At 43.3% G+C, this 72,089-nt stretch overlaps 1 protein-coding gene across 4 annotated transcripts; it reads left to right on the top strand.

The window, feature by feature from the left end:
- Positions 1-13,943: 13,943 nt before the first annotated feature.
- SNX18 (sorting nexin 18) lies at positions 13,944-63,579 on the top strand. Of its 4 annotated transcripts, none has more exons than XM_061129798.1 (3): positions 13,956-15,721; positions 41,200-41,342; positions 63,228-63,579. In XM_061129798.1, exons 1-3 carry the CDS (start codon positions 14,098-14,100, stop codon positions 63,534-63,536), a joined length of 2,076 nt encoding a protein of 691 aa, XP_060985781.1. In that variant the 5' UTR covers positions 13,956-14,097; the 3' UTR covers positions 63,537-63,579. The 4 variants fall into 4 exon arrangements, with proteins under 4 accessions (XP_060985784.1, XP_060985781.1, XP_060985782.1 ...); XM_061129799.1 differs by lacking the exon at positions 63,228-63,579 and adding an exon at positions 61,353-61,600 and having other exon boundaries at positions 13,957-15,721; XM_061129801.1 differs by lacking the exon at positions 41,200-41,342 and having other exon boundaries at positions 13,944-15,721.
- The last annotated feature ends 8,510 nt before the right edge of the window (positions 63,580-72,089 follow it).

The raw sequence follows: 72,089 nt of genomic DNA, 5'->3' as shown, positions 1-72,089 counted from the left end.
TTGGCATAGTCAACAAATCAGAAATAGATGTTTTTCTGGAACTCTCTTGCTTTTTTGAGGATCCAGTGGATGCTGGCAATTTGAGCTCCAGTTCCTCTGCCTTTTCTAAATCCAGCTTGAACATCTGAAAGTTCACAGTTCATGTATTGGTGAAGCCTGGCTTGGAGATCTCTAGTCTTTCCCATTCTATTGTTTTCCTCTATTTCTTTGCACTGATCACTGAGGAAGGCTTTCTTATCTATCCTTGCTATTCTGTGGAACACTGCATTCAAATGGGTATGTCTTTCCTTTTCTCCTTTGTTTTTTGCTTCCCTATAGCTACTACATATTTGTTGACTTCCAACATGAAATATTTCAATGTCTCCTATATTCCTGCCATTAGGATAGCTACAGAGAATATAGGTGTGAACCAAGGATAACCTAGTCTGTAAGAACCATCACCTCAAACTCCTGGAATTTTCACTCTGAAATCCATGTAAGGGGGCAGACTGGTGATGAATCTGTAACACAAAGTGATAGATGCCATAAAACAGGTATAAAGAGAAAGCTGCGAGAACACAAGGGAAGGAATAAATTATTCTGCCAGGGTTGCCAAGAGATGGTTCTTGGGAGAAAGTTAACAGGATTTCAAAGTATGAGCAACAGTTGTGCTAAGCAGATTAAGACAGGTGACTACTCCAGGCAGAGGAAAGAGCCTGTGTAAAAGTCCCAAGTCTGGATAGGCACAGAGCCTATTGAGGAAACAATGGGAATGCTAGTATTGCTGAAGTGGGAAGCAAGTAATACCAGGGCATTTACAGTCCATGGCAGAAAGTGAAGAAGAACTAAAGAGCCTCTTGATGAAAGTGAAACAAGAAAGTAAAAAAGTTGACTTAAAGCTCAACATTCAGAAAACTAAGATCATGGCATCCGGTCCCATCACTTCACGGCAGATAGATGGGGAAACAGTGGAAACAGTGGCTGACTTTATTTTACTGGGATCCAAAATCATTGCAGATTGTGATTACAGCAATGAAATTAAAAGATGCTTACTCCTTGGAAGGAAAGTTATGACCAACCCAGATGGCATATTAAAAAGCAGAGACATTACTTTGCCAACAAAGGCCCGTCTAGTCAAGGCTATGGTTTTTCCAGTGGTCATGTATGGATGTGAGAGTTGGACTGTGAAGAAAGCTGAGCACCAAAGAATTGATGATTTTGAACTGTGGTGTTGGAAAAGATTCTTGAGAGTCTCTTGGACTGCAAGGAGATCCAACCAGTTCATCCTGAAGGAGATCAGTCCTGGGTGTTCATTGGAAGTACTGATACTAAAGCTGAAACTGCAATACTTTGGCCACCTGATGCAAAGAGCTGACTCATTGGAAAAGACCCTGATCCTGGGAAAGACCGAGGGTAGGAGGAGAGGGGGACAACAGAGGATGAGATGGTTGGATGGCATCATTGACTCGATGGACCTGGATTTGGGTGGACACCAGGAGTTGGTGATGGACAGGGTGGCCTGGCATGCTGCCGTTCATGGGGTTGCAAAGAGTCGGACACAACTGAGTGACTGAACTGAACTGATAGTGAGAAATGAGCCTAAACTCAAGTGAAGGTAGAATGGATGGAGGAGAGGGGTTAACCTCAGGACACAGGTGAGGGAGGAAGGAGCAGCAGGAATTAAGTGTAACTGACTGTGTGGATCACAAGAAACTGTGGAAAATTCTGAAAGAGATGGGAATACCAGACCACCTGACCTGCCTCTTGAGAAATCTGTATGCAGGTCAGGAAGCAACAGTTAGACCTGGACATGGAACAACAGACTGGTTCCAAACAGGAAAAGGAGTACGCCAAGGCTGTATACTGTCACCCTGCTTGTTTAACTTATATGCAGAGTACATCATGAGAAACGCTGGGCTGGAAGGAGCACAAGCTGGAATCAAGATTGCCGGGAGAAATATCAATAACCTCAGATATGCAGATGACACCACCCTTATGGCCGAAAGTGAAGGGGAACTAAAAAGCCTCTTGATGAAAGTGAAAGAGGAGAGTGAAAAAGTTGGCTTAAAGCTCAACATTCAGAAAACTAAGATCATGGCATCTGGTCCCATCACTTCATGGCAAATAGATGGGGAGACAGTGGAAATAGTGTCAGACTTTATTTTTTTGGGCTCCAAAATCACTGCAGATGGTGACTGCAGCCATGAAATTAAAAGGACTCTTACTCCTTGGAAGGAAAGTTATGACCAACCTAGATAGCATATTAAAAAGCAGAGACATTACTTTGCCAACAAAGGTCTGTCTGGTCAAGGCTATGGTTTTTCCAGTGGTCATGTGTGGATGTGAGAGTTGGACTGTGAGGAAAGCTGAGCGCTGAAAAATTGATGCTTTTGAACTATGGTGTTGGAGAAGACTCTTGAGAGTCTCTTGGACTGCAAGGAGATCCACCAGTCCATCCCAAAGGAGATCAGTCCTGGGTGTTCATTGGAAGAACTGATGCTGAAACTGAAACTCCAATACTTTGGCCACCTCATGCGAAGAGTTGACTCATTGGAAAAGACCCTGATGCTGGGAGGGATTGAGGGCAGGAGGAGAAGGGGATGGCAGAGGATGAGATGGCTGGATGGCATCACCATCTCGATGGACATGAGTTTGAGTAAACTCCAGGAGGTGGTGATGGACAGGGAGGCCTGGTGTGCTGCGATTCATGGGGTCACAAAGAGTTGGACACGACTGAGCAACTGAACTGAAGTGAACTGAACTGAAGTTTCCACTTTGGGAGCACTTCTGTATTCTAACACTATCACTAGAGGAGGAAAACCCAGGGTGGGCAGGTCTGGGGTCAGCCAGCAGGTTTGGACAGTTTGATCCCATTGAATGACCCCTTTGGCTAAATGTTAATGGATGTTCTTCATTTTCATTTTCTGATATGACTTTCCCCTTTTCTTCTGTGAATTTTTTTCTTTCATTTTCAAAGACATCACTCTCTTGCATTTCTTCTTACCTATCCAAACCCTCCTTCTCAAGCATGTAGACAAAAAGAGGTGCCTGAAAGAGACTATCTGGAATAGGCTATGGTTCCTATCTCTTGTCTATGCTCTCTTACTATGGTAATTTCCCATTTTACAGCTCCTCAATCACCACCTATGAACTGGTGACTTCCAGTTCCACATCTGCATCCCTCATCTCTCTCTGGATTCCAGACCTTTTTGTGCAACTGCCTACTGAACATTTCCACCTGGGTGTCCTACAGGCACCTCAAACTCAATGTCCAAAATTGCACTCTCATCTTCCCAAGCCAAACCTGCTCCCACATATGACTCATCTCAGCAGATGACTCCTCCATCCACTTGGTTGCCAAGGCTCCTCACAATTCTAAGTTTCACAGGACCATGTCAGTCTTGGTCACCACTAGCACAGTGAGAGGCCCACACATAGCAGATGTGTATAGGTACAATAATTGAAGGAGGCAGACTGGGTCCTTAGGTTTCTGACTTCTGTCAATCCTCTTGGAATAAAAACTATTCTCTACCCTCCTCCTATCCCGCTTTGGTCTGAATTGATCAAACCAAGCACCATTTGCTTTAGAAAGACTTCCCTAACTATCATCCCACCTCCCTCCATGATCTGCTAAGTGCTGTAATTTCCTGCATATGCCCTAGTCATAGTTCATAGCAGATGGCTTCCATGACAAGTTCATCCACCAACTCCCTAAAGAATGAAGTAGGTATCTTCTTTATATTCTACTGCCTACTTACTTGATGGAAGGAAGCAAAGAAGGAAGGACAAACTGACAGGAATTTTGCATTTAAAAATGAGTATGGGGCTTGGAAGAAGTCTATGGCAGAGACAGATGTGGATTACCCATGTTGATGCCACTGGGGTGATTGCTTCTGTCCTGGAGGATGTGTGAGGGACATACTCTTCCATGTCTGTAGGAGCTGAGATGGAAGGTGTTCTCCAGTAATGAGTAATGAGCACTGGCAAGAATATCCCTATCTAAAAAACAATTGCTTTGAAGAAGTGCTAGTCCAGGGTACCCAGAGCTTCTGATCTTTTTAAAATTTTTTTCCCCAAAGAAATCAGAAATAAATATATTTCTGGATAAATGAGAAATCTCCTACATTTTAAATGCCAGTCAAACTAAAGAATGTGAAGGTCACTGAGTTGTGTCTGACTCTTTGCAACCCCACAGACTATACAGTCCATGGAATTCTCCAGGCCAGAATGCTGGAGTAGGTAGCCTTTCCCTTCTCTAGGGGATCTTCCCAACCCAGGGATAGAACCCAGGTCTCCTGTATTGCAGGCAGATTCTTTACCAGTTGAGCCACCAGGAAAGCCCAAGAATACTGGAGTGGGATTGAACCAGGGTCTCCTGCAGTGCAGGGGTTTCTTTACTAGCTGAGCTACCAGAAAAGCTGGTCAAACTAAACATTAGGCCAGATTCAGGCTTTAGCTTGACGAGTTGTAAGCTCTAGTACAAAACATTGAAGAATGTTGAATTTTAAACTATCAGATTGTGGGGAATTCCCTGGTGATCCAGTGGTTAGGATACCATACTTCCACTGCAGGAGGCATGGGTTCAATCCCTGGTCAGGGAATTAAGATTCTGCATGCCATATGGCCAAAAACAAAATGAAACACTATCAATTTTTGTATATATTGAAAATGAGACAGAGGCCACAATTCAAAAGGGAAAAGTTAAAAAACAAATGGGGAAATCTATCTATAAGAACAACCTTATCAGTCAATAGCTGAGTTAACTTAGGAAACACGTTTGAAGAAAATGGAAAATTTATAGAAGATGTCGTTGAATTGAATATTGAATCAGGTTCTTGATTTGATTTTGGAGTAGGAATGAGCTGTGTATTAAAGAGGTCCAGTACTGAAAAAGAGGGATTTGTTCAATAGCTTTTAGGTCCTTAATGTTATATTCAATAACACTGCAGAAGAAGCAAATAACATAGAATCCAAATACGAAAGTGTATCTAAGTCAGTCAGCTCTCTGCTCACCTCAGGAATGAATTGCACAATTTTGGGAAACTGATTTTAACTAAGAATTGGACTATGTTTTAAATTATATTAAAATTACTTTTATACTTTGAACATTATAAAATACCGCACGAACTAAGTACTTCATTAAATCCTATTGCAAACCTATGAATTGAGTTATTTTTATTCTCATTTTTTCACACTAAGAAACAATTGATCAGAAAGATTCGTTCATTCATTCATTCATGTGACAAATATTTATTTGATTTAATATGCTGGTCATACACAGAGAAGGCAATGGCAACCCACTCCAGTACTCTTGCCTGGAAAATCCCATGGACGGAGGAGCCTGGTGGGCTGCAGTCCATGGAGTCACTAGGAGTCGGACACGACTGAGTGACTTCACTTTCACTTTTCACTTTCATGCACTGGAGAAGGAAATGGCAACCCACTCCAGTATTCTTGCCTGGAGAATCCCAGGGATAGGGGAGCCTGGTGGGCTGCCGTCTATGGGGTCACACAGAGTTGGACACTGCAGCGACTTAGCAGCAGCAGCTGGGCATACAACGGTGAACTAAGCGGACAAAAAATCCCTGCCCTCATGGAACTTATTCTCCTGGTGAAATCAAGTAGTCACAGAGATATAATAATTAGCCTTCCTTTCAGACACAGAGCTGTCCTTGAACCCAGGCCTCCTGTTAAATCTTTTACAAAACATCTAGCACATAGTCAGTACTCTTTAGCAATAGCAGTTTTGAGGAGTCAGCAGGGGGCAGACCTATGACCATGGAAGTTCTCAGGGCAACTAAGTAGCCTCTGGCCCTCTCCCCAGCTTCATGACCTCAGCAGAGAGCCCTCCATGCAGTCTGTGACAGAGGAGATTACATCTGCTCTGTTCATGGAAGAGCTTCTGTGAAAATACACCAGCAAATAAGATTTTGAAGGATGGGAGTGCTTGGAAAATCCTATGTACATATATGTGTAATGCTTGATACAGTAAATGAAGAGCTTCTAAGTAAATTGTAAATGCAGTGTTTGATATAATATTATACAAATAACCGGATACAAACATAGATTAGCCAGCTGTGAAATTTTCAGCAGTCTCAGAAAATGTGGAGTGGTGTTCTAGGTGGTTGAGTTAGCTTTAATGTTGTTACTTTAAAGAGGTGTCATTTGGGACTCCCCTCATCGTTCAGTGGTTAAAACTTCACACTCCCACTGCAGGGGGCTTGATCCCTGGTCAGGGAACCAGATCCCACATGTTGCAACTAAGGGTTTGCATGCCGCAGCTAAAGATCCCACATGGTGCAAGGAAGATGGATGATCCCGTGTGCCACAACTAAGACCTGCAGCCAAAAATATATATATATATATATATATATATATATATATATATATATATATATAGAGAGAGAGAGAGAGAGAGAGAGAGAGAGACAGAGAGAGAGAGAGACAGAGAGAGACAGATCATGTCACATCATCTAGTTGCTCAGTGGTGTCCGATTCTTTGTGACTCCATGGTCTGCCAGGCTCTTCTGTCCATGGGATTCTCCAGGCAAGAATACTGGAGTGGGTTGCCAGTTCCTTCTCCAGGGAATCTTCCTGACCCAGGAATCAAACCTGGGCCTCCCACATTGCAGGCAGATTTTTTCTTTCACCATCTGAACCACCATATATATGTACATATATGGGTTCCCCAGGTGGCATTAGTGGTAAAGAAACTGCCTGCCAAAGCAGAAGAACTAAGAGATGCTGGTTCCATCCCTGGGTTAGGAAGAATTCCTAGAAGAGGTCAAGCAACCCACTCCAGTATTCTTGCTTGGAAAATACCATGGACAAAGGAGTCTGGTGAGCTACAGTCCATAGGGTTGCAAAGAGTCGGACACGACTGAAACAACTTAGCACATGCACATATATATGTGTGTGAGTGTGTGTGTTCAGTAGCTTCAGCTGTGTTTGAATCTTTGTGATCCCATGGATTGTAGCCCATCAGACTCCTTTGTCCATGGGATTTTCCCAGCAAGAACACTGGAGTGCATTCCATGCCCACCTCCAGGGGATCTTCCTAACCCAGGGATCACACGTGTATCTCCTGCATTGCAGGCAGATTCTTTACCACTGAGCCACCAGGGAAGCCCATAAATATATTTAGCTGTCCTTAGAAACATTTAGTTTCTGCCAGCAGCTGAGAGGCATGGGCAAGTAGAGCCAGACACAGGAAGAGCTATTGAGAAGAGCTGACCTCCAGGGAGATAAGTGGACATCCCCTCATTTGTGCACTGAGCAAATATTTGTGGATTTCCTCCCATGTCTGTTTTGTTCATTGCTGTATTCTTAGTACCTCCAAACAAACTTGCTGCCTTAAAAAAGGTTTACATTCTAACAGGGAGAGACAGTGACTATATTAGGTAGTAAGTGTTATGATGAAAAATAGCACAGGGTGAAAGAAGGAGATGGGGAAAGGGGAGGTGGTATTTGTCAGAGTAATTGAAGCCAGGTGCCTCAATAAACAAACCATGCAATCTCACTAGCTTACCCAACAAAAGGTTTTTTTTTCTCACCAAATCCAATTGCGGTTGTGACTCAGGGGCCCAGGCTCCCTCCATCTTACTCCCAGGTTCTCCAAGGCAGGAGAAGAAAGGGGCGATGGAGGATCCATGTTGATTTGGAATGAAGTGAAGGTTCAGTATGGTGGATCTGGGGGAAGAGGAATCCAGACAGAGAAAACAGCAAAGAGAGTGAAGCTGAGCAAAGTGGGAAATCAACCACCCTTCTTAGATCTGTAAGAAAAGTGGGGTCACAGGGCAAACTCCCCAAACTGGAGAGACCCACAGGAGAATATAAAGAATCACAACTTCCTAGAGTAGAAACCTCTGTAGGAACCAGGGCTGGATAGGAAAACCTGAACTGTAATTCAGGAATTGCTGGAGGCTTAGCATGGACAACTCTGAGAGTCACAAACTCTAGGGAGATCCAGTCATCAGGGGGTCCCACATATCTGTGAGTTTTACCTCTTGGATCTCTACCACATGCTCACAGTGAATATCAGAGAAATATTCTGGCAGGGAAAAAGGAACCATTTTGAAATATTCCAGAGCATTCTGTCCTTTTTAACAAGAACTTCCCTCAGGAGAAACTTTCACCAGAGCCTAAGCTGCCTGGGCTTTAATGCAGCCCAGCTGATCTGGGGGCAGGGAACTGCCCAACTCCAGCATCCTCTAGCCTTCTAGCCTCACCTAAGAGAAGCACATGTGAAGTTCACAATTCAGAGACACAACCTCACTAAAAGTTTGAGACCTAATAATAGACTAAAATGTTTCCCAGCCCCCTATACCTTACCATATATCACTAAAGGCCAGCACATCATGCCTGGCTAGCAAGAAAATATTATAAGGCATACTAAAAGTCAAAAAATATAGCTGGAATAGAGAAAGATCAAGCATCAGAACCAGATTCATATATGGCCAGGATGTTGGAATGATCAGGTTGGGAAATTAAAACAACTATGATTAAAAAGTTAAGGGCTCTGATGAATAAAGGAGACAGTATACAAGTACTGATGGGTAGTGCAAGCAGAGAAATGGAAATTTGAGGAACTAAAAGAAATGCTAGAGATCAAAACACTGTAAAGAAATGAAGAACGCCTTTGATGGACTTATAGTAGATTGCACATGACTGAAGAAAGGATGCATGGGTACAGCTTGTAGGAGGCAAAGCTCTTCATGCCCTTGAACTTGGTCTGCTTGGTGGGGTTGTTGATGGTGCACTGGAAGGGGTAGGGGTTCTTCCTGCCACTTGGGGCCGTAGGGGCCAAGCACCATACACAACTTGTCCCCATCCTTCCTCCTCTCATGACTGCTTTTCAGCATCATACTGGAAGTCCTAGCTAAGGTAATGAAGAATAGGAAAAGTTATACAGTTTGGGAAGGAAGAAATAAAACTGTTTGCAGAGGATATGATTATTTATGCAGAAAAATCCAGTAGAATCAACAACAAATCCCACCCCCCCCCCATGAAATCCATAATGCATTATAGCAAGGTTGCAGGATGCAAGGATAATATACAAAAGTCAACTGTTTTCCTATACATACCAGCAATGAACAAGTGGAGCTAAAATTAAAAGCACAATACCACTTATACTAGTACCCCCTCAAAATGAACCATTTAGGCAAACATATACCAAAACTTGTACAAGATGTACATGAAGAAACTACAAAAACTGAGGAAGGAAATGAAAGAACAATTACACAAACAGATATTCCATGTTCATGAATAGGAATACTGAATATTGCCAAGATGTCAATTCTTCCCAACTTGACCTATAGATCCACTGCAATTCCAATCAAAATCCCAGCAAGTTATTTTGTAGATATCCACTAACTGATTCTCAAGTTTATACAGAGAGGTAAAAAATCTAGTATAACCAACACAAAGTTGAGGGAGAAGAACAAAAGTTAAGACTGCTGAAACTACTCAACTTCAAACCTTACTCTACAGCTGCAGTAATCAGTACAGCATAGCATTGGTGAAAGACAAAACATACAAATCAGTGAAACAGAGAGCCCAGTGACAGACTCATAAATAGACTCAACTGACCTTTGAAAAAAGAGCAGAGATAGGTTTTTCAATAAATAGTGCTGGAACAACTGGACATTCACATGCAAAAAAATAAATCTAGACACAAATCCTATACCCTTCACAAAAATTAACTCAAATGGATCAGAGACCTAAATGTACAAAATGCAAAACTATAAAAATCCTGTAAAATAACATAGGCGAAAACCTAGATGACCTTGGGTATGACAATGGCTTTTCAGATATAACTTCAAAGGTGCTATCCATGAAAAAAATAATCGATGTTGGACTTCATTAAAATTAAAAACTTCTGCTCTGTGAAAGATTACATCAAGAAAATGAGAAGACAAGCCACAGACTGGGAGAAATATTTGCAAAAGACACAGTTGATAAAGGACTGTTATCTAAAATATTCAAAAGATTCTTCAAAATAAAAAATAAGAAAGTAACCCAATTTAAAAATGGGCCAAAGACCTTAATAGACACCTCACTGAAGAAGACATACAAATGGCAAATAAGCACATGCAAAGATGCTCCACATCATATGTCACCAGGGAAATGCAAATTAAAACAACAATGACATACCACTCCAAGCTTATTCAGTTCAGTTCAGTTCAGTTGCTCAGTCGTGTCCGACTCTTTGCGACCCCATGAATTGCAGCACGCCAGGCCTCCCTGTCCATCACCAACTCCTGGAGTTTACTCAAACTCATGTCCATCGAGAAAGTGATGCCATCCAGCCATCTCATCCTCTGCTGTCCCCTTCTCCTCCTGCCCCCAATCCCTCCCAGCATCAGGGTCTTTTCCAATGAGTCAACTCTTCGCATGAGGTGGCCAAAGTACTGGAGTTTCAGCTTCAGCATCAGTCCTTCCAATGAACACCCAGGACTGATCTCCTTTAGGATGGACTGGTTGGATCTCCTTGCAGTCCAAGGGACTCTCAAGAGTCTTCTCCAACACCACAGTTCAAAAGCATCAATTTTTTGGCGCTCAGCTTTCTTCACAGTCCAACTCTCACATCCATACATGACCACTGGAAAAACCATAGCCTTGACTAGATGGACCTTTGTTGCAAAGTATTAGAAGGGCCAAAGTCCAGAACACTGATAACACCAAATGATAGTGAGGATTTACAGTAATGGGGACTCTCATTCATTGCTGGTGGGAATGCAAAGTGGTACAGTCACTGCAGAAGACCATTGGCATTTTCTTACAAAATTACACATACTTCAGTAATCGCATTACTTGATATTCACCCAAAGGAGTTTCTAACTTATAGTCACACAAAAACCTGCACAGAGATATTTACAGCAGCTTTATTCATAATTGGCAAAACTTGGAAGCAACCCAGATGTCCTTCAGTAGGTAAGTGGATAAACTGTGGCATACCCAGGCAATGAAATATTATTCAGTGCTAAAAAGAAATGAGCTACCAAGCTATGAAAAGACATGGAGGAATCTTAAATGCATATTATTGAATGAAAGAAGCCAATTGGAAAAGGCTCCATAGTATGTTTCCCACTATATGACATTCTGGAACAGGCAAAACTTTGGAGTAGAAGAGATATCAGTGTTTACCAAGGATTAGGAGGGAGGGAGGGAGGGAGGAGGGAAAGGATTAGTAGGCAGAACACAGAGGAGTTTTAGGGTAGTGAAAGTATTCTATATGATAATATAATGGTGGATACACGTCATTATACATTTGTCCAAACCCATAGACTGTACAACACTAGTGAATTCTAACAGGAGCTATGGACTTTGGGTGATAGATGTGTCCATGGGGAGGCTGTGTGTGGGGGTAGTGGTGTTGTGACGGGCTGTATACGGAAAAACCTCTTTCCTTTCTGCTCAGTTTTGCTATGAACCTACTACTGCTCTAAAAAAACAAAGTCTACTGGAAAAAAAAAAAGCAAGGCATATTTGTCTTGTTCCAGAAATAGCAAAGAAACCGCTGTGGTTTCTCTCCAGTGGAAGAGAGGGATAGAAAGAGGGGCAGGAGCCCAGCCACCTAAGGCCTCTGAGGCCAAGGAAAGAAGTGTGAAAATGTGGTTGTTTAGAGCCATTTAGTATTCCCTAGTGACTTGTTTTTAGAAAAGCATAATGAAATGGAAATAGTTGATGGTTATAATGATGATTCTGTAAATTGAATTATAAATAATATGCTTCATTTTCTAGAGAAATCTCTTTACAATGTATTACCGTATCTACTTCCTTGAGCGAACAGTTACAAGTTTTTAATACTTGAGTATATTTTCTAGGTATCCATGGCCTTTAAGGGGTGGTGTCTTTCCTGCTATTAAGGTGCCATGGGGCTAGGAACCATGTCCCTGTCATTCATGACCCCTAAACATTTGCTTCTGCACTGGTTCTGCAAACAATCTCTGGAATCCAGCAGTTCCCCAGCCATGACTCTACAGAGAAGCCCAACCTGTCTATAAATGCCATCCCCTCAAATTTAAGCAACATTCACACCTGAAACAGATTTCCAGTCTCCCTCCCTACTTGAAATCCCAAAGCATTGCAACTTTCATGCTACTTTAATCACTTTTTAATCTAAAAAGTTAACTACCAGATGAATAGAAAAGGTGAAACAGAATATATTTATCTTAAATATTTTGGATTAGCTTCTCAGGAGCTAATAAGTAAAATAAATTGTATTCTCGATGGTTCATACCTGTTGACATCATGATTCTGACCACATCAATTGCTGACATCAAAATTCAGTGACCTCTGTTAATTGCTGTGAGAACTGTCCTAACCCAGAATTTTCAGCTACAAGTGGTGTAATTCAGAATTTGCTTACTGAATTGAATTAAGGGTTTGTATTAGGGATAAATGCTGTGGGAGTAATTCTGGTATATTGGGTTGGTGGTTTTGTGCAGGAAGTTTAGAATACCACAGCTCTTATAATGATTGTATACTCTTCTGGCTCCTTTCCCAGATTTGCTTGAAAAGGGTCAGAGGACAGGATGAAATTAATGACATATGAATGCTAACACCCAATTAGAGGTATCTTCAAAGGAATAATTAGGCTAGACTTAATAAGAGGGGATTCTGAGAAGAAAAAGCTTTAGGCAAATTACACTCTGAAAGAAAAGAAGATGTGAAATAAGGCAACTCTAGGAGATTGGAGTTGATTAAAACTTCAGGAAGTGATTTTATCTACTTATCTTAAAAATAGTATAAACATAGTGAGACAAATGGATGGAGTGGGGTGGTCACTGAGTCCAGGCTAGGAGCAGGGGTCTGAACACTGGTACCCTTCCTCCAGCACATATCCGGGGGCTGTAATTTTAGGAACCCTTATTCTGTTTATGATGAGAAGGAAATGGCAACCCATTCCATTATTCTTGCCTGGAGAATCCCACGGACAGAAGAGTTTGGTGGGCTACAGTCCATAGGACACGACTGAAGCGATTTAGCATTCTCTTTATGATGGAGGACAAGGTTTTTGCTTTTCAAAATAACAGCAGCAGCAGCAGCAAACACTTGAACTGTGCTTCCCACCTATAATGCAAGTTCTCTGTTTCCTCATCTGTAAATTTTCCTCATCTGTAAATAGAGATTCCACGATTATCAAATCCCCACAACAAATCCAGGAGTGCAAAAAGTGACTTGCTCAAGGTCATACAGGCAGGGATTATCAGAAGACAGATCGACCCCAGTAGCCTGGAGCGGAAGCTTAAACTCTCATTCACGTGTTTTAGGAAGGGGACGGGACACAGGCAAAATGCAAGCTCTCTCAGCAAATTTATTTTAGTGTAAACTCTCCAGTGCCTCCCTCTGCTACACCACCCTTAGCTCTTAGTTGGTGAAACGCAGCGCCTTCCTTTCTTTGCTCTTGTCACTCTCCTCTCTTTTTTGACCAAAAGCCTCCAGTGGGTAGAAGATGTCAGGGAGCTTCTCCGTCAGTTTACCGCGCACCTCCCGGCATCCCGTCTTTCTTAGCGCAATAGCTAACATTCGTTGAAAATCCTTCAACAGACGCGTGGGTTATGTCATTGTACGAGTATTCACTGAGCGCTCAGTGGGAACGTTAATCAGCAATGAAAATATTAACTTACTTTCTAAGATACTTTTTTTTTTTAACTTAAAAGCCTAAAAAAGAAAGATCTCAGTTCACTTCTGAATAGAAACCTTCACCCTCAAGCTCTCACCCCTGCGCCTCATTGAACGGCATTGGCCACAAGGGGGCAGTGGCGGCCACGGAGTCGAACCTGGGGGCGTGCGCGGCGGCTCGGCCATCGCTTGCTCTCGCCTAGCGCGCGGCTCTCGGCCGTGGATTAGCGCAGCTGGGGACGTGGGAGGCCGCGGGCCCCGCCCCCGACCGGCGGCGGCGGCGGCGGCGGCGGCGGCGGCCCAGCGCGGCAGTCTGCGCTGCTAGCGGAGCGGCGCGGAGGGCGCGACCAGCGGGTGGGGGCCCAGGAGTGTGTGCCGCCTTCGGAGCTCCTCTCAGCGCGCCAGGGCGCGGGCACGACCGCGGGCCCCTCGGGCGGGCGCCAGGCTCAGGGCGCCGGGAGTCGGGGGGCAGCCCGCCGGGGTGCCGGGACCATGGCGCTGCGCGCCCGGGCGCTCTACGACTTCAGGTCGGAGAACCCGGGCGAGATCTCGCTGCGGGAGCACGAGGTGCTGAGCCTGTGCAGCGAACAGGACATCGAGGGCTGGCTCGAGGGGATCAACAGCCGCGGAGATCGCGGCCTCTTCCCGGCCTCTTACGTGCAGGTGATCCGCGCCCCCGAGCCCGGCCCGGCGAGCGACGGCGCCCCGGGCGCCCCGGCCCGCTACGCCAACGTGCCACCCGGCGGCTTCGAGCCCCTGCCCGCCGTGCCGCCCACCTCCTTCAAGCCGCCGCCCGACGCCTTCCAGCCGCTGCTGCAACCGCAGCAGGCGCCGCCGGTGAGCACCTTCCAGCCGCAGGGCTTCTCGTACGGCGGGAGCGCCCTGCAGCCGTCGCCGCAACAGCTCTACGGCGGCGGCGGCGGCTACCAGGCCAGCCAGGGCAGCGACGATGACTGGGACGATGAGTGGGACGACAGCTCCACCGTGGCTGACGAGCCGGGCGCACTGGGGAGCGGCGCTTACCCGGACCTCGACGGCTCGTCGTCTGGGGGCGTCGGCGCTGCTGGCCGCTACAGCCTGTCCACGCGCTCCGACTTGTCGCTGGGCTCCCGCGGCGGCTCTGCGCCCCCGCAGCACCACCCGTCGGGGGCCAAGAGCTCGGCCACCGTGAGCCGCAACCTCAACCGCTTCTCCACCTTCGTCAAGTCGGGCGGGGAGGCCTTCGTGCTGGGTGAGGCGTCGGGCTTCGTGAAGGATGGGGACAAGCTGTGCGTGGTGCTGGGACCCTATGGCCCCGAGTGGCAGGAGAACCCCTACCCCTTCCAGTGCACCATCGACGACCCCACCAAGCAGACCAAGTTCAAGGGCATGAAGAGCTACATCTCGTACAAGCTGGTGCCCACGCACACGCAGGTGCCGGTGCACCGGCGCTACAAGCACTTCGACTGGCTGTACGCGCGCCTGGCCGAGAAGTTCCCGGTCATCTCGGTGCCCCACCTGCCCGAGAAGCAGGCCACCGGCCGCTTCGAGGAGGACTTCATCTCCAAGCGCAGAAAAGGCCTGATTTGGTGGATGAACCACATGGCCAGCCACCCGGTGCTGGCTCAGTGCGACGTCTTCCAGCACTTCCTGACCTGCCCCAGCAGCACCGACGAGAAGGCCTGGAAGCAGGGCAAGAGGAAGGCCGAGAAGGATGAGATGGTGGGTGCCAACTTCTTCCTGACCCTGAGCACGCCCCCCGCCGCCGCCCTCGACCTGCAGGAGGTGGAGAGCAAGATCGAAGGCTTCAAGTGCTTCACCAAGAAGATGGACGACAGCGCGCTGCAGCTCAACCACACAGCCAACGAGTTCGCGCGCAAGCAGGTGACCGGCTTCAAGAAGGAGTACCAGAGGGTGGGGCAGTCCTTCCGCGGCCTCAGCCAGGCCTTTGAGCTGGACCAGCAGGCCTTCTCGGCCGGCCTGAACCAGGCCATCGCCTTCACCGGAGATGCCTACGACGCCATCGGCGAGCTGTTCGCCGAGCAGCCCAGGCAAGACCTGGACCCGGTCATGGACCTGTTGGCGTTGTATCAGGGCCACCTGGCCAACTTCCCCGACATCATCCACGTCCAGAAAGGTAAAGCCTGGCCTTAAGAGAGGACGGTGTGGGATGTGTTGTTCAGGCTGAGAGGGTCACTTTGACAGAAGTCCCATTGTCTGTTTCAGATTAATATCCCCCAGGTCGGGATCCCAGCAGGGATGTGGGCAGCCAGGCGGTGCCCCAGGGGTAGGGCGGATGGTGGGCTGGTGGCTTCCTCCTTAAAGTATTTCCAGACAGGCTTTTCCAGACAGGCTGCGGGTACACTCTTCAGAGGAGGTTGGGAGGGCACTTTTGACGACAGTGCTGTCATTTTGGAGTGTGAATAGTTGGGTAATGAGCTTCTGGGATCGGTCATCTTGTGTCTAGGGTAGAATCAGAAGGGGACCCAAGCCAGGTTAGGCATCCATTTGAACACTGGCAGTGTCATTTAGCCGTGGGTTTCGGGAAGTGTGGAAATCAGGGGCAAGAGTGGATATCTGCAGATAAAGGTAAGTCCTGCTTTCGCCCCTCTTCTCGTCTCGGCCCCTGCATTGGTAGAGAAAGTAGGGTCAGTTCTCTGTAGGTACCACTTAAATGGGGAGGTGTAGGAATTTCCTGCACAGGCTTCTTGCTTGCAAGCTTTGTAAAATAAGGTAAAAGACTCAGCCAAATTTCAGGAAGTTTTAAGAAAATTACTCTCTTTAAGCTTGGTCATTTTGAATTTGGTGTCTACTAACTGAAATTAAGAATATTATTTAGGAAAATGGTGTAGGGAAGCCATGTAGAATGTATAGGATCTGAGTATTGTGTTTGAGAGCAGTGTTTCTGGTATCTCAGCGAGTTAGCTGCCCAACCGTCAGAGCGTGTTTTATTTAGTCGTCGTTAGTGTCCCTAAAGACTGAAGTTTGCAGATTGTTTTCTTAGAAAATAAATTAGAGCAGAATTAGAACAGTAATTCCTGCCTTAAGGTTACTCGCCGGCTTGCATTCTGATAGCATGCCTGGAGAGAGGGGGAATGGGGAGGGGTTGGAATGGGGAGGCAGCCTTGCTGAGAAGGTCTTCAGTTCGCTGTGGGGGAGGGGAGGAGGACGTCACCTAACCACCTTCCTGAGGGGGTGGAAACCTCCTTGGGCCAATGAGTCTGGCCCTGGGTAATGAGTCGCTTGCTGCCCTTTGAGGTGGGACAGCCGGTTTACAAACAGCCCAGATCTTTAACCTGTTCTTCCTGGTATTAAACTAAAGTTTGCCTCTCTTGATTGTCTTTCTGTTCCCTGGAAACACACAAAGTAAGTTTCTTCCTCGTCATGTCAGCCCATCAGACCTTTTGGGACAGCAGCTTCCTTCCCCTCTGCTGCACTCCTGCCTCTTCCGAGTAGGTGACAGGCTTCTAACTCCCCAGAGAGGGGTCCGGCAAATATGCTGATGCTGGGGTAGTCCCTGCTAAAATGCACTGCCCCAAACATCTGCAATACTTTCAGTGTAACTATCTGCAATAGTTTCAGTGGAGAACAGTAACTTTTTTGACAATTTACGTCTTGTAAGTGAATATAAGGTTGAATTAGCTGTTTGGGCAGACATATCACTATTGACCTGCATTGAACCTGCATCTTTGTTCCCTGTGACCCCCCTTTTTTGCATAAATTGCTATGAATTCTTGATATTTTAGTCGGTGCTGGTGCAACTGACTCTTTGAGCCTTTAATGCAGGATCTGACATTTAAATCCACTGTTACATCATTCTGGATCCAGCGCTGGGTGCCTTTTTAAATGTTTCTGTGAGTTTATGCATATTGTTGGTAAACAGTTGAAAGGGTGGAGCCAGGTACAGATCGTGCGGTCACACAGGTGGCTGGCTACCACAGGGCAGCGTCAGTTCATTCGGTGGTTTTACTGTCTTCAGACCACACACTTGGCCTTCTTGAGTGACTCTGCTGTCGAAGTGATTAGAAAATACTTGATGTTTGCTATAAAGTCTATTTTGAGTTTATATGTAGTCTGTCAAGCCATATACATAGTTTATTATTTTTTTTTAACACTAGAACTAAAATTATCTCTTGCTGGGATTTGAGAAACTTCCTTCGTTAAAAGCAGTACCATTTTTACCTTGTTTAAAACAGTTCAAGGGCCCTAAACATAATCTTCAGGAACTTCAGAAAGAACATCAGTTGATATTCAACATATCAACTTTTTGTTTGTTTCTGCTGTAGCCTTGGTGTGTGATGTACAGGGAGCCTGTGTCCCTGGAAACATGTCTTTAGAATGTTACTGCCATTTAAAGCTATAGCGTGCAGTGCATAAAGCTAAAAGCATTTGTTTACAGCCAGCATTTATCAGGGATGCTAGTGTTGGCCGTTTTAGGAATACAGATGAGCTTTAAGCCCGGCTGAAGCTTTTTGAACATGTTCTGGATGTTCACATGATTGTACAGAGCAGAAGAAACAGCCCCCTCCCACCCCTACTACACAGTTGCTGTTGGAATGAATCTTTCTTCATCTGAGCACTTGGGAATTTTGTTTACAAGTTATTTTTTCCTTCAGGATCTCAAAACATAATCATATTGTAGGCCTTACTGTGACACTTGAGAGGAGAGTAAAAAAAAAAAAAGTGAAAATCTTTAAGCAGTTTATGCGATCTTTTGTTGTAAGTATTTGGTCCAAAGTTTATATTAAGTCTTTGTTGTTTTCAGTAAGAGAAAAGTGGTTTTATCCCTTTTACATTTTACATGTTCTAATCATATATTACCCTGGAGAAAATCATGGCAACCCACTCCAGTATTCCTGCCTGGAGAATCCCATGGACAGAGGAGACTGACAGGCTACAGTCCACAGGATTGCACAGTCAGACATGACTGAAGCGACTTAGCACGCACGCAATCATATATTAGGAGACCCACATTCTTGGGGGAGAGGACGGGACCATTAGGCTCCTCTGGAGCCGTTTTCTTATCCAGGAGACTGCTGCCATCAGTTAGCTTTCCCAGAGTTTTGGACCTGAGTTCTTCCATGCTGAGTCTGTAAGCCACACGTAACTCTTCAAGTTAGTTACAGTTCAGTAAAATTTTAAAAATTCGGTTCCTTAGTCATACGAGTTATACTTCAAGTGCTTTATAGCCAGCGGCTACCATGCTGGACAACAGAGGTGAGGTCTGTTTCCATACTTGCTCTAGGTTCTCATTGGACCATATTGAGCTGGACTGTTGACCAGAGTTTAACTGTCAATCCTGTCATGGGTTTCTCTGGCAAATCGATGATCTCTTCACATACTTCCAGATGGTTTTCTTTTCTCTCGATCATCACCTGGCATCCCCTCTCTGTATGAACTTAAGGGATAAAAAGTAGGCGGGGAAACAGGTCCTGCTAGATCCTTCTCTACAGAACATCCTGGGTACCCAACCATCGAGTAATACTTGTGCAGCGGGAGGAAGTCCACCGGCTTTGCATCCTGCCTTCATGCCCCGTTCAGAAGACCCAACTGGGTTCCAGATGGACATTTGAGGCTCATAAGGAACTGTCTCCAGAAAGAGGGTGGAGAACGTAAATGCCCTACAGTGTGGTCAGCTGGGGTTTACTGACCGTACTTAGTACTAAAACCACCACTTACACTTAATAATGGTTTTAGTATAAGTGCTTTCTGCAAAAATGAAGAGAGCCTTGTGTTTCCTTCAGCAAAAAGGGAATGTTAGAATTCTGATTATTATTTTTTTTTAATCTACTGATGAAGTCTTAGATAAACAGACCTATTTTGGTTCATGGAGTTCAGTGTAGGAAGAAGGCAGTTTTCTATAGTCTGAGGGACAGAAGATGAAATTCAGAACCTGTTTGAATTTAATTCATATTTTGCTTTGTTGTCACAGGAGCCCCTTAAATGCTTTGTTCATGGATGGTTCATTGATTGCTGACTAACCAGCCTACACAGGTCTATCAGTGAGCTTTGTAACCCTGTGGTCTTGATTTTCTCTTCTTGAAATGGCAGCCGCTTATCCCCTTCCTCTTCATCGTCCCTGCCTGCTGTATGCTTTTATAATGCCAGTGTTAGTGAGTTTGGTGTGGTGTGTAGAATATATTTCACTATCAGTTTCTTAGCGTATTCAATTCTGTTTCCAAAGATACGATTAATCTCTGGTATTTAATGAAGCTTAATCTGGAAGGCAGCGAGTGATGGTGGTTTAAAAGCTTTGGGCTTATCTCTTGGGGAATACTGTGAAAGGGAAGGACTGTAATGTTAGATGATGAGAAATGTTGGTTTCATCTTTGTTGATGAATCTGGACTAGATAGCCAGAGGCAGTGACTTAAAGGGAACTTGTATTCCAGAGAAAAGGTATAAAATCATGTAAAAGTGATTGGTTGGTAAAGTATAGTCTGAGTATGTGAAGCGGGGATGCAGAACCAGACAAATAAACAGGCAGTCCTGTTTTCTGTGCTTGTAAATTAAACACACAGGGTCTACTTCACTGCCCTCTGTAAACGTTCCAGACGGAGCTTTCTTTTGAACAGAAAACAACCCCAGGACCTCAGGAATGGTACACCGGTAGTGAGCCTGGCAGTCTTGTGGGTAGAATTTCACCATTGTGCTTCCTGTCAGCACAGGGAGGGTTGGTCTTCTGTCCCTCAGACATTAGTTAAAGATAGCCAGAGTCCCGACAGGGCACTCGAGGTGAGGCTGGGCCACTGTGAGCCCTTCCCTCTCTGCTCCCCATTCTCCTGTGTCTAAACATAGCCCTGAGAAGGTGGTGCCAGAAGTACAGAGAAGAGGTCTATTAAGCGGGCTGTTTACAAGCTCATCCTTACTTTGAAACCTCTGGATAGCAACCGAGATCATTCACCTTTTTTGCTTTAGTCTCATCTTTAACTGTACCATTCTTCTCTCCCATCCACTCCCAGCTATTTTTTAAGGAGACTTCAGTTCCAGCCTTGAGATTTGGCCCAATCTGTATTGTCTTAGTGGAGACAAGGTTGCCTTTGGGGTTTTTGTTCAGTTCAGTTCAGTTCAGTCGCTTAGTCGTGTCCGACTCTTTGCAACCCCGTGAATCACAGCACGCCAGGCCTCCCTGTCCATCACCAACTCCTGGAGTTTACTCAAACTCATGTCCATCGAGATGGTGATGCCATCCAGCCATCTCATCCTCTGTCGACCCCTTCTCCTCCTGCCCTCAATCCCTCCCAGCATCAGAGTCTTTTCCAATGAGTCAACTCTTCGCATGAGGTGGCCAAAGTATTGGAGTTTCAGTTTCAGCATCAGTTCTTCCAATGAACACCCAGGACTGATCTCCTTTAGGATGGACTGGTTGGATCTCCTTGCAGTCCAAGGGACTCTCAAGAGCCTTCTCCAACACCACACTTTAAAAGCATCGATTTTTCAGCGCTCAGCTTTCCTTACAGTCCAACTCTCACATCCATACATGACCACTGGGAAAACCATAGCCTTGACCAGACAGACCTTTGTTGGCAAAGTAATGTCTCTGCTTTTTAATATGCTGTCTAGGTTGGTCATAACTTTCCTTCCAAGGAGTAAGTGTCTTTTAATTTCATGGCTGCAGTCACCATCTGCAGTGATTTTGGAGCCCAAAAAAATAAAGTCTGACATTTCTTCCACTGTCTTGTTATAGATGACTGAATCCCTGGGTTAAAATAAAGCATCAGTGTGACTGGCCACCGAATGTCTTGGTCACAGTCTAGGTGGGGACACTGCTCACATCACCTTGTCATTGGTCTTTTCCGACTTCGTTTTTGAGTTGTGAAGCCCTCCGCAGAATTGTATCAGGAAGTCTGGTCTGTTAGGTCGGTCACTGTAGAGCCCAGAGGTGGCAGGGACCCGAACTGCCACTCACGGTCTTCTGAGGAATCTTGGACTCAGCTAGACTGTCCTCTTGAAGTGTCATATGTACAGGCTCCTATCTGGTCATCTTTGAATTTTCAAAGACCGTGTGGAACTCAAACAACCCTTACCAACATGACACTTTTCTTAAACAGATTCCTTCTTTTCAGGCTAACTAAAAATCTGCTGTCTTCTCAAAGTGTTTTACAACTAAAGTTTCATATCAAATTAGATTTAATTTGCTATCTACTTATGATGATCACACACACACACACACACACAAATAGCACAGAAATGCTTTCTGTTTTGAGAGACTGTGCCCAGAAGACCTGAACTGTTTTTCGTCCCATGTTTATAGAGCACAGACTTGATTTGTATCTGCAGGAGGAATGGACAGGACTCTGATCCTCATGGAGGTTTTTGTTGTTGTTATTTTGTTTTTTGGCTGTGCCGGGCAGCAGGCAGGAGCTTAGTTCTCTGACCAGAGATCGAACCTGTACGCCCTGCAGTGGAGGTGCAGAGGAAGTCCCATCATGGAGTGTTTTGACTGGTGGCAGGGAAGCTGTGTGCCAGGGTGCTGAGAATCCCCGGGGCTTCACAGAGCAGATGGGGCTGGTCTGGGTCTGATGGGGGGCTGAATCGGCTCTGGGGCCCCACAGCAGAGTCTGGTCACCATGGGCCAGCCTGACATCTGGGTGACCAGATGTGAGGGGATCCTGGGGAAGCTGTTTTAACCTCTGTGAGCCCCATTTTCTCGCTGACAAGAGAGGGAACACTTCCTCATAAGGTCATCATGAGGACCAAATGTTACGGTTCTTAGTAATTGCTCACTAAGCAATTGATTTTGCAAAGTATAAAGGTACTTTTAAGATGGGAGATACTCTCCCTTAAAAGACAGTTCCAACGATCTTATCATCCCTTCAGGCGGCCTTTTACCACCAGAATTGCAGACAAAGTATAAAATCCCATGGAATCATCAGTATAGTAGTAGAGTGCTGTATTTTAATGCAGCTGTTGTTTTGCACACCAGGAAAAATGGTGACAGGAATAATCATCAGTGTTATTGGAGTCAGCAGTTTGCTGTTGTTCACACTAAGGAGTTTATGTAAATTGTCTCTTGTCAGCCTCTCTCTTCCTCCAAATTACTTGTGTCCTTGTACACACATGTGTTGGCATTTCTGAGCTTCAGTTCCATCACCTGAAACTATGCAGTTCATGGTTTCCTAGATATCATTTTGTTGGTTAACTCTTTTAATAGCATCGTTCCTGCATTGAAAATAAAATATTCCCCCCCCAAAAAAACCATGAAAATAAAATATTCTAAAGCATATAATGAACATTTTGACCTTGTTTCAGGCTAGTTTCAAGAGCATTCTATTTGTTTATGTGACTCTGTAATCTAGGAGCATGAAAATCCTTTATCGGTTGGCATGAAAGAAGAGTCACGCACATTTAATTCAGATCAGCAAACATGCATCCAGGGCTTCTCCCTGCCAGGTGCTGCGAATGTGAAAGTGATGACTCCCTGGCTTCCTGCCTGTGATGAGAGCTCCCAGGTGTTCCGACGCCAAGGCGTGCTGGGCCGCTGGAGCAGCTTCCCTCTGACCCAGATGAGGGTTTAATTAATAGGGCCACCAAAGAGAGAAGGTGTGATCGGCTGTTTTCCCTCCTACAAGCTGTACTTCACCTTGAGTTCTAAATACTGTCTCCTCTTCAGACGTAAAGCCAGTCTTGTATTGTTGATCTTGCATTTGTAGCTCAGTTAAACTTCAGTGTGGATGAATTTTCTTCCTCATGTCATTTCTTCTCCCTTTCCTTGGAACTTTGTGTCTCTCACTGTGGTGTGACTTTTTTCTTCTGATAAAGAAGTTTTATGTGTTATTTAGCAGGTAGGGAGACAGTGGTTAGGGAGGGGAGCTTAACATCATTCAGTTTATTCATGGGATCCTCTGAAAGGTAAACCTGATTTTATTCAACAAATATTTCAGTGCCCATCATAGATCAGTCACTAGTAAAGATGCTACGGTTGCACCAGGAGTCAAAGCAAAGATCACCACCCTTGTAGAGTTTACATTCTAGCAGGGTGGAGACACAAGGGAAAACACACACTGAGTAATTATAATGTGTGTCCAAGTACGGTATGTGTTCAGTTCAGTCACTCAGTCGTGTCCGACTCTTTTGTGACCCCATGGACTGCAGCATGCCAGGCTTCTGTCTCCTTCACCATCACCCAAAGCTTGCTCAAATTCATGTCTATTGAGTCGGTGATGCCATCCAACCATCTTGTCCTCTGTCATCCCCTTTTCCTCCTGCCTTCAATCTTTCTCAGCATCAAGGTCTTTTCCAGTGAGTCCCTCTTTGCATCAGGTGGCCAAAGTACTAGAACTTCGGCTTCCGCATCAGTCCTGCCAGTGAATATTCACGGTTGATTTTTTTTAGGATTCACTGGTTTGATCTCCTTGTAGTCCAAGGGACTCTTGGGGAACCTCACCGGCACCCACACCAGCCTCTCTGGGTCACCCCTCATGACCCAGGCTGGTCCCCACCTCCAGAGTACAGTGGGAAAAACACCTCGGTCAGAAAGAATCTGACAACCGGGACCCAAGTGTGCCCACCACCCGCCCCAACGCCACAGTCTGGGCCTGTCCCCACCTCCAGAGCAGGTCACTGGGGGGCTTTGGGGCCCAGGGGAAGTGATTGCTCCTGAGGGCCAGACCGCCAAGCCACAGGTGCTCTGGGTGCAGAAGACCTTCTCCCTGCCCATCAGGTGTCCCGGCCCAGGTAAGGCTGGGTCAGTTGGTCTCTGCGGCCAGAGGGGCACAGGGAGATGCTGGTCGACCTGATCAGGCAACCCCAGAGCTTGGATCTGGAGCGCAGTGACAGTCACCCACCTCATGATATGTGTTAGGGGGAAAATAAAAGTGGAACAGAACAAGTGGACTTGGGGAGGCCGGAGGCGGAATGAGGTACATAATGAAAAGCATGATGATCGAGGCCTCATCGAGAGATGAGATTTAAGGAGGTGAGGGGGTTAACCCAACAGGTATGGGGGAAGAGCTCTTCAGGCAGGAGATCCAGCTGGAGTAAAGGTGCTAGTGTGGGTGTGTGCTGGGCCTGCTGAAGAACTGCAGGGAGACCAGGTGATGGGTGCTAAGAGGGTCTGAGTAGGAGGTGAGGTCCCAGAAAGTTCCACTTACAGGGCTTCATGGGTCATTGTCAGCATTTGGAGTAAAAGCCCGAGTTTGACGGGAGCCATTACAGGTTTTGAGGGAAGGAGTGATGTACCAGTAGACCTTTTAACAGACTGACTCCAGTTACTCTGTTGAGAAGAGAATGGGCAGGGAGGAGGCAGGGTGGAGGTCAAAGGTAGGAGCTGCTGCTGCTACTAAGTCGCTTCAGTCGTGGGAGCTAGGAGCCAGTAAATCTGATAATGTGGCTGAGAGATGATGAGACAGTGAGGTCCCACTCTAGATTTATTTTAAAGATAGAATCAGCAGGTTTTCTTAAAGGATCGGATGTGACACCTGAGAGGAAGAGGAGACAGAGTGACTCTGGTTTGGGCTTCACCAACGCTAAGAATGGAGTCTCCATCAGCTGAGATGAGGAAGGCTGTGAGTGACACAGAGGTGGGGATGGGCTATTAGGACTTCAGTTTAAATCCTCGAGGATGGACAGGCTCCTACATTCCGTTCCACATCTCCCCCACCCAGCGCGTTCACAGTCAAGCCCCAGGTCAAGTTCCTGTCCTTGGAGTATCCCAGCCCTTTTCTAAGTTGTCTTTGCTGATAGAATGCTGACTGGTGTGCCAGAGACTGTATGTTGCTTGATTAGTGTGCAGGGATCGTCTTTTTATGTTCCTCAAGTATAAAGTTCCACTGTTTCATACATGCATAGTAAGTACTTAATGAATGCTTGTGGAGTTAGTGAAGTAGTCTCTCCAAAGTACTTCTTGGTTAATTTTGAAATAGATTTCTTCTGTCATTTATCGAATGTTTTTGTTTTTCTATTTATATGATGATGGATAACAGGATTTAAAAGCGTACAGGAAATAAAGATAGGATCTGGATGTGTTTTATGGGTGAAGTCATGAACATGTGAGCAGTTTAAGTCTTAAGTATCTACGAAATGACTTTCCAAAATTCATTGGAGTGGGGAGGAGGAGAGGAAATTTGAAAATGCTTCATTTTATGTGCCAGAAAAATTACGTATCTCATGATTAAACTTTATATTGATTCTTGGTGTTTAAACTTGTGTATCGTATGTTTCTCTCCTCTTTGGTAAGCTTTCATGAGACTACTCTTTCCCTGGGGTCCCTTTTGCTTAATTCAAAACATGTGAATTAGAGCGTGTGTGTTCATGGTGTTGAGTGACTTGGATACACAAAGCGCTGGGTGTGGGTGTTGAGCAGGAGGTGCCTGCCCTCAGGGAAGATGCAGTTCCATGAGGGAGGGAGGATGTGTGTGCAGAAAACTGAAATCAGAGGTGGGTCTAATTTAGTGCCTGTATAATAATAGTGCATGAGAGTCCAGGGTTGTGTTAGAGGTTTGGGTGGTAACATTGGTTTTCCCTTTGAAAGATAGTTGTATTTTGCCTTTTGGAGGAACATCCATGGACAGTGTGTGGTTGATCCTGGGTATGCTTTAGGATAGGTTTGATAAGCATTTAAGAGCTGATACACTCCATGCCCAGAGCTTAGGTCACTGAGGGAGGCTGACAGGTGAGTTAGCTGTCACTGTACAGTGTGACCCATTCAGTCATGGTAGCACGTGCCATGGTGTGAAGTAGGACAGAGGAGGCGTGGTTAACTATGCAGTGCTCAAGGGTGGCTTCTCCCTGTCTCAGTGGAAGAAGAGTTTTGAAAAGCAGTTGGGAGTTTGTCTGGTGGTCAGCTCAGGGAAGGACATTCTGGGCAGAGGGAACCATAAGTACAAAAATCAGGGACTAAACCCTGGCCGCCTCTCACATCAGCCTTGGCATGGTTGCAGCTGTACAGAGGGCCCCTTCTGGATGCACTGAATCTGAAAGGTGGGAACTTGTAGCCTAAACACTGGTGTTCTTAAGAAAGGTCCTCATGAGATTTTGATGCTGGAGGTGATGGAGGGAGCCTCATGGAAGATCAACAGGGGTATTGATGTGCTCGGGCCTGCAGGCCTGGTGACAGGTGTGAAGGGTGGCTCGGGGTGGGGCAAGGTGGGAAGTTCTTGCAATAATTAAGGCAAGACATGGTGAAATACTAAACTGAGAAAATGTCTGTGGGGGTGGGGAAGAGGAGACAGAAGGAGGTGTTGGCCAACAGGAGTGGGGCAAGGGACAGGGAGGAGAATAAAAATGCCCTGCATGCTGAGCCTGTGGAGCTGCCAGCAAAGATGCTGGAAGATGCAGTGGGGTCTGCAGCTGACTGGCAAACCCACCCAGGTGGCTGTTCATTTATAGCACTTGAGCTTAAGGATGCTTTTTATATTTATTTTTTAATGGTTAGATAAGGCTCAATTTTGCCTCAACTTGCAAAGCATCAAATATTTACTGTCTGACCCTTAAAGAAAATGTTTGCTGACCCTTGGAGGTCAAGCAGGTTAGGGAGTTGGTGTATGGGTGGCTGTTGCTACCATTTTTGAATGCCTACGGTGTGAGCAGCAGTAACATCCAAGGTGCAGTCACATCCATTGCATCTGACTCTATCCAGGGGTGGGTGTGACAGCAAAGAGGTCGTGAGCCTGGACCTCAACCATCTGGGGCTGAATTCCCACCAGCAGCTTCACTCAGCCTCGGTTTCTTTGTGTGACACCTGGAATAACCATTTTTCTATGGCAAATATGTCTCTAAGCGTTAATGATTAGCTGTTGTACTAGTTTGCCAGGACTGCTGTAAGAGATTACCACCAACAAGGTGGCTTAAGAAAAGTACAAGTTTATTCTCTCCTAGTTCTGGAGTCTAGAAATCTGACATGAAGACATTGGCAGCGCCACTCTCCAGAGGCTGGAGGGGAGGATCCTTCCAGCTTCTGGTGGTTGCCAGCAACCCTTGCTGTTCTTGGCATGTAGATTCATGGCTCCAGTCTCTGCCTCCATCTTTACCTGGCCTTCTCCCTCTGTGCTCATCTCCTCTTCTTTTAAGGCTACTACCACATTGGATTGAGGACCCATTCTTCCAGTACGACCTTGTGCTTGCATGCTCACTTAGTCGTGTCCGACTCTTTGCAACCCCATGAACTGTAGCCCGCCAAACTCCTGTATCCATGGGATTTCCCAGGCAAGATCACTGGGGTGGGTTGCCATTTCTTCCCCCAGGGATCTTTGATCAAACCTGCATTTCTTGCATTGGCAGGCAGATTCTTTACCACTGAGCTACCTGGGAAGCCCAATCCAGTATGACCTCACCCAAACTAATTATGTGGGCAAAGACTCTGTTTCCAAATAGGTCACAGTTACAGTTTCCAGGTGGATGTGAATTTTTGTGAGGAGATACTGTTCAACCCAGGATAGCTGTTTAACTCCCCAGCTGGGTGCCAGATGAGGCTCAAGGAAGTTGAGTGATTTCCAGAATCACACAGCTAATAAGGAGACCTAGGATTTGAGTTCACTTTTAGCCTTGACCTGAGATCAATACTCTTTATGCTACAATAAGTAGGATGCCTGCTAGAAAATTGTTTTATCCTATAGGCAGTCAGTAGCAACTAACGGTTTGAAACTGTAGAGTGACTTCTGAATTGAGATAAAAGTAGCAAATATAAATTGAGGGTTTTTGTGTGCCAGGCATGGTGCTTTGCACTGGATTATATCTATTTAAACCTCATGGAAGATTTTGAGGTAAATTCTCTCATTATCCCCACTTTGCAGGCAGGAAGGTAGTGAGCCACAGAACCTAACTCTGAGCTCTTGGCGTGCGTCCCCCAAGTGCAACCTGTTTCCCAGGAAGCTGCTCCTGTTGGCTGAGTACAGACCTGCAGAGGCTTGTTAGTAGACCAGGCTCGAGGCGGGCTTTGAAAGAGCAGGTGACCTGAAGACACCTGTCAGGGAGAGTGGTAGGACTGGTGAGGAGGGGCCCTCTTAAATCTAGAGTTATTGTTTCGTTGCTAAGTCATGTCCAACTCTTTTGTGACCCCATGGACTCCAGCCTGCCAGGCTCCCCTATCCAGGGATTTCCCAGGCAAGAATACTGGAGTGGGTTGCCGTTTCCTCCTCCAGGGGATCTTTCTGACTCAGTGATCCAACCCACGTCTTTTGCGTCTCCTGCATTGCAGATAGATGCTTTACCACTAGCCACCAGGGAAGCTTGAGTCTAGAGTTACCTTTGAAGTTTTAAATTTGAGTGACAGAAAGTAGTGATGCCAAGAATAGAAACAGGTAGGTTTAAGAAAAGAAGGATTAGAGGGAAAGAGAAGGAATGGGGCTGAAGAGATCCTTAGAAAATCCCATTTTCTGGACTTTTTATTATATTTCATTATAGTGACATTTGTGATTTTCACAAAAGCCCACCTGTTGCCTGCAGTGAGAAATCTTTATACATGCTAGTAAATGTCAGCATGGGTAATCTATAAGTTTTCATGTTTTTTGAGTTATATTTTATGTCTATTTTAAAATACTGTATTTCTAGATTGTTTTGACTTCAGTTGTTTATTTATGATTGGTTCAGGAAGTCTAGATGTGGCCAGAGTAAAGACTCATAGCCAGTGGAAACCTGGTCCCCGCCATTGGCAGAAAGCAGGGACACCCCAGGGCCAAGAGTATTCTTAAGTTTAAAACTGTTGGCTTAGGAATCATCCCCAAAGTGTAGTGATTGTAGTGATGTGAAGTGCTGGTCATAATGGCCACAGCGAACAGCACTGAGGGAAGCCATTAATGCTGGGCTGCTCACCACTTAGTACCCCCCGTAGCTTAAGGAGCAGCTGGTAACACTGGGGTTTACAATTACATTTCTAAAGTTAAAAACCAGATATTATTTGGAAAGAATATGTGAAAGAAAGAAAAAGGTCCTTTGAAAATATTGTTCTAACTGTAGTAGTAACTGCAGCCCTCTCAGAAGCAGTCCTGGGAATCACGGATCTGGCTTTGGATGTGTACCTCGTGTGTCTGTTTCTTTTCTAAAGGGCCAGTGCCACCTCTCTCTATTCCTGCCCCACAGGGAGGGGCCTGTCTGCTCAGCAGCTTCTATTAGATTTATGTTAGTCTGTGTGTGTGTGTGCTCGGTCCTGTCTGACTCTTTTGTGACTCCATGGACTGTAGCCCACCAGGCTTCTCTGTCCATGGGATTCTCCAGGCAAGAATACTGGAGTGGGTTGCCATTTCCTTCTCCAAGGATCTTTCCCAATCCAGGGATTGCACCTGCATCTCCTGCATTGGCAGGCAAACTCTTTACTACTGTGCCACCTCTTAGCTTGGGCCTCCCTTTATCTTCCTAGAAAAAAAGAAACTAAGGTTTTACCTTTGGTTAAAGGTAGTTTCCAAAGTCCATTTTAGTCTTAGGTGTAGGTATGTTTTGTTGTATGTCAAAGGTCATTTAAATCCAAAGTGCTGGCAGCTTGCAAATAGCCCTAATGTCGCTTTATTTGTACAGACTGATATCCATGCATGTATATCAGGAAACAAAAGGATTAGGAATTAGGAACTATCCACTGTGCACCTCAGGCATCAAGTGTATTCTCTGAATTTTAACCACACTATGGATTCTGTTTTACAACATCAGTTGTTTTATTCGAGTTTTATTGTATATTCATGATTATCAAGGATATTCCTTCTACCTTGTTTTATTATGGTTCTGTGAGTAGAAAACCTTTAAGAAAGAAAATGATACATGTTTTTCTTATCCTCAAATTTTGGTCTTTGTCTCTGTTTGCCTGACCACAGGCACATCAACATTTTCACCATTGTATCCAGAATCTTCTGAAATAAAAGCACTATTCTTACAGTATTCTCTTGAATCTATCATCCTAGTATCTTTATCACATATTTACTACTCAATATAAGCTGAAACACAAGAACCTTTATTATGTATCACATTTCCTAGCTGTGAACAGAACAACCTATGCTACCAAATGAGCCACAAGAGATATAATCACGTGATTTCCATCTTCATTTCTGGAACAAGGTGAGCTGTATGGATGTATGTACATAGTGAGTAGAAGTAATCAAATGTTTTAAGATGTGGTGCACTCCAGTGAATGTTTTCATTCATACTAAATGTCATCCTGCCTGTACACTTCTGGTGATTGCTGAATGGAGCTAAAAGGGCTGCTTAATTAGGAAATAATAAGACGTTTACCAGAACAAACAGCTTCTTATTGTACCTTCAGGACCAAAACTTAGAGGCCCGAGTTCTTTAAGTGATTTTTTCATCATCAAATAATCAGGTCTTTGTTGTTGTTGTTGTTGTTATTTTATTTATTAATTTTTTTGTAATTTATTATCCTGGTCCTGACCCTCTCTTTCTTTTTTTTTAAATGACTCAGAAGTTCTGTAAGGTACAGTTCCGGCGAGGCAGAAAAGGAAAGACGACCTCAACAGAAGTAGGTTACCTTTATTCAGGCAAGGAGGGGCGACAGTCAGCCTAATGACCAGGCTGAGCGCCGAAAGGGATCAGGGAGGCTTCATACTTATAGGGAGGTTTGTGGAAGCGATAAGGGAAACGTCAATCAGGCGGGATATTTTGAGTATTCTTTTGTTGAGATGACACTTGTAGTTGGGCAGGGGGTGATAAGTCTTCTGGGCGGGTGTAGGGGGTGGTAGGTTTCTGGATAGGGGGTGATAAGTCCCAGATAGATGCAGCTGGCCTGGAGCATCAGGATGGAACTAAAGTTATACTTTGTTTTCTCCGAAGTTAGATGATTCAGCAAGGGGCCTTTGAGACTGTTGTTCTCTTTTCTAGGCCCAAAAGACTCCTTCAAGTTCTCTTTGTGAATTGACAGTGGATTTTAAATTACTTATATCTTTGAATTTTGATAGTTCTTGGCTCTAGGGACATTTTGTCCCTTCTAAAAGTTGCTCTCACTGACTTGAGTTCAGTGGTACTGTTTGCACCCTCTTGGGTTTTTTTTTGTGGTCCAAATCTGGAGCCCACTCAGTCAGACTTGCTGCAGGAATAAGTAGAGTTGTGAGGGCCTGGAGGCGGTTCGTGTGTGCCTGCTCGGTCGCTCAGTCGTCTCCGACTCTTTGCGACCCCATGGACTGTGGCCTCCAGGCTTCTCTGTCGATGGGATGGGATTTCTTAGGCAAGAATACTGGAGTGGGTTGCCATTTCCTTCTCCATAGAGGTGGTTCATGGGTTGCTTAGCCCTCCATGAGGTTTGTGGAGGGCTTGGTGTGGTGTTCGGGGCCTGGTCCGTGGGGCTTTGAGATCTCAGGCAGGAGGCGGCCCCAGTTGGGCAGGTACAGGGGACTGTGTGGGTTGGGAGGCAGACCCAGACGCACATGTAGCTGACACCTTGTCAAGTTATTTCCCTTGCCTCACCCTCTTGTCCACCTCTGAAAACAAGAGTCATCCTTGCTTTTCTTTCCAGGTTAAAGATTAAAAAAAAACTAGACCTGCGGGGTACAGACCACAGCTTTGCATAGAGCAGGTGCTCACTTGGGACTCTTTTACCTGGATGGATGGCCATCCTATCCTGCCCCTTTTATGTGGATGTCAGCCTTTGTTTTTGGAGCTATTTTACTAATTAAAAAAAAAAAAATTTGAAAAGTAAATATTGGAGCAGAGAGAGGGGAAGGAGGAATCAACGAGTGGGTGGATGGAAACCAAAAGGAGGGAGGAAAGTGGAAGGGGAAAGAGTTAATAGGGAGTTAGCAGGAACCCAGGGGGGTGGGTACCAGTGATGAGGGGATAAGGGCAAAATAGGCCGTGTTGGCCAAATTAGCATTTTTTTTCAACATTTTACAAGTACCAGGGAATGAGGAAAAACAGGTCTAGTTCACCCAGCTTCTCTACAGCTGTCTCTGTGCCCTTCAGCCGGTCTCCTGTTCTGTCCCTCATTGCCTGGGTTTTCTGGGGCAGGGCCCCAGGAAGACAAAATCTAGTTAATGTTTTTGGCACATTCATGATTTCAAAATTAAATGAAGTGCTTACTTTTTTCTTCTAATTCTTTTTTTTTTTTTTTTAAAGGAAGAAAATGTAGCCTTTGGATCCCCTGTTGCTTAGTAACTGAACCTTTTGTATAATTGGTCCGAGAGAGAATAAGAGATTTGGTTAAGGAAAGGAAGGCAAAGTTCAGGTGCAGAAACTAGTGGGTTAGGAACTTTTGGAGCAGCCAGCAAGCCTGGGGGGTAGGGTAGGGCCTGAGAAGGTGAAGGTGGAGGAGAGGATCTTAACCAGAGAAACTGAAGGGAGGCCAGATAACTTCAACTGAGTTTAGAGCCTCCCTGGTGAAAATGTCTGAGGCACTGCAGTATGTGAGTGGGTTGGGTTTTTGTTTTTTTCTTTTTGCCCCCTTTCTGGTTTTGCTGGGTCAGACTTTGCCAGGGCAGTGCTTTCTTTTTGCAAATCAGGAGGAAATGATACAGCAGAGTTTAGTGTAGTGTAACTGTATTTGCTAATGTGCTTTTATAGTTCAGCTCACAGAACTGATCAAAACTGATGAAATGTAACAGGGAATGATCAAATCTCTGAAAGCAGGGCTGAGCAGCTGTCATTGTTTGAGGGCAACAGAGAGCCGGCTGGCCGACCGCCCCAACTGCCATCCTGTTCTCTTCTGCCCTGGCATCGCTGTTCGCTCTCTAGGGCGCAGACATCCCTTCCAGAGCAAGGCAGTCTCTGGCCAAGCCTGAAATCCTACCACATTTTCTACATGTATGTGTATTACTTTTTAAATTGCCAGGGGAAAAAAAATAAACATTATCTTTTAAAAAGGAAAACTGGGTACATTTTCCAAACACATTTCCCTAAGCGATTGCTCTCAAAAGTTAAAGAAGTGGAAGACTGTTCATGACTGTTGGCTATTCTTCACATGTTCTCACTGACTAGATGATACCAGAGCTTCGGTGCTCTCATTCTAGAAAAACCAAAATGGCAATGAAATGCTTCCTGAACAGTTTTACTGATGTACATAATTTAATGGCATTCTGTGTAAATAATGTGATGCTTTTGAAATGGTGTTGACTTCCTGGATTGTAATTAATCTATGAGTTTGAGCCCTTTAAGGTTATAATAATAATGAACTTTGTCATGTGATTGAATTCTTTTATGTGTAATTATTTTGTGTTCCCCACAAACATGCATAATATCATTCCTCTAAAATTGAGTGCATGTTGGTTATGAAGCAGGATGCTCTTTCTGGCCTGAGCATGCTTTAAAATTATTCTCACATTGGTAAAATACTGAGAACATGGGAGGAGAGGAGTGGGAGTGAAGTTAGGACATGAGTTCTGCTGGGTTTGGTGATGGGGAAGTGGGCAAGATGCCTTTTTCTGAGCCTGGGTAATTTCAATAAGTATCATAATGAACACAGTTAGGAATTTTGCATGTACAGAGTCAGTTAAGAAGGCCAAAATAGTCCTGGGAAATTTGTTAACAGCAGGTCCTAAAGCAAAGTTGAAATACTGGTTTAGTATTCCTTTTGTGACTCCAAATGTAGAAAGGGAAGGACCCTTTTCAACAGAGTGGAGCAGAGGCCCTGACTGGAATGTTAAGTGGCAGGGCTGGCAGGCAGGTAGGAAGGGCGAGTTCTTTGCCAGGAATTAGCTGTGGGACTTTGGACAAGTCACAGCCTCTTGCTAGAGAGACTGAAAAAAACTGTACCAAAACCTCATCTAACCTTCACAACCTTATAGCTCATTGGGGAAAAAAAAAAATCGGAGACCCAACTCTGCCCTTCTCACCAAAGGCTGAGTTCTCCCGGCTTCCCCAGTGGGTACCTTGCCAAGGTGGAGTGGTGGATGAGGAGGAAGTCTGTCATGGTCCTGCTCCGTCGTTTGGAATAAAGGCTTAGGGTGTTCAGTTCCTGAGTGAACTTTCTATCCTGTGGAGATCCTTTAATGATGTCCAACTATTTTAATAGTTAGATTAAATATTAATAACTTAATTATTAAACTATTAATAACCATTTTAATAGTTAGATTGAGTGCTCAGCTGCAAGTTCCTTCTCAGCCTGGAAGTCTTTTTAGGAGGGGTATCTCTGTATTATGAAAAGACTGTTAGTGGCCCATGGGCTGTAGCCCGCCAGGCTCCTCTGTCCATGAGATTTTCCAGGCAAGAATACTGGAGTGGGTTGTCATGCCTTCCTCTAGGGGATCTTCGCGACCCAGGGATCAAACCCGCATCTCTTATGTCTCCTGCATTGGCAGGCAAGTTCTTTACCAACAGTGCCACTTGGGAAGCCCATCTCTACTCTTTTCTGCCTCCCCGCCACAGAGCTTCCCTGAGGAAAAAACACCTTGAATGTATCCAACTCAGCCCAGTGTCCTGCATGGGAGCTAGATTGCTTTTGCCAGTCATGGGTGTGATGGAAATAGACTGCCCACTTTCATGAATACCTTTTCCTATTCTTCTAATACCCTTTAAGAATTTATTTTTAGTTGTGTAACTTGGGAAGGCTGCACCATTTTTCATGTATTACCTTCTTGTTATTTTGTCTTGTTATTGGTTATTAGTATCTTAATGAAGAGTGTGTTCATTGTTCTGTAATGTCAGCCTCTTCTTATTTAATGTCAGAATTTAATAATTGCCTCTATTTTCCTTTCTTGATAAAATCTTATTTTGTCCATATATTACCCCATATAATGTTTGTCTTTTAGCCCAAGAAATAATTTTGTAGTTCTGTACTTGTGTTCCTACTCTGAAATGTGTTTCCCTGAAAATTTCCCTTAAATTTTCTTTCACTTTAAAAACAGTTGCCCTACCCATGAGTATTATGGGTCTTTTGTTTAATCCAGAAGCAACCACTTTTCACGTTAGACTTTATTTTATAATTTCTCCCCTTTATTGCTTGATTTTCCTTACTGTTACAAAAGCAGGGTGACTGTGATGTTTGTGACAGAAGAAGCCTGGTAGGGGTTAGATTCCCCCTAAATTAGCCACTATCGAAGTACAGCTTTTGGGGGAGGGGAGTTTGGGGGACAGAGGGTAGGTGTATGTGTATGGCTGAACTCCTACCCTCTTCACCTGGAACTATCGCAACATTGCTAATCAGCTCTACCCCAATACAAAATAAAGTTAAAAAAAAAATACAGGTTTTGAAAACCTTTGCCTGTTTTTGTATTGACTACATGATAAAAGTATGCATTCCTGTTGGACTTTAGATTCTGGGCCATGTTTCTAGCTTTTATTTACACTCCTCTTGGGTTTGGTACAGCTGAGAGAATACTTAAAATATGCTGTAATCTTTGTTACAACTCTGCAGCTGGTTACATTGTACCTCTGCAATTGATTCGTAGGCTACAAGTTAATATTTTAAGCTATCCTAGAAGTAGCAAGTCTGTAGGGATCTAACCCTGCCCCCGATAGTTTTCTTTCTCCAACTCTTCCCTCTTTAGAAGCTAAACCTGATTGAAAATGTGGCTATCTCTGCCTTGTGATGTTTAATATTTTAGATATGGAAATATGGGAAGCATAGATGTGAGTACAGATAATCCCCAGTTTGAGAATTGGCAAATAAACTGCAAGAATACACCATCTGTGACAAAAATGCAGGTCCTAGTTCTAATAGTAAAACTATTTTACTTATATCTGATGGATGTTTGTGATATCATTTCTATTGGAAAAGTATGTTCCCACTTTGACCTTGAGAGAAGCCAGAGTTTAGAAGTGTAGTGGGTGGAAGTAGGGTAGAGGGGAGCTTCAGGGAAACTCGAGAAAGTAGTTCTATTCATCAGTTCCCCCGTGGTTTTTTCTTTTTTTCTGTATACTCTCAGACAGTAGACTAATTAACTTCCATAATTAGCTTATTGAATGATTTGACTTTATCTTTCTCATAAGAAAACACACTAAACCCTTAGTATTTGTTAAAAATGTGTGGGAAAAACTAATCAGAGGCTTGTGAGGTGAATATTTAAATGCAGAATGGTTTTCTTCTTGAAGGAAATAATTTTTTAACTGTGAATAATATTTTACAAAAGATAATTTACTTTTAGGGGGGCTTGGGGTTGAAGGTTTTGGGGTTGTCATCCTGAAATGTAACAGCCAGATGCCTAGAGAACTGGATTGCTGTCAACTTGGAAACTCTTTCGATTTTTCAAAAAGTATATTGCTGTCGGCCTGTTTTTTGTTAATCATCTTTCTTCAGAAGGTGAGTCTGGAGGGAAACCAATTTAACTAGATTTTAGTTAAAAGAGGTTGTGGTTTTAAAATTTGCTCCAAATTCATGGGTCCAATTTTGTGATAACATAATCTTCCTTGATTACACCTAGCACTCCCTCTTCTACCAGTTTGTACATTTATAGAATGCTGTTTAATACCTTCATTTTCTATCTTGTATATGGTTTTTAATGGTCTTTAATGGTTTCAGGCATGTAAATCTTGTCACCTCAAAAAATAATTCGAGTCCCTAAAATAGGAACCATGTCTCTTCCTAATAAACATATTTCACCTGTTTCCTTGCTCCTTGCAATCCTGATGCATTATGCTAATAGATTTGAACTGTATTAAGTGCCTTAAACCAAAATTCCAAGTGAAATTGCCCTTTGGGTACTTACTGTCTTCAGTGGTTTGTTCTTTTCTTCCTATTTTGCAAAATAAGTTTTGGCTGGGCTATCCAACTGCACTAGAGCAAACAAAGGCAAATCCCATCCAGGCAGTGCATGTTACTAGTTTTGGTGATAGTTCTTGACTTATATAATTTTCCAATAGGATCTAAGTCGGTGAGATGAGGGGAGGTGGGGGGAAGACAAAACCCCCCACCCCCCATGTAAGTTTGAGTTTAAATTTCAAAATAATGAAATACGTGCTGCCTTTTCAATGTTTTTTTGTGGCACCCTAATTGTATGCTACCGAGATAAGAAAATCAGACACCTTATAAATATTAAATGGCTTTGCAGGCACAATTAATGAATTGAATGAGGTTACTAAGATTCCAGAGGGAAATTTTCAACACCTATATGGTTTATTTTACATACTCACAAGGTCTCCTGATGTGTATGACAGCATAAAAGCCAGAGACCAGTGAGGAAGGTGAAAAGAGAGAGGAGCAGGGCAGGAGCTCCTGCCCTTATCCCCAGCACCCTGCTCACCAGGCCACTGTGCCTTTTTGCCTCTTCAGGCTCCAGTTTCTTTTCTGAATATTTGTGGTGTCTGCTTTGAAGTCAGTTCTGCATTCAGATCCCATCTCTCCCACCTCTCACTGGGTTCCTGCTGACTTTGGGGCTCAAAGAATGTGGGTGGCTTTCTCAATTCCCGTGTAAAACAGCAGTAATGTCTGTAGCAGAGTTGCAGCAGGGTTAGACTTGGTATGCAGAAAGTGCCTCAAATATATGATGACTGTTTTAGGCAGCTACCGTTTACTGTTCTCTACGCTTATTCCTGCCCCCACCCTGGCTCCCTTTGTCCTCAGCACTGCCTGGAACAGAGCAGGTCCTCCAAGTGTTTTCCCTTGTGACACGATTACATTATCTTGGAAGAAGCCATAGTCAGCTCCCATGCAGAATTCCGTGCTTTGCGGTGCTGTTTGACTTCACGTCACGGCTGTGTGCTTGTCTTCAGTGGGCTTTCTCAAGCTGTCTTCCTTGAGAGCTCTGGAGAGTAGGGACTTGAACACTTGGTGTGACCCACCCCCCCACCACCACGTGTGTCCCCCTTGCCAGCTCTATGCTGTCCGTGTGTGTATGTTAAGTTGCTCAGTCATGTCCAGCTCTTTACAACCCCATCGACTGTAGCCTGCTAGGCTCCCCTGTCCTTGGGGATCTCCAGACTAGAATACTGGAGTGGGTCGCCATGCCCTCCTCCAGGGGATCTTCCCCACCCAGGGATCTAACTCACGTCTCCTGCAGCTTCTGCATTGCAGGTGGATTCTTTACTGCTGAGCCACTGGGGAAGCCAGGCCCTCCACGAATGTTGGTAAATGAGCTGAGATTATTGCCCCAGAAGCCCAGCTGTTCAGGGCTCTGTGTTATTTACAAAGTAAATTCACAGCTGGGAGAAAAGTGAGTCTTCAATTCACAGCTTCTTTTTAGTATGTACACTCAGAAAGCTTCAAGTTGACAAATGCCAAAAGGTCTTTAGGCCTTGGAGAGATTTAATACTTGTACTGTGTCCAGGAGTTTTGAAATTGTATTCTGATGTGATTCAGGTTGTGAATCACACTTCAGGCTTGTTCATTTGTAAATTGGTTTTTATGGATGCATGTCTGCAGGTCTGTGTCATAGAATGTCGTTTCTGAAAAGGTGGTGATCTCATCTGGAGGCTGACGAGCTGCAGGTTCATTGACACTGGCACCGCTCAGGGCCAGGTTTCTGAGCTCCTCTGTGCTGGACTCTAGTGATTAGAACAAGTGACACTCGCAGCGTATTCCCGGTACCCAGCTGCTTCACGGCTGCCCAGGGATCTGTGCAGGGCAGGGCGCCAATGCCTGTCCTCCATGCTCAATAGTGGCACCTCGGCCCTGAATCACACGAACAGTCAGATTGCCTGAGACTCTGCTCTCATGATGCCTTGTTGGGGCTTCCCAGGTGGCTCGGTAAAGAATCCACCTGCCAAGCAGGATACGCAGGTTCCTTCCCTGGATCAGAAAGATCTCCTGAGGAAGGAAATGGCAACCCACTCCAATATTCTTGCCTGGGAAATCTCACGGACAAAGGAGCCTGGCAGGCTATAATCCACAGGGTTGCAAAAAAAGAGTCGGACACGACTTAGCAACTAAACAATAACATGCTCTTTCTCAACCATTTTCAACATAAGTTTTATAGTTTCATATTCTCAGCCATCTTTGAGGTAGTTTTTTCTTTTCTTTTTTAGTTTTCTGTCTGATGCTTTCCTAGTTTATTCAACTTCAATTTTTATATATAAACGATGACACTTGTACAAATATAATAAACCTAAGTTCGCTATAAGAAATTATTCTTTTTTGTCTCTAAGGAGGAGGAGCGTTCTCTGTTTAATGTAGACTATAGGCAGGCAGGTTGCATTGCTTCTTGAGTCTTGTCTGCTGTGGGGGAAATGTTAACAGGGCCGCATTTTCGAGGTGATGGCTACTTAGGGGATTGGGTAGGGGTCTTCCTGTAGCCTTGTTACCATGGACGACATCTCCACTGTGTGGTCACGGGGGAAGCAGGGTATTCTCTCTGCTCCAGGGCTCTCCCACTTTTCAGGTAAAGATCTTCTTTAGAATAAATAAATGAAAATATGCAAACATACATACATTTATATCTGTGACATTTGTTGTTGATGAGTTTTAATTTCTCAGGTTTTTGAGTTGTGCAAAAACAAAACAAAACAGTGTTTAAGGATTTTATTTAATAGTAGGTTTACTCTATTTTGTAGATTTGAAGAAATTTAGATACAGGACTTTTCCCCTGTATATTTCACCATTGGCTAAAACAACATTTCCACAACAAAGTTGCTCAGCTTCCGCACCGCTTTCTAAACAGGCTACCTTTCCCTCCAATTAGTGTCATCACGTCCTCAGACCAGCAAGCCAGGCGTCCTAAGTGTTTCATCATGGTTTTCATCATGGTTTAGTAGAATGGATGCATGTGGAGTCAGGAATCTGGATTCTTGAGCTGGCTGTGCTCAAGTGATTTAAACTTTATCATCACTCATTTTTAAGTACACATGAATAGTCTTTATTTTTCCTGCCTCCTATGCATCCTCAGGCTTTTGTGCTTTTTTTTTTATGACTGTGCTTCTAGGGGAAGATCTGCCCTTGTGTGGCACTTGCCACAGAAACCATCCTCCGCCGCCACCCCCCCCCAACCCCCCAGGCCTGCATCCTCTGGTGATGTTTCTTGGCCGGAGGCTGACACCTCCGGCTTCATTCCCAGGTCACCGTTAGGGCAGACTCAACACTCACTGATCTTTACAGCCTGTAGAGAGAAGGAGGCATATGTTTACTGCACAGGGCCATTATGCTACATGTATGGATCTCCTGATAGAACGTGGAGTCAGAATCAGGCATGCAATGCAGTATGCTCCACTTTAGAGATGCTCTTTTTAATATATGTGTATATAGCGGTGTTGGTGGCTCAGACGGTAAAAAAAAAAATCTTAACTGCAATGTGGGAGACCCGGTTTTGATCCCTGAGTTGTAAAGATCCCCTGGAGAAGTGAATGGCTACCCACTCTAGTATTCATGCCTGGAGAATTCCATGGACCGAGGAGCCTAACGGGCTAGTCCATGGGGTTGCCAAGAGTCGAATGTGACTGAACAATTAAGACTAAGACACACACACACACACACACACACACACACACACACAGAATGGTGTTACACTTTGTCCCTTAAGGATGTTAAAATTGCAGAGTTTCTTGGTTTGTCTTTTTAGGAAAAATTCCTTGCAGTTTTTTTTCTGTAGTATATAGTATCTCTGCTGCTGGAAGAGATGAAACATACTATTTGGTCAATGGCAAAGGCTAGTTTTGATAAGTGAATTTGTAGCAGTGGAGGTGTTTTCAGAAACTTTACCAGATTTCTTCATTTTTAATAAATAATTATAGTCACCCCTTTAAATGCCAAAGGACTTCAAAATAGTTCAGGCAAGTATTTATAATGCCCAACATTCTGTTTACTGTGTAGCTGTAACACTGGGATACATATGTATTTTTTATTTTTTTATATGTATTTTTTAATTAATTTTTTTTTTAAACTACAGGAGCTCTTACCAAAGTAAAGGAGAGTAGGCGACACGTGGAAGAAGGGAAGATGGAAGTCCAAAAGGCTGATGGCATTCAGGATCGCTGTAACACTATTTCTTTTGCTACTTTGGCTGAAATTCACCACTTCCATCAAATTCGAGTAAGAGACTTTAAATCACAAATGCAGCATTTCTTACAACAACAAATAATATTTTTCCAAAAAGTGACGCAGAAGTTGGAAGAGGCTCTTCACAAATATGATAGTGTTTAATGACTGGACGTTGGATTGTGGACTTTTTTTTTCAGTTCAAGGATAATTTCTATAGCAGAATACAAACTGCTGTCAAAGAACTATTGCCAACTATCAGCAGTGGTACAAGGATGGTTTTGTGTTCAACTGAAACTGGGCTGAATATATAATTATGTAGGAAAGAAGCAGTTAATATGGTTATATAATAGAAACAGTACCACACATTGTAACTAAATTATACTATGTATGCCTACACTACCATTGTAACTTTTGGAATAATGAGTATACTATTTGCCTTATTGCTTTTTGAAGTATGGGTATTTTAGTGCATACTTTGTAGACCTCAAAACCCATGAAGGGTCTCAAAGAAGCTGGCTGGTTAAAAGCCTGCTGTGGATGCCTTTTTACTCTCATAGATTGGGATTACCTAAATTCAGCCTATTCTCTGTTTACAAACTCCAACTAGAGCAGCTATGCGACTTTGTGCCTTTAGACTCTTGGTTTTTCATTTCTCCACCCCACCCCCCACCCCTTTTTAAAGTAACCACAACTTTTCTGATGGAAAGAGTGAAAGGCCAGTGCACATAATGACAAACTGCTGGGAACCTCCTGTTGGCACGGGGGGCAGGGTGGGAGGATCAGCTGTCATCAGTTTGCCCAGCGAGTTTTGTCTCCGGGATCGATGCTGGCGAGCACAGTGGAGGGAGACTCATGTTCACCTTCAGAGAGGGTGTCTGTTAACGAAGAAGATGGTGCCACTCTGTTCCCTTATATGCTGCAGTAAGCCTAGTCTCTTCACTCAAGTGTCCTGGAAACTTGACGTGGAGATTTAATCGAACATGTCTTACAACCCGGAGAAGGGGTCTAATCTGTTGGGGACATGAGCACAGAATCAGTGACAATACACACTCGGTTTTAATTCTTAAGAGAGTTTTCTTTTCTTTTTCTTCTTTTTTAGCTTGAAATTTTTCTTTTAATATTCAGTGTGTGTGTGTGTGTTTTTTAATGGATCTACACTGTTAACTGGTTGAGACTCCACTGTGATTCACTTGTTTACTTAATCAAAAACTTTTCAGGGATGTCTATAAAATTCAGTGTTATACGTGATGAAAAGTAATGTTGGTTGATCTAATGAGGGACCAGAAATAATTTCTACTATTCCAAATGCTGATGGAAAAAAGTAATTTTTTTTAAAGTATTGATAAGCCCCCAGGACATTTAACCTTAAAAATTACTTTAAGTATATTCTTTTATTACTATAAGGGAAATACAAATGACTGATAAATACCAAAAATATTCAAAAGCAGCTTAATCTAAAAAGCACAAAGAGATTTTGGTTTGAAATACCAGAATCTCAATGTTTTTATAGTTGCTGAGCTCAATAATGTGATTCTTGAGTTTACAGGTTTAAAAACTGTCACTGAAAGGTTAAAGTGTCTACTGTTTTTAATGAAGTCAAACTTATGCTGCCTCAGAAATCCCTGGGTATTCAAGTGGTAACATAGAAGTAAAGAGGTCAGTTTGAAATGTTGGTGAGTCACATTGATTAAAAGAAAAGGGTCAATTTGCAGATAGTCATACAAAGTGAAGGTTATTAAAATGATTTCTCAATAGCACATTTACTCGAAAAAGTAATCTCACATGGGTTGAATTTTTAAGATCAGATTTGATCAAAATTTTATACCTTAGGTAACTTAGAGCCAGATTTAACATCATGTGGCTTTGTCTCTACTACCGACATGTGGAACTGTAACCAAATATATTATTCTCTAAAAAAATAACTTTCTCCTGTTGATTGCAAGATACAGTTCTATAAATGAAACCCATATATATATATATATATATATATATATATATATATATATATATGTTAATTTTATTGCAGAAGTTTAGAGATGATAATGATAGCATTTAATTTAAGTTTGAGTCTGTATTGGACAAATAAGCACTATGCTTTTCAAATGATTGGAAAATCATTTTTATTTGCCTCCTTTTTTTGACAGTGGTTTGATTTTTTGTTTGTTTAAGTAAAAATCACTAAACTTGTGCAATGGTAGCATGGAAATTATCTGAGGTGTTTTGTATGATTGTGCTTTGGCCAGGGTGGACATAGTTCAAATTGTAAGAGCTAAAGATTAAAGAGCAAGAAGGTATAGGTTCATGCTGCCTATTTAGAAGAGAACTTTCATTCTTCAGAACTACATAACATGATAATGCCACTGATTCATAAGGGGTTTAAATTAATTCTATGGGGTAGGACACCAGGATCATTAGTGTTCATTTTCATCTAAGATCTTTATCTCTCTAACGTTCTTGGTCCTATTGAAACATTTCAGTATACAAAAATACTGCAATGTTAATACCCAAGAGAAAAGCCATCATAATGTGTATGCTGGTCATTATGATCAGTGTGGTACAATTTTTAAAAAATAAACTATCATGCCCTTCATGCCATTATTTGTCTTTTTTTCTATAATTCATAATTTGTGATTAAATATGTATTTAGAAGAGGGTATGCACTTGAGCCTGGCTTTGCTGTTTTAATTAGAGACAGTTGTAGTTGTTTGTGTGCTGTAACTATAACGCAGCGAGACTGGTTCTGCAGCTCTGCACTGGAGCTCTGTAACTCTTCTAGAGCCTCTTATCTGAAGGTATATTTCAAACCTGGAATAAGGGAACACATTGGAAAGTGAAATGGAAAGCCAATGCCCATTGGCTTGAATGGAGTTGTAACTGGGATTTTCTTGGGCTTCACTAGTACTGTTGTCTTACATTTATTCATAACAATACAGCAGTTTCTTAAATGCCAGTTTTTAATTGTCTTGAATTCTGCTGCTGTTCTCATCATTAAGGACTTGAAAAATGTTTTGGTCTCTCAAGTGAAGCATGTCAAGTTTATATATAAACCTTTAAATGTCATTCTTTCCTAAGTTCATTTTTTTCTATTAATTTACTAAGTCAGTTTTTCCATTTATGCTTTTATTTCCTCAGAATTGAATACCATGGTTGATACTCTTAAATCCATAGGCATTATCCAATATCCTCATTTCCAAACTTGTCTTTGGCTTACAGAATAAGCAAAACAAGGTATTATTTATTTGTAGACTAAAAATATTGAATATTGTTTTATTTCCTTCAAAATATTATGATTAGTGCAGATCAGCCATGTTTTTCTTTTAAAAAATAAACAAAGGTTGCTTTATTTCTCAGCCTCAGTGGAATATTATAATTATTTTTTTCTCCAGTAATCAAGGAGGCATTTATTTAATGTGAAAGATTTAAACAGAAAAATAGAAGACTGAATTCACTGTCTTAAGCTTCCATCTGCAGTTGCCATATAAGTTGTTCATGAAATTCTGTACTGTTTGATTAATTTAAATCCGTAAGCCATTTGGAAGTCCCACTGAATATCTGCTTCTGTTAGTAACTTCAGTAACTATTGACCTTATAACAATAAATTGTGAGTGAGGTGTTTTGAAATAGTAGCTACTGTACATCTAGCACCTCACACATAGTAGGTGCTTAAGTAATTCATGTGCTTTCTCTGTTGGGAATAGTCACTGTTGGTTGCTAGCTGGCAAGCCAGCTCCAACAAGCCTAATCCAAAATGTGAAGGGTCACGATGGGTACAGGGACCTGGCAAATCCCACACAGGGCCAAACTCCCATCTAGAACTAAGCTTGCCATCCATGTGGGACTTTGTAATCTGTCAGGTTCTTATCGTTATGGGTCTATTTTATTTATTTATTTTCCTGTGGCTTAGCTTTCTCAGCCTCTTCTGATACATCTAAAATGGCCAAGCTATCTTGCAGTTCACAGATTTCCTTAGGCCAGTGGTAGAAACCAGACCCAAGCTGGAGACATCACCTGTGGCCCAAGATTGGGGGCTGGGTCATGAGAAGGAGAGGGCCTCTTAAAGGGTGTTTGAAAGAAGAAAGGAAGCCACAGGAACTACTGTGAAGTTCAGCATTCAATTCCTCTTGGTCAGGGTCAGAATCAGCTATGACAAGTTCCCCTTGGTCACAGGTAGAAGCAACAGACGATGTTTCCACGTGCTAAGTTCTGGTGAGTCTGAGGAGTGGTGGAGTAAACTTCTAGGCAGAGTAGGGAAGGGTGCTATGCTATGGGTCTGGGGGCAGGCCCCTGGAAAAACCCAGCTTGGGGATTTGCCTCTGTCCCAGGCCTCTGACTTTGTGGGCAGTTAATCTAGGATTGAGTCATAGCTAAAGCCTTTCTAGGGATCACGAGTTCCTCCTTCTTGGTCTTGATTTCCCAATCCCATTATTCCTGTGGCAGAGATGGAGCTTCCAAAAGTGGCTTGTTTTATTAAGTCATGTTTAGTCACTCAGCCTTGTCCAACTCTTTGTGCCTCTTTGGACTGTAGCCTGCCAGGCTCCTCTGTCCATGGGATTCTCCAGGCAAGAATACTGGAGTGGGTTGCAATTTCCTTCTCCAGGGAATCTTCCCAACCCAGGGATCAAACCTGGGTCTCTTGCATTGCAGGCAGATTCTTTACCTGCTGAGCCATTGAGGAAGTTCCATTTCCTTGGATGAACTTGTCAGAAGCCAGTGTTACCTGTGAAGCTATCTTAAAAGGGGCTTAGAAGGACACAAGATGTGTGACATTCTTTTGCTGTGCATCCCATCAGTGTATGTGGAAATGATTTCTAAGTTTGAAGTGGCTAGATGCATCAGATCTTATTTTTCTAGTGGTTTGAATTTTCAGTTACTCCAAGAAATAGCCGTCAGGACTTAATAACTGCTGAGTTGCTGGACTTCTCTGCCAACATAGTGGGGAAGCTGACCCAGCATATCTGTGAGAAAGAGAATGCCTTGGAGCCAGGGGTCATGTCCTATATCCTACTCTGAATGACCTCAGGCAACTCACCAACCCATCTCTGAGCCTCCATTGTAAGATAGGCCTATTTAGAGTTTATTGAATGATTGAGAGTATTAGATTAACCAGTATGTACAGTCCTTCACCATTCAGCAGTATTCCCTCTCTAAATGACAACCATGGGAAGTGATAAAAATTCCAGAAGTAGGTACTTAGTAAATGATAGCAATGTTCCCAAATGCTGTGTGACCTTGAGGTAGTCACTTAACTTCTCTGAGTCAGTTTTCTATCTGTGAATAGGACAGACTGCTTCACAGAAATTGCAAGAATTGAATGACACATAAAGAACCCTGAGCCCAGTGCATGGCAAGAGTAAGAATGATAGGTTGTGATTATGTGAGAAGGGATGAGATGTTATAGGGACCTTGTATAAGCTATAAGGAACCCACACCCCGGTCCCCATCAGACAGGACTTCCCACTGTAACCTTGTACCTGTCTTGGCCAGCTCTCCCCCATCCAGCTCTGGCTCAGATCTAGACCCCTCTCCAGGTTCCCAGAATCCTAGCACAGCATCCTTGCATATTCTGCCTAGAAGCCTAACTCATTGCTTCTCAGACTGTAAATTCTTCCTGCTGGGTGGGCAGAGGCTCAGCTCTCTAGAGAACAACCCTTTTCCATAAGGATCCCCACTTGGTTTTAAAGAGTTTAAATACCAGTATGTTTACAAAATTGTCCTGTAGCTCTTACTAAGATATCTGAAGAAGACAGCTCAGAATTCTGCTTTTGTTCACCCATCACCAAGTTAATAATGGTTTTATTGATGTCTGCTGTGTTCACACCCTAAAATTAAGTACTTGAGGCCTAGGATGAACGAAGAGGGGCAACATGCTCTGTGTTCAGTGTCTCAGCCCTGACCTCATGAAATGCACATTTAGACACATTTCTAAATGACTATCATTGTGTTCATTCTGGGAAGTTGAGTTTAACACCTTCGAATGACTTTGGGAGCAACCATGCCCTGTATCAAAGAAGTCATCCATGTAGACCAAGTTTGGTTAAGACAATGTGGTAGTTCAGCTTTTGTTCAACCTCATGGTTTTAGGAAATGCAAAGTTTTCGTTTTTAATTCAAAATGGTTCACTTGGGGAGAAAAATGCTTTGTAAAAGTTGGAGTATGGTTTAGTATCTCGCAAATGGAGTATGGTTTAGTATCTAGCAAATTAGTTTCAGCTTAAATCCTGCAGTGTTTCAGTGTATCTGTTGATGTTCAGAGTCTGTAGCTTTGATCACTTATGTCCTGGCCTCTGTTCATGAACGCATTTTGAGTCACCTGGAGTAGCGAGGTGCTAGCTGCATATTTAGTACAAGGCGGCAGCCACATGAGACCAAGTCCATGTCCTTTATCTGAACCCAAATACCTATGGGAAAAGCAAAGCCTTCCTTGGGGAGAAGGGGGGAGCCTTCTTAACAAGTGGTGCTTTTTAATAGCTTCTATTCTAGAATCCATGGAAAGAAAATCTGACGTTTTAGATACCCATGCTGATAGGTGATCCCATGATAAATTGTACAGTTACCTGAAGGATTAAGACAATAGGTATCAAACATCTAAAAAAAAAAAAAAGAAATATCTTCATATACTAATATAGAATTTTGCCAAGAAAATTATTTCTGGAAGTAGTGACAAGCAATTGGTAACAAGAATAACATTGTTTGCTTTGGGGTCTGGGAACTGGATGACAGGGGTAGGAGGGAGATTTTTTTATTATATGACTTTTTATATCTTTGAAAGGTTGAATGTATTTTTTTATTTTAAAAATAAGGATAAATTTTAAAGTTGACAGAGGTACTAGTCAAAAAAAAAAAAAAGATACACAAACAAGATTAGAGCCATAACTCTGTGCCAACACCTCTGAGACCTGGAAGCAGATTGTCCAAATGTAGAAGGAACAATCTGTGGACAATGGACTCACAATAGTGACAAATTAGCCTTCACTGTGATATTCCTTGTTGAAATCCAACAGCATTACTAAGTGTACTGTTATCAGCATGGGTAAAGCAAACTGTAAAGAGAGAAAGTGAAGTGAAAGTCACTCAGTCATGTCCAACTCTTTGCAACCCCATGGACTATACAGTGCATGGAATTCTCCAGGCCAGAATACTGGAGTGGGTAGCCTATCCCTTCTCCAGGGGATCTTCCCAACCCAAGAACCGAACCCGGGTCTCCTATATTGCAGACGGATTCTTTACCAACCAAGCTATTAGGTAAGCCAGACTGTGAAGAGAGGTAGGACCAAACCATAGTCTTGTTTTCTGTAGTCCAGTTTACTCTCTTGCCCTCCTCCCTACCCAGTGAAACCTTCCACAATGCTCCTTTGTGTCTGGTCCCTTCCCTGAACCCCTGTCACTTTTGTGATGACATTTAGCAAATAAGCACACATGGCTCCTGGGCTGAGATGGGTTTCTTTTTCCTACTGCTTACATCTAGAGTGTGTGTTATGCTCTAGGTGTGGTGCTCTCACTGGCCATTAAGTACATTATCTATAGAACTGACTTAAACAAAACCATTTTGCAAACAAGGATACAGGCTTCTAGACATTCTGTGACGGTTACACTAGCCAGAAAGAGACAGAGTTGGGATCTGAACCCAGGTCACCTGATTCCAAGGCTGCTTCCAGTGGCTCAGAAATAAAAAACCTGCATGCAGAGTAATAGCTGCAGGAGATGTGGGTTCAATCCCTGGGTTGGGAAGAATCCCTGGAGGAGGGCATGGCAATCCACTCCAGTAATCTTGCCTGGAGAATCCCGATGCACAGAGGAGCCTGGTGGGTTACGGTCCATGAGGTTGCAAAGAGTCGGCCATGACTGAGGCGACTTAGCACGCACGCACGCACCCACCCGACTCTGGGATCACGTAACCCCACAGCTCGGTCTTATTTGAGCACAGAGGTGCAAGTGCTTGAGCCTGGGAAGGGGGGGCGTGACATTCCCCTGGACCTGCCCTGTCCTCCTCCTGGGGGCCCAGCAAGCAGCATGCAGGGCCCAGGCAGTAAGTGCGGGCGGGGGGCTCTATGCTTGGAGAACAAAGGATGTGTGAGACTCGCCTGGTTCACGAATTACACCTAATTGCATTTTAGGAAAAAAGGAAAGGCCAAAAAATCTTAACCCTCTGCATTCACACTACCAGCACAAGTGGTTAGCCTTCTCGTGAAGGCTGTTTTCCACAAAGACAGACCTGGGTTCTGGTTCCAGGAGGAAGGAGCCTGTGGCCACAGGAGGAGGGGGCTGGGGAATGGCAGTGCAGTTAGCCCACAGCAGTGATGAGCCGCTGTTTTGACTGTCAAATCCATAAATGCCAGGTTGCTGCTTTGTGTTTTCCCTAAACACAACTGGCAGAGTTTGCCTAAACACAAAGGCGCAAGCTGAGCTCCAGAATCAAGAGGAAAACTGGCCTCCTGGCCTCTGAAGTGTTGGGGCAGGGGGTCTCATGGGTCAAGACCAGAAACTCACCACAGTGGAAGCTGTTTGGAGTCTGAAGCCCTAAATAAGATGAGGAAGTCACCACTGCCCTGCTGTTTTTTTCACTCCTTCAATAGGAAAACTTTGACTGGAACTAGACTACATATCCTCTCCTGCTTTACTCTGGGAAACCAAACCCTCATCAAAAGGTTGCTGTGAAAATGTAGTCACCCCAACGTCATCACTTACTTTTTGGAAAGCTTGATGAATCTGTTGGCACAGTAGAGATATCCTGACTGTTTAATAAATATTTACTGAATGCCTATTTTCTAGGTATTGTGATAGGCTCTAGCGGCAACCCACTCCAGTACTCTTGCCTGGAAAATCCGATGGACAGAGAGGAGCCTGGTAGGCTACAGTCCGTGGGGTCGCAAAGAGTCGGACACAATTGAGCGACTTTACTTACTTAGGAATTTTTTACTTTTGTACTTACTTTACTTTACTTTTTTACTTTACTTACTAGGAATATAGCAGTTAACAAAACCAATCAAAATCTCTGCCCTCACGTATTTACGTTCTAGTGGGGAAGATGTAATAATCAAATGTATCAGTGAAATATGGTATATTTAGATGATGACAAGTGGCATGGAGAAAAATAAACTGAGATGGGGGTGGGGATAAGTAGAGAGAGGTGGGAGAATTTGTTATTTTATATAAAGAGGTCAGGACAGGCCTCCCAAACTGAAGTAAAGACCTGAAGGACTTGAGAGTGAGCTCAGGGGACACCCAGGGGAGGAACATTCTAGAAATTCAACAGCAAATGCAACGGCCTCAGCATGTTTGAGGATTTGACAGTCAAAATGATGACTAATCACCAAGGGAGGCAGTGTGGGGTGGGAGTGGGAAGTGGGGTGAGGGGTAGAGGTAACACAGGGCTGCGTAGGAGGAGATGAGGCCCAGAGGTGTGGGTTCAGGTCATAGATGGCCATATATAGGCTGTTGTAAGGACTTTGGCTTTTCCTCTGAGATGGGAGCCAATGAAAGGTTTGAGGGAAAAGAGCATGACCTGCCTCATATTTTGACAGGGTGACTTTAGGTGCTTGCTGGGAGCAGCAAAAGCAGAAGCAGGGAGACAAGTTGGGAGGCTTTGTGATAGCCCAGACACAATGGGAGTCAGACACAACTGAAGCGACTTAGCACGCATGCATGCATTGGAGAAGGAAATGGCAGCCCACTCCAGTGTTCTTGCCTGGAGAATCCCAGGGACGGAGGAGCCTGGTGGGCTGCCGTCTATGGGGTCGCACAGAGTCGGACACGACTGAAGCGACTTAGCGGCAGCAGCAGCAGCCACAATGGAGGCCACACTAAAATGGAGGCAGTGGGAGATGAGGGCAGTTGGGTGGAGACCCCTGACCAGGGTGCCGTGTCCCCACTATGGAGCTTATGAAGCACAGGTACAGTGCCTTCCTGGTTTTCTGTGGCTCCATGGGTGACAACCACTCCTTCCAATTAGATAACTTCTTACTCTGTAATTTCACAGTCTGGCTTGCTCTGATTCAAGAGCCATTCATTCTCCTTACCATGACTCTTCCCATTAAGTACTGATTTTGTAACTAAGCTCTCAGAGAATACCCTATGGAAGTCCCCAGGGGCCCCTTCATTACTGTCCCCAGGTATAAGAGCCTGAGAGCTCTGACACAGAATATTAACTTCCGTGGTTCTGTATGCCCTCGTCTGTATTTCAGCAGTAGATTGACTATCCTGGTCACAGCCTGAGAATCTTGCCTCTCTGTTGGCACGGTGATGTCTGCCTGGTTGCCATGGAGGCTACCTCTGACCAGTGATGGGATCTCCAGCATAGGGGTTGAGGGCCCAGTGCTTGCCTCTCCATCCACCCTGGGGACCTCCCAGTTGCTTAGTCAGGGTGTTGCCACATGATATTTGCAAACTGAGTTGACAACTTTTAACAGAGTGTTCACAGTCCTTCTCACTATGCATCTGCAAATGCATGAAGATGCATTGCTGTTCATGGTCAGGCCTGCACCATGATCAACACCCGCTGGGCGCCCAGCGTGTTAAAATAGAACATCCTGGTACCACTGTCTGTCCTTCGTGAGACTTTTTATTGAGACTTCCTTTGGCTCCCATTTGTTCATCTGTGTTTTATTTTGTTTTGTTTTTACCATTTTCTTTGAATATCGCAAATGAATTGATAAAACTTTAAGGAGTTCCTGAGTCAGTCTCTCCTACTTTCATTTATGGTATTTTTTGTTGTTGTTGTTCTTTTTTTTTTTTTAATTTTTTATTTTATTTATTTATTTATTTTAATTAGTTGGAGGCTAATTACTTCACAACATTTCAGTGGGTTTTGTCATACATTGATATGAATCAGCCATAGATTTACATTTATGGTATTTTTTGAACTTGGCTTTACACTGGCATCACTTGACAAACTTTAAATATATATATATATATATTAAAATGCCTGGACCCCACTCTAGACCGATTGAATCGAAATCTAGAAAGTGGGTCACAGGCTAGAGCCTATTTTAAAAGCTGCCCAGATGATTTTGAGGCACAACTTGGCTTTCTTTCTTCCAGTCAATATAAACAGGGCCTGGCAGCGGCAGTCTGTTGCAACATCTTATTCACCAGGCTCCCAAATGTTCCCTCTACGTGAGGCCTTACAGAGAGTCAGATACAGGGAAAGGATTGAAAGAAGAAATGTTCATTATATAAATTTCAAATCTGTTCCATTCCCAGAACACATGGTCTGTCATGAACTGTGAATTAATACATAATGTTATTTCGTTGTGTTTTGTATGTGTTAAAACGAATGATCTGTTAAATATAGAATATACCATAAAATGTTTTTACTTCTTTAATGCATCAGGGCTTTAGAGAACTAGGAGTGACTTCAGCCTGCAGAGCAGAGTGCAGGGGAGGGACTTCTGGAAGCCAGGTCTTCCTTTTCCCACCCAGGATTGTGCAGATCCGTTAATTCTCTCTTGAAAGGAAGATTTTGTGATTCTGTCATGAAGGTGGGGATACTGAGGTTCAGAGAATGTAACAAAGCTAATTATGTGAAAGTCCTTGTGTAGGGTTTTAAAGTTGACTGGTTTTTTCAAATGCCACCCAGGTCACACACCCACAGTAGACCTCATACCAACCGGCCTTTTGTAAGCTGTTTCCTCTACTGGGATGGGCTTCCAAGTCTTCTTTGTCTGGCTGAATCTCACTCCTCCTGTGGGATCGGATTCAGGCATTGCCTCCTCCTGGCGACTGTCCCTGTCCCGCCTTCCCCCCCTGACTTCCTGCATGAGAACCTCCTGTGCCCCCGAGGTACCCAGGCTTCGCTCTGCTTTGCCATGTCTTGGACTGAGGGATAGTCCTTTTGCTCCTTCTCTTCCTCCTCTAGTCAGTCAGCTTTTCTCTGTATTTTCCAGTGTTTAACAAGTGCTTGGGTGGATTTACAGGTCGATTATAAGAAGGAAATGAGACTGGGTGAGCCCAGAGTACTATAATCTCAGTGTTGTGTTCTATTTGTTATGCATTCACGATTAACTGGAATCCCTTTGCTATGTTTTACCTCTCTTCTATTTAAAAATTTTTAAAAATTCATTTTTGGCTGCACTGGCTCTGCGTTGCTGTACTGGGACTTTCTCTAGTTGCGGCGAGCCGGGGCTGCTCTCCTGTGGCAGCGCATGGGTGCATTACGGTGGCTTCTCTTGTTGTGGATCACAGGCTCTAGGGCATATGGGCTTAGTTGCACCGCAGCATGTAGAATCTTACCACCCCAGGGATTGAACCTGTGTCCCCTGCCCTGGGAGGTGGATTCTTAACCACTGGACCACCAGGGCAGCCTCCTCTCTTCTATTTTAAATTGATGGGCAGGCCCCCGCCAAAAACAGAAAGAGACAGTACCTCCCGGGGAGCAGCTTGCTCTTTGGTGAAAGCCTAACATCCTCAACATCCATGATAACAATGCAATATTTTGTCAGGCTTTTATTAATGGCTATTAAGTTTGCTTACAAATTTTTTTTTTTTGGTCACAAATGATGCTGCAGTGAGCCTCTTTACTCACTATATTAATTTCCTGTTGTTGCTGTAACAAATTATCACACACTTGGTAGCTTAAAACAAATATACTGGAACTTCCCTGGTGGTCCAGTGGGTAGAGTACATGCCCCCAGTGCAGGGGGCCCAGGTCTGATTCCTGGTTGGGGAACTAGATCCCACATGCTGCAACCAAGGAGTTGAGGTAATAAATAAATAAAAATAAATAAATATATTATCTTACAGTTCTGGAGGTTAGAAAGCAAAAATAGATTTCGTTGAGCTAAAATTAAGGTATTGGCAGGGCTGCATTTTTTCTATGGAGACTCAAGGGAGAATCCTTTTTCTTGCCTTTTCTAGCTTCTGAATATCACTGCCTTCCTTGCCTCCTGACTTTCTTCCATCTTCAAAACCAGCAGACATTGAATGAGTCTTTCCCACACCAGCATTGAATCACTCCTATACTGACTCTTCTGCCACCCACCCCTTATCCACATTTAAATAACCCTTGGGATTTCATTGGGCCCACCTGGTATCATCCAGGAGCATCTTATATTAAGGTCAGATTATTAGCAACTGTAATTCTGTTTGCAACCTTTATTACCTCCTGCTATGAACAGGACATATTCACAGGTATTCAGGTTCTAGGGATTAAATTGCTAGGCATCTTTGGGTGACCATCATTGAGCTTAACATAGCCACATCTTTGAATATTTATATGACTGTCTTTGTTGAATAAATTAACTAGAAATGAACTTGCAGAGTTGGGGATTGAGGGGAGACACACAAAATTTTTCTTGAATTCTTTTTTTTTTTTGCTTGTAGGATCTTAGTTCCCCAACCAGGGATTGAATGCAGGCCCTTGGCAGTGAAATCCCCAAGTCCTAACCACTAGACTGGGAATTCCTAAGTCCTGAATCTTTAATGCTTTAAACATTTGCCAATCTTACTCTTAAAAGTCAATTAGTACTCCAGAATTTGAAAACTGAGGATATCTGACATGTACATTGACATTAAGAAGCTGATGAGACACAAAAGTGTCTGTGATCCAAAACTTGATTGAGTTTGCACTTTGAAGGTCTAATGAAAGTGTTTTTTTCATCTACTTAATCTTTGACACTGTGTTTTGCTTAGGTTAATATTTAAATAATTTTGCATTCTCTAAGTACCATCAGTTGATGACTAAAGATGTGGCACAGAATCAGTGAGAAGGGAAATACCCTGTGTTGAACATTTTCTTGCTAGCAATTCATAAAATAGAATCCGAATCCACTGGTTTATTAATTTATTAATTAGTCCATTGATATTTAATATATTCTTAATGCACACCAGGCACTGCCTGACCTCCAAGAATTTCCAAAACAGTGAAAGGGATAAGACACAAGTGCCAGTACATGGCAGATGATTTGAGGATGGACTGTACTTATGTAAAAGTCATCCACTGAAATTTATATCATCTAACATTATAATAGGTCACCTTTATTTTGGAAAACTTTATGATTTTTAACTAAATAGATAAATGAGCAATGTATCGATATAACATGTAGTGGCCAAACTTTTGTCTCAGTATAAAAATTTAAGTCTCAAAAAATAATCTAAAAATTTGATTATCTGAAATAAGCCAGTCACAAAAACACAAATTCCACTTATAAGAGGTACCTAGAGTAGTCAGATTCATAGAGATGGAAATTAGATTGGTGGTTGCCAGGGCTGAGGAGAGGGGAAGATGGGACTTCTTGTGTGACAGGTATAGAGTTTCAGGTTTGCTATTAGATGAAAGGATTTCTGGAGATCAGTGGTAGAACAATGGAAATATACTAAATACTACTAAACTGTACACTCAAAAATTATTGAGATGGTAAATTTTATGTGTTTTACCCGTGATTTTTAAAAATCTAAAAGATGATAATCTACTAAGCAGTCATAGGAAGAAGTTACTGCAAACATTTATTGAGTGCTAACTGTGTTGGGCAATTCCATGCATCATTTTGTTTAATCCTCTCAACAGTCCTCTGTGGTAGGTATTATTTGATCTGTTTTGTAGGTGAAAAAACTTGAGTAACTTACCCAGAGTCACACAGACTGGGATTTGAACTGGATTTATCGTTTTCCTGTGTCCTCATGCCTAATCACTGAAGGTGCATGAGTGAGATGAAAGTGATTTACACTGGGAACGCTAGCCCAAGTATTCTCTAAAGTTGTTGTTGTTCAGTCACTAAGTTGTGTCTAATTCTTTGTGACCCCATGGATTGCAGCACACCAGGCTTCCCTGTCCTTCACTGTCTCCCAGAGTTTGCTCAAACTCATGTCCATTGAGTCAGTGATGCCATCCAGCCAGCTCATCCTCTGTCGTCCCCTTCTCCTCCTGCCCTTAATCTTTCCCAGCATCAGGGTCTTTTCTGATGAGTCAACTCTTAGCATCAGGTGGCCAAAGTATTGGAGCTTCAGCTTCATCAGTCCTTCCAATGAATATTCAAGGTTAACTTACTTTAGGATTCACTGGTTTGATCTCCTTGTTGTCCAAGGACATGGTAGACATGGTCATATTAAAAGTGACACAAGGATACACACTTAGCTGGAATATAAAATTCCTAGAAACAGTCACTGGCTTCCCCAGCTAAGGTTTATCTTACTAAGTAATAGGATGTTAATTCCTTTTCTTTCTTCCCTCCTTTCATTCTTTCAGTATTAGAGTAATGTCTACATCATGGTCACCCAGAGCAATATAATAATATAATATAATATATATATATTATATATATAATATATATATAATTAGAACTGCCTCTACCCATATCATTCTTTCATCCAGAGAGGGCTGGGAAAGATCTTTAAGGGGCGAAGGGCTTGCCCCTCCTGTTCCTCTTCTGATGCGGGCCCTGTATGACATCACATAAAAAGTTATTTCCTGCTTGGTCCTTATCTTGAATGCTGACTAAATTATTAGCCTTACTTCCTTTACTTATGTGTAATGGAATTTAGAAATAAAAGCAAAACCACTTCCTATTGGAGTTTATACTTAGGTTCCTTAAAGTTTATGTACTTGGATGCTTTTTCCATCTCTGGGGACCATTAAAGTTGTTTGATGTAGACAAAGAACAAGCCATAAAATGTCATGCTGAAATTCAGTGGGAGTCCTGGATTAGCTACTACTCATGTACTAGTGAATGTCTTTATGACCCAAAAACTTGCTAAAGACTGGAAAGGAGTAAAAGCATGGAGGTTTTAAAATTAATTTTAAAAGACAGCTATTATAAACTAAATCACCCCCATGTAGTTCTTGGATGGTACCCTATGCAGTGTGAGGTAATAGAAAAGGCACCGGACTTATATCCTCATTTTGGCAAGAGAAGATGGAGCTGCTGATCCCAAAGGGAGGCATACTGAGTGACAAATCTATGTGAAAATGTAGGGTCCCTATCCTGTAAGGAGAGATGGTGATGTCTGAATTTGTGCTCTTCATTAGGAGACCAGCTGGGTATCGAGTAGCCACTACCAAGAGGGTGAGCTCTGAGAAGTTTACATTTTATCAGTTATTAGTGTCCATATTAAGATGGCTCTATGATAAAGAGTCAAGCTAGTAATTCACTAAACCAATTGTCTCCTTTACCCCTTTATATGAGCAAAAATTTCCCCCTTGTCCCCCGAAACTTACTCCATTCATTGTCAAATGCTGAAATAGGGTGCTTTTATGAAACACATATGGAGAATGTCATTTGTTGAATTCATGGTCTTGAGAATGAAAAATACTCCAGGTCTTCTGACTATTGACTTTTAAATAGAGCTTGTGTGTCATTATTGTTCCCCTTATCAATAGGAAGCAGATATACAAAGGACAAAATCTCATACAAAGCAACAAGTTTTAAAAATTTATATATATATATTTTTTCATCAGACCATGATTATTTGGGGGAAGCTTAGCATTCAGTTTGGATTTTTCTGAAATGAGGTTTTTGTTTTTCTGATGATAAAATTAATACATGATAAGTAATACCTATTAAGTATAAGGAAGTGTTATAAAAACAATTGCTCCCATTAATTGAGCAGTTTTCCTTTACCCATAGAACTCCCTGCTAAGTGCTTGGCTTCCATGAGCTCATTCCATCCTAAGAGCCCTTTCCTGACAACAGTGCTCAGGCATCAAGAGTGAGGTAACTCTCCAGAGGGGTTTAAATCCAGGTCATCTAACTCAAGGGACACTGCTTTATACCTGGTTCGGGAAGATCCCCTGGAGGAGGAAATGGCAACCCACTCCAGTATTATTGCCTGGAAATCCCATGGACAGAGGAGCCTGGAGGGCTACAGTTCATAGGGTCACAAAGAGTCAGACACAACTGAATCGATTTAGCATGCACGCATGCCATCTAACTCCAGAGCCTGTGTTCTTAATGATAATATAGTCTTCACTGTTTGTTTCTGGCCTGTTTTATAAAAATATGATAACATATAGGCAGATCAATTGTTTGTGATATTTAAATATTCTTTATATCTTTTGAGTAGAATGTGGTGGTTATGAGAAGGGACTGGTAAGAAAAGGGACCATCTCTTCCCTCCGCCTTTTGGATGCAGGCTCTCAGGCTGGGACTCCACCTGACCCTCCCTCTATTTGGTGACCCAAGCAGTAGTAGCTCTAACCCTGGCAGGACTGATTTGACGGCTCAGGAGACCCCTTAAGACCCACTCCTACAGTTTTTTGTATGGATCTGATTCTTTATATTTCCCCTTCTGTTTGAGATAGCTTGAATAGTTTCTTTTCTAGAGCTGAACCCTGGACTAATAATGACATATCTATTACATGCATTTTATAGTACATGCAATTTTTATAATTGAAACCAGATACAATTTGTTTTTTCAGGTTAATATTTTCTCAGAAATATTGAATAAATTTTACAATGAAGTATTTACTTTTTGGTCTGAGCCACCAGGGAAGCCTCGATGTTCCTTTATATAAAAGTAGCATCACTTATCTTCTATTCCTTTATTTATTTATTTTTATTAGTTGGAGGCTAATTACTTCACAACATTTCAGTGGGTTTTGTCATACATTGATATGAATCAGCCATAGAGTCTATTTCTTTATTAATGGACATTTAGATTCTTTTCAGATTTTTACTGTTATAAATGAGTACTTTTTGGACATAGTGCATTCATTTTGTATTACTGTTGTGACAGATTACTGTAGACTTAATGGCTTAAAACAACATGAAGTTTGGGAAGCCAGAAGTCCAAAACTACTCTTACTGGGCTGAGTTCCAGGTGTTGGGGAGGACTGCATTCATTCTGGAGGTTTTAGGGGAAGAGTCATTTCCTTGCCTCTTCCTCAGGCTGCCCACATTCCTTGGCTCCTGGACCCTTCCGTCTTCAAAGACAGCAATGGCTGGTTGAATCCTTCTCATGATGCATCACTCTGACACTGACTCTCCTGCCCCTTCTTTTACTTATACAACACTAGTGATTACGTTGTGTCTACCTAGGTAATCTATGATCATCTCTCCATCTCAAAGTCATCTGCTTAGCTCCCTCAATCCCACCTGCAGCCTGATTCCTCCCTGCCATATAGCATAACATATTCACAGGTTCCAGAAATCAGGATGTGGGGAACCGTTTGGGAGAACCATGATTCTGCCTACCACATGCAGTAATTCTGCTCTGAGGAGTCCATCCAGCAGCAAAAAGCTGCGATGCAGTTAAAGGAAAATTTTAAAGCCTTCTGACGTGTCAAATATAATTGTACCAACTTATATCCCATTAGAAAGTTTTAAAAATTTCCAGCTCATTCTCATCACAGTGCTGCTAGCCTGGAATATTACTGTTCTTCAGTATCTGTCTGGCATAGAAGATTAATAAACACAACACCTGCATGTCATGGAAAGTTCAAAAGGTACAGAAGAATATACAAAGTAAGTCTCCTGCTTACCTGTATCCTCCAGAGGCTACCACTGATGCCAGTTTCTTATATGTCATTGCAGAGATATTCTGTACATATATAAGCATACATGTAAACTTGTCTCTCCTTTTTATATACATGGTAATATACTATGCACATTCTTCTGATCTCCTCATAGATTTTTCAAATAGGATTGGTGTGGGTAAGTAAATATAATATCTCTGATCTAGAAGTTACTGTATGTTCTAAAATAACCACAATTAAGATTTATTTGGGGACTTTCCTGGTGGTCCAGTGGTTAAGAAACCACCTTGCAACGCAAGAGACACAGGTTCAATTCCTCGTTGGGGAACTAATCTCACGTGCCACAACTAAGACCTGATACAGCCAAAATAAATAGAATTTTTTTAATGAGAAAGATTTATTTCAGTCAATGATGGGACCCTCTCATCTCTTCCTTACAAGCATGAGTGCATTAGGATTCCATTTTTCGTAGGTGCAAAGGCATATGGAAGGAAATGCAATCTCTGAAGAGACATATGCAATTCCATCATTAGATTTTAATGTTGTATTTATGCTGTGAAAATGGATGGTGTATTCTGTAATGAGAAAACAGTAGCTGTTTCAAGCTCAGAGAAACTTATGGTATAACATATAAAAATGTGAAATAAAAAGGATTTCTCTACTATGAATTCATATTTTCATAAAGGATTATTCTATCACCATTATGTAATAATCTCTTTCTGAAACTCTCTGTAACATTCCCCAATTATGGTTTGCGGCTGCTGCTGCTAAGTCGCTTCAGTCGTGTCCGACTCTGTGCGACCCCATAGACGGCAGCCCATCAGGCTCCCCTGTCCCTGGGATTCTCCCGGCAAGAACAGCGGAGTGGGTTGCCATTTCCTTCTCCAGTGCATGAAAGTGAAAAATGAAATGAAAGTGAAGTCGCTCAGCCGTGTCCGAATCTTAACAACCCCATGGACTGCAGCCTACCAGGCTTCTCTGGGATTTTCCAGGCAAGAGTAGTGGAGTGGGGTGCCATTGCCTTCTCTGCAATTATGGTTTAGAAGGTAATAATTTTATTGGAAGCAATCTATTATTAATATTAAAGAAATTCAACCCAGCTTCCTTATATTCAAATAATAATCATTTATAAAACATAGAGAAAAATATCATTCATGATAGTAGCAAAAACTGAACATATAGGAAAAAACATTAAACACATATTAAAGATTCTAATGAATAAATGGAGAGATACAATATTTTAGAAAGTATAGAGTCTTAAAAATCATACAACTTGCCTCTAGTCTCCACATTTAATATAAACACAATCAAAACTCCAGTAAATTTTTGAAGGAAATTATTAAAATGATGCTAAACTTAATCTAGTAATTAAAGTGTGCTATTCTAGAGAAGAAGAGTACAAAAGAAATTTTTTTCCTTCTAGATATTGAGCCTTATATTAAAGTTATAATAATTACCATAGTATGACATGGAGGCAGAACTAAACAGATCAATGGAACAGAATATGATGTCTAGAAATAGATTTTAATTTTAATGGAAACAAGTAGATGCAAAAGAAGGCCCTCAAATCGTTGCAGAAAAGATATTATTCATAAATAAACTGGGACCAATTTGCTTCTTGTTTAAAAACAAATTGCATATATATTTTTTGCATTGCAGCATGGGGATGTGGGATCTTACTTCCCTGACCAGCGATCAAATCCAAGCCCCCTACAGCAGAAGCATGAAGTCTTAACCACTGGACCACCAGGGAAGTTCCCAGAAAACAAATTATAATTCTTACAACAAAATAATAAACTTATATATATCAGATTTCTTTACAAAGTGAAGTCACTCAGCCGTGTCCGACTCTTTGCGACCCTATGGACTGTAGCCTGCCAGGCTCCTACATCCATTGGATTTTCCAGGCAAGAATACTGGAATGGGTTACCATTTCCTTCTCCAGGGGATCTTCCTGACCCAGGGATTGAACCGGGGTCTCCCGCATTATAGGCAGACTCCTTAACATCTGAGCCACCAGGGAAGTCCTTTCTTTACAAAACATAAACCATAAACATTAAAGGTGGACATTTACTGGAATTTTTTTTTTATAATCTTGAGGAAAGGAATAATTTTGCTTCTTTAGTTTTCTTCTCTTTTAGGATTTGACAAAATACTGTCCACCCCACATTCTTTCTTTAGATTTGTCAAACTTATGCGAGTACAATCAAATTTTGCTGATTTGGGAACAAAGGTGACTTAGCCTTTAAGCAGAAGTATGGATGTGTGTGTGTGTGTGTGCGCGCACATGTGGTGGGGAGAGTTGATATTATGCTGTGGCCCTCATGAAATGTGTGTGAGGACAAAAGTCACTGGCAAAGAATTAGAGTGAGGTTTTTCTGACCTAGGACAGGTTGAGGAGGGGCAGGGTGCGAAAGATCTGTTGGAGCTGTTTGTTCAGTGAAGGCAAATCAGCGGGGGACCAGAAACAACCAGAAGGTGTCATGTGCATTTTAGAGTAGGCAGATTTGGGGCTTTCCCCAGCCCTAAACTGCCTTGGCTGGGCGTTAAAGATGGTTCATTTTGTCCTTACAAAAGCATCAGGGCCATGTGATGGAAGGACAAAAGAAAGGCACTAGAAGGATGTGCCTTGCTTTCCACTGCACCTCTTACTCTATAGAAACCAGAACTGCTTAAGTAGTTCACTGTAAACCACCAGAGTATGTGCTAACGAGCAAGTGGTACAGACAAGATCACAGACTTAGCAGAAGTGACTGTTGGCTGTAAAGAGCGTGATGGCGCCCCGGAGGATACTCAGGAAGTATCTCATGTTGGCCCAGCAGCTCAAAGTACCTTGGCATCCACTTCTTGCCTGGTCTCCTGGGGCTCCCTCCGCCCCTGTGGAGACCGCTGGTGTGCCAGTTGTGCCTGGGGTCTCTGCGTGGAATGTTCTGTGTTTGTGGGGAGTTGCTGCTGGAAGGGAATGTTGGTCCCTGGGTTTGGGAACTTCTCCTGTGTGTAATGAGTGTCTGCCTCCTAATGTACTATTTGCTTTGAAAGTTTCCTTAGAAACCTTGCATATAATACTTAATTCACCCTTGGCTCTGTCCTGACACTTTTTTTTGTGGAAGTCACAAGGACTGTGCTTTTTAATTGTGGCCTTTTGTTTCTCTCCGCTTTCCCTCAGTCTCCAAAGTGTGACCATTCAAGAGGGCCAAGGCCTCATTTGTCACGCCAAGATTTGTGTCTGTGCTCTTGGCAGGACATGTTGTTAACCTTTAAGTGCTACATCTCTGGAGAAGAAGGATGTGCTCCAGTGACACACTTTGGGTTAGAAATTTTGCTAGTGGTGGCAGAAATAACACCAACAGGGGACTTCTCTGGTGGTCCAGTAGCTGGCACCCTGAGCTTGCAATGCAGGGGGCCCGGGTTCAGGTCAGGGAACTAGATCACACATGCCGCAATGAGGAGTTGGCACACCATAACTAAAGATCCTGCATGCTGCAACTAAGATCCAGTGCAGCCAAATAAATAATTTTTTTTTTTTTTTTTCAGAAAAAAGAAATAACAGCAGTACACAAGCCCAGTTCTATGGCAGGTGTGGGCATCCCTATGCCAAGCCTTGGAAAAGCAGAAGCTATGCCGTTCTCTGCCACATCACCTGGCCTCCATCATCTAGGCCCTCAATGTATACTCCCACTTCTCTTGTCCTGTCCACCTTCTCTCCTCTCCAAACTGCTGCACAACCATTGTCCTCCTCATTCCCAAAGGAGAGAGAGCTTTGGGTCTGAAGAAGGACAGCACCCAAGAAACTGCCCCAACCTCTTTTATAGTTCCTGCTTCTTCTGTATAACCCAGCCCTGAGGCCCAGAGGACAGGGCTAAAATAAACTTTGATTCCAAAATAATTTGGGTGTTGATAATGGTTAGAGTGCAGAGAGGCCTCAACCATCATCAGTTGTCCTTCATTACTTGTGGCTGAAAACCCTGAGTTGAGTGGCAGGTTTTTTCTAAATGAAAATTGTTTTCTTTTTTCCTGATTGTCTATATAATATGAACTCATTGTAAAAACTTCAGAAAATATAGAAAGATGTAAAGAAGAGGGTACCCCCTCCCAACCCTCAAATAATCTGGTTAAGAATTTTGGGGTCAAAATTTCTAAGCTTTTCCTATGCATGCACATCCATTTATACTTTAAAAAAATGTGACTGTATTATTCATGATGTTTTGTAAACCATTCGATGTATTGCCACACAAAACCAACCTAAAACTTAGAGGTATAAAAGAGCAACCATTATATTACAGCTCATGAATTCTTTAGGTGAGGCGTTCAGAGAGGACAGAGCTGGGATAATTTTCCTCTGCTCCATGAAGTCTAGGACATCAACTAGGAAAACTCAAATGACTAGGGGTAACTGGAATATCTGGGGTCTGGAAATACCTGGAAGCTTCTTTTTATACTCACAGAGTTAACAACTGAGTTGGGCTCAGCGGGATTCAGGACTCGGTTGTGATTGTACGTGAGAGTACCTGCATGTGACTTTTCCGTGTGGTTTGAGCTTCCTCATGACATGGTAGGCCTCAGGGTAGTTGAAGCTAATGACTGATCTAATGACTGACGTCCTTATAGGGAGAGAAATTTGGACTGAGACACACAGTCCACAGAGGGAGTATGCCATGTGAAGATGGAGCCAAAGATTGGAGTGATGTATCTATGAGTCAAGGAATATCAAGGATTGCCAGCACCACCAGAAACTGGGAAGAACTAAGGAAGGACCCTCACCTAGAACCTTCAGAGAGCATGTTCCTGCTGACAACTTAATTTTGGATTTTTGTTCTCTAGAGCTGTAAGAGAATAGATATCTGTCATTTTAAGCCACCAGAGTTTATAACAAGTACTTTGTTATAGCAGCCCTAGGAACCAAACACAGTTACCCATATTAACATAGATCTGTGTCACCATTTCAGAGTTGCACAGCAACCATCAGTTCAGTTCAGTCACTCAGTCGTGTCTGACTCTTTGTGACCTCATGGACTGCAGCACGCCAGGCTTCCCTGTCCATCACCAACTCCCGGAGTTTACTCAAACTCACGTCCATTGAGTCAGTGATGCCATCCAACCATCTCATCCTCCGTCATCCCCTCCTCCTCTTGCCTGCAATCTTTCCCAGCATCAGGGTCTTTTCCAATGAGTCAGTTCTTCACATCAGGTGGCCAAAGTATTGGAGTTTCAGCTTCAACATCAGTCCTTCCAATGAATATTCAAGACTGATTTCCTTTAGCATGGACTGGTTGGATCTCTTTGCAGTCCAAGGGACTCCCAAGAGTCTTCTCCAACACCACAGTTCAAAAGCATCAATTCTTCAGTACTCAGCTTTCTTTATGGTCCAACTCTCACATCCATACATGACTACTGGAAAAACCATAGCCTTGACTAGGTGGACTTTTGTTGGCAAAGTAATATCTCTGCTTTTTAATATGCTATCTAGATTAGTCATAACTTTCCTTCCAAGGAGTAAGAGTCCTTTTAATTTCATGGCTTCAGTCACCATCTGCAGTGATTTTGGAGCCCCCAAAAATAAAGTCTCTCACTGTTTCTGCTGTTTCCCCATCTATTTGCCATGAGGTGGTGGGACCAGATGCCATGATCTTCGTTTTCTGAATGTTGAGCTTTAAGCCAACTTTTTCATTCTCCTCTTTCACTTTCATCAAGAGGCTCTTTAGTTCTTCTTCACTTTCTGCCATAAGGGTGGTGTCATCTGCATACCTGAGGTTATTGATATTTCTCCCACCAATCTTGATTCCAGCTTGGGCTTCATCCAGCCTAGCATTTCTCATGATGTATTCTGCATATAAGTTAAATAAGCAGGGTGACAATATACAGCCTTGTTGTACTCCTTTCCCTATTTGGAACCAGTCTGTTGTTCAGTGTCCAGTTCTAACTGTTGCTTCCTGATCTCCATACAGATTTCTCAAGAGGCAGGTCAGGTAGTCTGGTATTCCCATCTCTTTAAGAATTTTCCACAGTTTGTGGTGATCCACACAGTCAAAGGCTTTTGCATAATCAATTAAGCAGAAATAGATGTTTTTCTGAAATTCTCTTGCTTTTTTGATGATCAAGTGGATGTTGGCAATTTGATCTCTGGTTCCTCTGCCTTTTCTAAAACCGGCTTGAACATCTGGAAGTTCATGGTTCACGTATTGTTGAAGCCTAGCTTGGAGAATTTTGAGCATTACTAACTTGTGAGATGAGTGCAATTGTGTGGTAATTTGAGTATTCTTTGGCATTGCCTTTCTTTGGAATTGGAATGAAAACTGACCTTTTCCAGTCCTGTGGCCACTGCTGAGTTTTCCAAATTTGCTGGTGTGTTGAGTGCAGCACTTTCACAGCATTATCTTTTCGGATTTGAAATAGCTCAGCTGGAATTCCATCACTTCCACTAGCTTTGTTCGTAGTGATGCTTCCTAAGTCCCTCTTGACTTCACATTCCAGGATGTCTGGCTCTAGGTGAGTGATCACACCATCATGATTATGTGGGTCGTGAAGATCTTTTTTGTACAGTTCTTCTGTGTATTCTTGCCACTTCTTCTTAATATCTTCTGCTTCTATTAGGTCCATACCATTTCTGTCCTTTATTGTGCCTGTCTTTGCATGAAATGTTCCCTTGGTATCTCTAATTTTCTTGAAGAGATCTCTAGTCTTTTCCATTCTGTTGCTTTCCTCTATTTCTTTGCATTGATCGCTGAGGAAGGCTTTCTTATGTCTCCTTGCTATTCTTTGGAACTCTGCATTCAAATGGGAATATCTTTCCTTTTCTCCTTTGCTTTTCACTTCTCTTTTTTCTCAGCTATTTGTAAGGCCTCCTCAGTCATTTTGCTTTTTGCATTTCTTTTTCTTGGGGATGGTCTTGATTCCTGTCTCCTGTACAATGTCATGAACCTCCGTCCATAGTTCATCAGGCACTCTATCAGATCTAATCCCTGAGAAGTCCCTTGAGAAATAGATTCAAGGGATTAGATCTGACAGTAACCATAGAATGCTTCATCATCACTTATTTAATCAATCTTAAATAGGTCTAAGAAATATAGTTCAATAACTAGCATGAGATTATATTCTATACAATAAAATGGGTGACTCATAACGTTTCTCACAGACTTCATTTGTTTCCTCCACAGGGCTTAGCTTTCATTAAATATCAATTAACTTACAAACACCAACAAGAGAGTACCAGGAAATACAAAGTCTGATCACCTACCAGCATTATATTAAAGGATGCCCAATATTAAGGATATTAAGGTTTTCAAGACAGTCCTGGCCCTTCTGGAAACCTTCTTGGTTAGGTGACTGGAGGGACAGGTAAAAACTTCAACTTAACTGAGCAGTCCTATAAAACATCAAATATTTTAAAATGAAAGTGATTATAGTACAAAAAGGTTAAATCCCATTGCTCTTACTGATGTGATACTTCCAGTTCCCCAGCCACAAAAGCAGTTTTAAACATCTAAGCCTCTTTGCCAAGTGTTAAGAAATGATTCAGAAATGTAATCCTGGCAGATGACTACGGAAACGTACCCCGCGCGTTCTAGACCTTTTCTGCTGCTTCTTTATGGCTCCTGGGTTGGATAAGGCCTCCTGCATTTTTGTTTCTTGGCTCATTTGTGACTTCCTCTACACAGAAGGGCGGGCATGGGGCAAACCTGGAGGGGAGCCACGGTGCCCCTCCCGGTCTCTGCCGGTGCCAAGTCAGAGCAGCAGGCTGGGTGCTTAGCTCTGGAAGTTGCGTGGCTGCAAGCCCTTCCAAGCTCCTCTTTTCCTCTCTTCCACAGATCATGAGTCTTCTCCAAAAGTGCCTGTAGAAAAAAAATAAAGCCTTTTTTAACTCTAAGATGCTTGGCAGTGCTTTTTGCCACTTTCTCAAAGTCTTTAGCCGCTCTGAACATAACAGTCTGGACGACTAAAGTGCAACAAAAACTGCTCTGAATTCTTAGTTCAGTATGGAAATCCAAAGAAAACTGTGCTGCACACGTAGGTGCTCATTGCAGGCTAGCTGATTGGAAGAGCTTGAAATCTTCATGTTTTCTGAATATCTGGGAGGCGATGCCCTCAGGAAATGCCCCCACAGAGACGTCCCCATTTCCTCTGGGACAAATGGACATTGTGTCTACACAGGACGTCCCTGTAGCTCAGACGGTAAAGAATCTGCCTGTGACATAGGAGACCTGGGTTCGATCCTTGGCTCGGGAAGATCCTCTGGAGAAGGGAATGGCAACCCACTCCAGTATTCTAGCCTGGAGAATCCCATGGACAGAGGACCCTGGCAGCTACAGTCCATGGGGTCACAAAGAGTTGGACATGATATGAGTGACTAACACACATGCACGTATCTGAGTCACTTGGCTGTACGGCAGACATTAACACAGCACAGTAAATCAACTATACTTCAATAAGTTTTTTTAAAAAATTAATAAAAAGTAAAAGTCAAGAAAGCAAAAAACAAACAAAACAAACAATGCTTGCTGGTGCTGTGACTGCTGCAGAAAGTGCCCCTAGCCAGGCTCCCTGGGTTTTTTAAGTTGTGGTCACTAGTGGAGATGGACAATTAGTGGCCCCAGTCCTGCGGGGTCAGGTGCCTTTCCTCTTCTACTGTTTGCACAAGCAGGATGGAGCAGTTTAGGCAGCTTATGTATTGTGGGGAGGGGGAGACTGGGCACTGCACATTCGCCAGTGCTGCTGCTGCTGCTGCTAAGTCGCTTCAGTCGTGTCCGACTCTGTGCGACCCCATAGACGGCAGCCCACCAGGCTCCCCCGTCCCTGGGATTCTCCAGGCAAGAACACTGGAGTGGGTTGCCATTTCCTTCTCCAATGCATGAAAGTGAAAAGTGAAAGTGAAGTCGCTCAGTCGTGCCCAACCCTTCGCAACCCCATGGACTGCAGCCTACCAGTCCATGGGATTTTCCGCCAGTTCTACCCCCCTGCAAGTGAGAGCTGAGTGCTTGTTGGTCTCCTACTGTGCGTCACACTCTAGGATTTACCAGAAAACTAACCTGGCTGGAGGGAAGTCTCTGACTACCTCCTCAAGATGTAGTTTTCTTCCTTTGCTAATCGGACCCTAATTGTGTGTGTGTGTGGCGGGGGGTGAATAGAGAAAAACACCAACCCCTTCAGCCCTAGGCGGTTGATTTATTCCTGATGCCAGCTTCCTTGTTGCATAGAGGTGACCGTGTAACTGTTGAGAAAAATCTTGACCTTAAGGATACCAGACTGCAGTTTTTAAAGCTGGTCACAGCAATACTTTCAGCACGATCTGCTCCAGCACCTTGCCATCCCCAGCCCCTCCAGCTTTGTCACTGCTCAATGAACTGAATGTGGTGGAAGTGCTCCTGAGTGACAACTGGAGCAGGGTCATGAAAGGTGGTACGGCTGCCTCCTGGCTCTGGCTGTCTTGGGACACATGCCTTTGGAGTCCGGAGGTGTCCTGTGAGGAATCCCACTACCCTCAGCCACAGTGCTGGAAGGAAAGACAGGGATGGTCAATGAACCCGGCTGTCCGAGTCTTCCGATCCCGAACATCTGAGAGGACCAACCTTAGGATGATTCTAAGCACATGCCCCGATGCTTTGGGTCAGTCAGTTGAGGCAGTCGATGGGGTGTATCAGTGGTAAGCCACCTCCCCAAGTGTACAGTCCTGACTCATGGAATCCATAAGCATAATGAGTGGTTGGTCCATACCACTAAGTTTAGTGGGGATGTATTATGTAACCATAGTAACTAGAGCACAAGGCAACTAGGGGATGCAGGTATTCCTGAGGCTTGGAGTCCTTGGGACCCCTTTCAGCAGAGTGGCCAGTGGGAATGAAGTCCTTTGAGAGTTTCATGATTCCCCATCTGAACTAGATGGTTGGGTTCGATCACAGTAGACCTCAGCTCCCTGGGATCATCAGCCTTTACCCTGATGGTATTCAGTAAACACCAAGGACAGAATAGTTTGCTGATGTCTTTTGGCTCCTTCAGCACCATCCTCCCCTTCTGATCTGCCTGACCTCATGTAATTCATCAGAGTAGAAGCGTGAATCTTAAACCATGGCTGAACAATGCAAGGATCATTCCCCTTTCTCCTAATGGGGCCACAGCAGCCCTGGGTCCTGGTGTTTATTTGGTGGGGAGCAAGGAGCTATGTTGTTTTAAATGAAGACTTGATTCTGAGCTTGAGTTTAAATCTCAGTCCTCTAACTCCATCAGATCTTGGCCACAACACCTCAGCAAGTCATTCGTCTTCTCAGAAAGCATTTTTCATCTGTAATAAGAGAGATGAGAAAACCAGCTCAGGGGATATAGAGCAGCATCATAGATCTAGGACTTTGCTTTTGGTAGGGCCTCATTTTTATGGAGAAGAAAATTGGAGCCCAGAGAGATTAAGCAATTTGCCCATAGTCATACAGTTAATTTATGGCAGAGCTAGGATTAGTATTGCAGTCCCTGTTGTTCTTTCAGCTACATTAAGCTGAACAGAGGAGAAGGGATGCAGGAGACTAAGGCGGATGTAGGGATGAAGTGGGATTCAGTGTAAGCTGAGGGCTTGGCATTCCTGAAGGCCTGTGGAAAACTGAGACAGGGTGGCTGAAGTTGTAAAGGCCAGGAGGAAGGGGGAGGAGTTACCCATAGTTGTTTCCTTCCATCCACTTCTGGGTTTTGTGTGTAGGAACTAAGGAAGTGGCTGCAGTACCACGTGTGATTGTTGAAACTCCCGTGAATTCTGAGAGCCTATGGTGTGAAGAACTAAACTAGGTCAGATCCAAGCCTGACACAAAGCAAAAAGAATGCCACAGATTTGCAACTGAGGTTGCAAGTTAGGACACAAAATGCCCTGTTTGCTCCCAGACTGGCTGGGCCCCACCTCCTTCCCATCTGTAATTAAAGCTCCTCAGGAGGGGCTGGGTCCATCGCTCTGGAAAATCAGTGTGCTGTTTCTGGAGGTCCCTTAAGCTCCATGCCTCCCAACTTTTCAACCTTAGCCCATGAATCAAGTCTGATGACTTAATTTACTGTTGAAACAAACACATCCGTTGCAAAGTGATACATCACAGACATTTCCACTTTTCACCTGCCAGGGTAGTTGCCCCAGAGAAGAAAGGAGAATTAATCCTTTCTCTAAACAAAGACATTCTCCCTGTGGTAAGACCAGAGGAGATAGAATCTGAGTGTGTTCACTGGCTTTAGGCATGCAGATGCCAATCATTTCCTCCCCACCCCCGGGCCCCGTAGCAGAGGCCCCAGAGCCCTAACCCACCCTGTCTCCAATGCAGCAGCTGGTCAGCCCTTGCTAAGCCCAGCCGATTCTCTGGCTGTGTGTGTACTTGGGAATAGGAAGCCACAGGGAGTGTGCCGAAGGCCATGGAGACCAAGGAGTTGAAGTTGCATTTTTGACTAATCTCCGGAGAGACCAGAATAAATTAGATGTATAGCAGCAGTAAGAGGTCCTCCTGCCCCAGGGAGAGAGACGGTGATGGAGAGAAGTGACCTGGTCCCAGGGGCTCCCCTGTTGTCTGTGTGGAGCCTGCTGTACTTCCTGCTCTGGTCCTACACGATGTCCTTGAACCCTTAGAATAATTTTCTCCTCATTTCTATGAGCAGTAGAGGTTTCTATCTCTTGCAATCAAATGCTTTTCTTTCTGTTAATTTTTATTTTTTAAAATGATGATGATGATGATTATTTTTGGCCATGTCACGTGGCGTGCAGCGGGATCCTAGTTCCTGACCAGGAATGAAACTCATGCCCCGTGCTGTGGAGGTGCAGAGTCTGAACCACTGGACAACCAGGGAAGTCCCCCAAATGCCTTTTTTAAAAAATTATTAAATTACCTAATGTGCAATGCCAGACACTGTGGGGAGGGTCAAGAATGGTTACATAACATAGCTAATTGATCCCTTTGAAATAACCTCCGTGTCTTTTGTTCCTTTCGTAAGTACACCCATGCTTATCTACCATTCTATTTCACCTACCATATTGTTTAAACAGCTAATTATTTACTAATTATTCAAAGTTTGTTGATCTTAACTCTCTAATTGGACTGAAATTTGCCTCACGTCAAAAAAACATGTCATAAATACTTTTTGCACCCTCTAACAGTGCCCGGGTCAGTATCAAATATACTTTAGCCAATAATTACATTAATTTTTTATATTTTTTTTGCTTAAAATAACAAAGAAACTGATTATAGAATTGGGAACCAATTCAGCTATTTATTTACTTTAATAGATGCAAATTTCACTTATTCCCTTCTTCATCCATCCATTTATCAGTCACTCATTCACTTAAGCCATCTGATTTGAGTAGCTTGGGTTTAGAAAGCTTGGGAGAAGCTAAAACAATTTAAACTTTCTACAACTCCCCAAGTATAATGTGATATGTTTAGTAGG

Source organism: Dama dama, chromosome 25 (assembly GCF_033118175.1).
Source record: "Dama dama isolate Ldn47 chromosome 25, ASM3311817v1, whole genome shotgun sequence".
Lineage (NCBI taxonomy): Eukaryota > Metazoa > Chordata > Mammalia > Artiodactyla > Cervidae > Dama > Dama dama.
This window is presented reverse-complemented; position numbering and strand designations above follow the sequence as displayed.

What these genes read in the sequence shown, in the direction of transcription:
- SNX18 (XM_061129798.1), top strand. Translation starts at nt 14,098, where the DNA reads ATGGCGCTGCGCGCCCGGGCGCTCTACGACTTCAGGTCGGAGAACCCG. An exon ending in CATCATCCACGTCCAGAAAG is followed by an intron (nt 15,722 to 41,199) that starts GTAAAGCCTGGC and finishes TTTAAACTACAG; the next exon opens with GAGCTCTTACCAAAGTAAAG. An exon ending in ACCACTTCCATCAAATTCGA is followed by an intron (nt 41,343 to 63,227) that starts GTAAGAGACTTT and finishes TTTTTTTTTCAG; the next exon opens with AAAAAAGAAATAACAGCAGT.